The sequence below is a fragment of the Bidens hawaiensis genome, unplaced genomic scaffold (genome assembly GCF_021521415.1).
Source record: "Bidens hawaiensis isolate Kalapana, Puna unplaced genomic scaffold, B.hawaiensis_p1.1 tig00008152_1, whole genome shotgun sequence".
Classification (NCBI taxonomy): Eukaryota; Viridiplantae; Streptophyta; class Magnoliopsida; order Asterales; family Asteraceae; genus Bidens; species Bidens hawaiensis.
In genome coordinates, this window is record NW_027491581.1 from 128,150 (window position 1) to 200,238 (window position 72,089).

At 36.2% G+C, this 72,089-nt stretch overlaps 2 protein-coding genes across 2 annotated transcripts; both read right to left on the reverse strand.

Moving 5' to 3' along the window:
• Positions 1-25,863: 25,863 nt before the first annotated feature.
• LOC143637202 (luminal-binding protein 4-like) lies at positions 25,864-26,718 on the reverse strand. The gene is made up of 3 exons (XM_077104648.1): positions 26,537-26,718; positions 26,215-26,454; positions 25,864-26,145 (listed from the first exon to the last, which is right to left on the reverse strand). The coding sequence occupies exons 1-3, from the start codon at positions 26,706-26,708 to the stop codon at positions 25,886-25,888; spliced, it is 672 nt and encodes a 223-aa protein (XP_076960763.1). The 5' UTR covers positions 26,709-26,718; the 3' UTR covers positions 25,864-25,885.
• Positions 26,719-50,561: 23,843 nt separating this feature from the next.
• Positions 50,562-53,362, reverse strand: LOC143637216 (uncharacterized). Its single transcript, XM_077104660.1, has one exon. It carries the CDS (start codon positions 52,988-52,990, stop codon positions 50,759-50,761), a length of 2,232 nt encoding a protein of 743 aa, XP_076960775.1. The 5' UTR covers positions 52,991-53,362; the 3' UTR covers positions 50,562-50,758.
• Between the last annotated feature and the right edge of the window lie 18,727 nt (positions 53,363-72,089).

Below are 72,089 nucleotides of genomic sequence, written 5' to 3' on the forward strand. Positions count from 1 at the left end.
TCACCCACCCAATTCTAAAACAATAATTAGACGATGTTAGTAAAAATAATGCAATTCTTATAATGGTAAAGTTTTTAGCACTTACCGAGAAATCCGTGGCCTCAATGACCACTAAAGTAGAAAAGACATTATCCTTTGGTTTTCTTATAATACTTTTCCGCTGAAGCCTTTTATTCCAAATCTATCATCTTTAAAAACTTGTCGAAGATTATTAATCGCCAGAAATCACTAGTGTAGTCCTATAACACAACTTCATATACTTAGGTTGATTGTGTACTATCATTTTCATTTAAATACATTTATAAGGGGACAAATATATACCTTTGGACTCCTTTGTAAACATCTTTACCATCCGAGTGATTTATTATAGTCCCGGTTTGGGATTCATTCTATACGTAGAGATATCATTCTTCATCATTATAATGATACTCTCTTTCTTTAATTTTGTAACTGGTGTGAGTGCATATTCCCGCCTGTACATCATAATTACTCTATTTTAATAAACTAAGAAAATCAATGTGTGTGTATTAATTAGCCTTAGCACATGTGTATTTTTTCGTCCTAAACTCACATCCGTGTTGGGTTAAAATATGGTTCCAAATGATTCATATACATCATTTTGATGAACTTTTAATCATGACCAAGTTAATAGGTTAGGACTTTAGATAAATTGTGTTATCGAAAATGCGGAATTAATAACACACGAAAGAAATTAATGATAAAAAAACTCTAGCACACGTTAATTATCAACATCCAAATGCTTAGAATGAAAGACAATCAAATATGAAAATAAATTACAAAAGAATTGAACTTAGCGAACTGATCTTCAGGAACATCTATCTATTTCCAATTTAGAAGCCCTAATTTGATCTCAACGTTTATTAACAAACACAATTTCAAGATGGACACAATTACCCCTTCAAGTTGCATAAACGCCATTTAAATTTTCAAGCCCACATAAACCTCCATCCTTCACTAACTTGACAATAGTAGAATAAAACTCAACTGCTAACGAACTTACCAATCATAACTGTTGACTTCACTATATCACCATTGTTGACTTATTATAGTTGACTATCATTGACCGTTACAACTATATCCTCAATACTTAACAAAATAAATCCATATGTGTGTGCAATAAGTGATAACCGACACATATGGGCTCCTATGAAGAATAATTCAGGTCATCTAAAGAAAGAGAGAATGCAACAGATCACTTACATCCTTTCCGTGTCGATTATAAAAACAGTTATAGAATGAATGCATGCAAACAAAACTTTGCGTGCACTATAAATTCATCACGTCATTTAGATTATGGGACATGACCTCTAAATTGTGTTCAAAAAATACAAGTGATGTAAAACCATTTAATTATACCAGAACACAAACCGTATTTCAATTAAGGTTGTTATGCTATTACATAATCAATGTCTTGTCAGTTATCAATATGGGCCACATAATCCTTTTGGCAGAAATCATTTAATCGTTAACTAAGTTTTGTTAAATTAAGATTAATCTAGACTTTATATCATAGTGAATATTGGTTAAACTACAAGCCGGTTTCTGAAAAAAGGTCACATTGGCTGGTGGAACCGATAGTTATGTATTATATCCATTATTGTAAAACAATCACTCGTGGTGTGTACATATGTAAATTAAATATAATTTTAATTTCATCCCTGTTTGTTCTCCTTCATTTCTACAGGCATTATCATTAGTGATTATATCAACTTTATCTCTGTCTTTTATTTACTCGATCAAATTAATCCTCAACCAAAATGTCTGAGTGATTTTTCTACAAGTTTGTAACACACGTTTGAAAGCATAAATAGTTTATGTCCATCAAAAGTTAACTCGATGCTCATAAGTAAACAAAGATGAACTAAAAAGACAAAGTATTATTATTATTATTATTATTATTATTATTATTATTATTATTATTATTATTATTATTATTATTATTATTAGGTTTAACCCATTATGCATTTAACTTGAGAAATTGAAACACAAAGGGAAAAGACCAGAAAACATCTAAGCAAAGAAAAAACATTAGTTTATGCTAACATTTTCATTCAAGCTATATGCATTCATAAAAATGGTACCGACCGATTATGTATATTCTTGTTGTTGACCATGGAAAATCTTTGTAGTGAGGGCATGTACATAAAACTGTGATATGACAAATGTATATAGTTAAACCTAGGAATATAAAGATACATTGTGTAGAATGTCATATATGAAGTGAAAAGAGCTGATACATGTTCAAGACTTCAAGATATGTTTTATGTAAAAGTTTTGATACGTTGTATGTTGCTAAACTCACATGTGTTAAAATTTTGATAAATTTTATGTTGCTAAATTCACCAATGAAAACCATTTTATGTTCCTAGTATGACTTGTTACTTGAATTTTCCTTAATCTAACGAGTAAAAGGAGTTAATATGCTATCAACCCGCCCCTAATTCCTATACCCGCATGGTGACTCTTACCCGGCAAACGCTTATGTCTGTTTACTATTTATTACAACAATTATCATTTGTTAATCAAAGAACACAAGCATTATTAAGCAAAAAAAACAAATTTAATCCGAAAATTATTAAAATGAATATAATAATAATCACCTTTCTGAAACTCAATAACACATCGTGTTGAACATTGATTTGAGTATATGGCGTTCAACAAGACACCATTGAAGATTTGCAAGACGTATTCTTATAAACCTCATCTTTGTTGGTGAATCTGTCTAAAAAAACTAGAGATCAGTTTTCAAAATAATATAAAACATTTCAATGAAGGTTCTTAAATAACATAAAATATTTTAAAATTGAAGAACATTTTAGTACCAAATCATTGAGTTGGATAGTTGTTGAATACACACTCCACTAGGTGTTTGTTTTGTGTTTGGTGAAGGGAAACAAAGATGGAGATTCACTTATAGAGACCAAAGTTGATGTGTTGTCACTTTCATTTGCTTAAAAAGGAAACTAATGGCACAGACGAAAATATATTGTACCCGAGTTTGTTCTTTCATTATGGGTTCACAAGGTTGAAGGGTATTTATCTAATTGTTTTTATATATACTGAAATCATAAGATGTTAATCTCTACCAACCAATGACACAAAAATTGAATTTTGTCATGCAAACGGTTCAAACATAACTTTATATGTTTTGTCATAACTCCGCAGGTTCATTATTAAAATGTCGTTCACCGAAACACATCCACATATAAAGATCCATGAATTCGCGAGGGCACGTCATCGATTCTTGGATTTTCTACATCAACGATTGTGGTTTCAAAACAGTTAGTATTGTATGTATTGTTAGATTAGTGATAAGTTCTTCAAACACGCAAACAAAAACCAGGCTCAATACTATAATACCAGATGGTATGACGTTTAATTATAAAAATTTGACAATATGAAAACTTTTAATCAAAGATGAAAAGTTTGATATGACTAAATTTTCATAATATTTAATAAATATGAATTTGTAAAGTTCAATTTAAATTTGAAAGTTTGACACAATTATATCGGTTAGATATAAGTTAATTTAGAAAGTAATTGTTGAGAATGAATATGACAATGTAAACTGGAAAAATCATATGTGGATATCCCATGAAAAAGTCATGTGTCACCCAAGTTGCTTATTTATTTGATAGGGAATTTATAAGGTGATTAGACAAATTACAAACAAATGCCCCCAAAACTAAATTGAAAATAAATAAAGTAAGGTATATTGATTTTTTATTAATCCGAACTATTATCTTTTGCTCGCTGCCGGTCCTAATTAGCATATTGGCTCCTGGTGGACCCAACTTTTAACGTAGTTGTTTCCAACGGTTCGCGAACAAAATCCTAATGCCGTTAGTTGCGGGTCGCTGGAAAAACATTTTTCGCCGGACTACTCACATTTTTTTCTAGAAAACTCAACATTTTAATCCCAAGAATCTTCGTAACTTTGTATCGGATCTTTAGAAACATTTCTAGTAAAAAGCCCAATTTTTTAGGTCACCGGAACCCTAGAACCATCATCGGAATCGGTTGGTAGAGCTCAAGTGGTTGTGGTTGGTTGGTGGTGAGACATTTGGTGGTGGTGTCGGTGTTCAGGTGGCGTGTTTCCGGAAAAAATGTAGTTTTTCCGGGCAAAAACGTTTTTCCAGTGAGACGTTAGAATTCTGTTAGTCGCGAACCGTTAGGAGCAATTACGTTAAACGTTGGGACCGTCAACAGCCAATTCGTTAGTTGAGACCGACAACGACCAAATGACGTTAGTTGGGATTAGTAAAAAACAATATACCATAAATTAATAATAACTATAGCAACAAGAGAATCAATCAGAATAAAAACGTACATATTTGAAAGTTTCCTATCAACTTGACTTTTATTTGGTATCCCTAACGATTTTAAATTTAATGCATCGTCCTTATGTTTTTTGTATTTGTTAGCTGTATATACTCACTTAACTCGTCTTATGGACATGGTTGATTTACTATAATAACCAAGTCAAGTCGACCAAACATCGATGACTAAATTTCAAAATTTTCAAACCAAAAGTTGATTGGTTTTTAGCATATTTCCATATTTTTAAACAATCACTTCTAAACATAGTATGACACTACAAGAATTGTTTGTTTTAGGGGTGACAGTTTTAGGGGCGACGAGGGGTTTTAGGTCAAAATGACACAGGTAATCAAACCTAGTTTATATTATTATTTTCTTTTTAATTGTTAAATGTATTGGATCGGTCAAAAATAATCCTAAGACGCTTAATAGATTAAAACTCTATTGTGTTATATTAATTAGTGTATTAAAGTGTTGTATATTGGTAGTATTAAGTTTTTATGTGTTTACTTACAACATATTCATCTTATTTTGTAGGCCCAAATTGCTAGTTTATTTCAAGATCTAAATTTTCAACATCACCTAGACGAATATCTCAATCGCCAAAAAGAATCAAGCAAAGACAACGATGATGACATGGATGAGGACGACGAATGATAAATATGGATCTTAATTAACTAGCTACTCTATCGGTTTAAATGTTGTTTAATTTGTACTACTAGTACGTTGACATTTATGTACTTTTATAAGTTGATATGTATATATATGAATCGTTGTGACAAATGTTTGTATAAAACTAGCGTAAAAATCTGGAAATAGCCGAAAATACGAAAAATATTTTTTTTTTAAATTCAGAGACCTTTAGGGGCGCCTCTTTTAGGGGCGACGGGGGGCCCCTAATAACTCAGTGTCGCCGGATTTTAATCGGAAACGTTTTAGCGACGACACCAATAGGGGGAAATATACCTTTAGGGGCGACACCTATTAGGGGCGACGGGTACTTTTTAGGGGCAAAAAATGGGTTATTAGTGACGAGGCAAAAGGGGCGCCTCTTTAGGGGTGACATGTCGCCCCTAAAAGTATTAGGGGCGATTTTTGAGATCTTTAGGGGCGACGCATAAAACATAATTTTCTTGTAGTGTGACTTAAGTTCTTTTAGCGAGGTTGAAGTAGAGATGGGAAAAAAAACCGGTTGGTGAACCGGTTCAACGGTTTAAACCGAAAACCGGTTTTTACAAAAACCGGTTATTTAAAAACCGGTTTGACCGGTTTAGTAACCGCCGGTTCGTATATCGGTTACAAGTTCTAGAGAAAAAACCGGTTACTGAACCGGTTATGGAAAAAACCGGTTAATTTTAAAACCGGTTATTATGAAAAAAACCGGTTATTAACCGGTTATTTAAAAAAAAAAAACGGTTAATTAAAAAAACCGGTTATTAACCGGTTCTAACCGGTTTCTAAACCGGTCCTAACCGGTTAGACCGGTCCGAGTTTTGCACCAAAAAAACCGGTTAATAAACCGGTCCGGTTATTTAAAAACCGGTTTTTTTCCAGGCCAAGAAAAACCGAACCGGTTTTTTTAAAAAAACCGATTTGTGCACCTCTAGGTTGAAGTGTATCCTAAATCGTCTTTGTGCAATTTGTGCTTGATGAGTTGAGTTGGTTTTCAATGTCTTGCATTGCTTTCCAGATGAGCTTTCAAAATAGAGTTAGATGTAGCTTTTAAAAAAAACACTGACAACTTTTGCATCGACTCCTTTTTGTACGTCCGATAATTTACATCAATCAAAATTTACAAAACTCGGTCATTGTTGGCATGTTGGTATGACCTTTACCACAGTTGGTTCACTTAATAAAGCACGCCATAATTGATAAAATTTACATCTTTAATAAGAATTTTCTAAATAAAATTAGGTACATTAGTGTACATCAATTGCTTTTCTTTACTAACCGCCGGTAACTGTGATCTTCAAGGTCACATATCTTGAAACGGTTGAAGAATTGATTCAAACACTTTGCAAAAATACTTTTATAAAAATACTTTTTTATTAATGCGTTTCTATACGTCCAAATAAGAGTAAAAACTAATTACAAACAATTTATAAAATAGTAAGTCCGAAATTAAATCATTGGTCATGTAAACTAATCACAAAAAATACAATCAAATTACAAAATTCGTGCAAAAAATAAAATAATAAATATTTATTAGAAATTAAAGTTAAAAAAACGAATCAACAATGGTACAAGACTTGAATAGCAAACGACAAATGGCAGCAGTGAAGAAGCTCATAACTTCAATTCACTGTATTGGCCTTTTCATGTAGGCTTTTGCCTTGTTACACATCTGGCCCTCTCTGGCCATCTGCGCGCAATAAGTTCAAAAAGAATAAAAATAAACAATCAAAAGGAAAAAAATAAACAATAAAATATAGGGTTTGAATTTAATGAATTAATTTTACCTCAATGAACCCAATATAGGGTTGTAGAATATGTTACTACTTCATTTTTTTTAACGGCCAACGAATTCTTTAAGTGAACCGTTGGCTAATTTTATCACATCACAATACACTCGTTTTTTAATTCGAAGAAAACTCTCACCTAAGGCAAACATCATGAACATTTGCCCGAAAACACAAAAGTGTGGTGCGGTAAAACTCGTTCAGTTTAAGAATTCAACTAGTGAATGCACCTACTCGTCTAATATCTCATTGTCACTTGGTGCCACCGAAATATATTTTGGGTAAGGAACTAAACCAGGGTCACATGAAGTCTAGAGGCGGAGTCAAGAATTTTTTTCAGGCACTACTATTTGATGCTTCAATTTAATAGAGTCGGGTATAAAAAATTCCGGGTCAGTTCGATGATTCGGCCAAAGTTTATTACATAATGAAAATATGATTAAATAATTAAAAAACACCGTCATTAGAAATAAAAAACACACATAATATAAAAACTAACAAATTTATTTTTGACGGTGTACTACTTGAAGATGATGATCCAAGGTTCGATGGTCCTCTTTGGAAATATCTCTTGATATTCATGATACGTACAAATCAACAACTACATACTAACAAATTAAAACTAAAAGTTAACAAATAACTTAACAATTAACATCAAGAACAATTAAATAGTTAACAAATGAATCTAAACTTACCTTTAGAGAGGAAATATTCTAGGAAGAGTTGCAAGGCAAGAGGAAGGAACAACGCACCAACGGTGATGTGTGGTTGGCCGGAAAAGAAAAGCAGTAGCGGTGGTCGGTGAACAGCAGTGGTCAGCGAACATTAATAGGCTGATAGTGGTGTGCCGTGACTCCGTGAGTACGCAGAAGGGAGAGAGGCAGCTGTTGTGTAGGTGTGTATATAAGGCTGAATTATAAAAAAAAAACAAAAACAATTGTTCGTTGCAAATAATCGAACCCGCAACCTTCCGTTTACAAAACCAGCAAATTACTGGCTATTCCAGCGTTTGAACTGTCAATAAGGTGGTTCCTTTCTAATTTATAAGATGGTTCATCTATAATTTTCTATATATCAATACACTATTATTTCGAAACTCGGGTGGTTCCCGGCAACCACCCATTTGCTATATTGATCCGCCCATGCATTGAACACCAAGTTTCTTCTTTAACACTCCATCACAAGCTCATTGGCATGTTAGTACTTCATTAATCATATATTCATGTTGTCATTGACACTAATATTTACTAGTGTTGTGCAATAATCAAATCAAAAACGACGAAATCGAATCAAGATTAACCAATAATCGAATTAATCGAAAATCGGTTATTAGTTATTTGATTATCATCGGTTAAGCAAAATTATCTTAACTGAACCATTCATATTTTATAGTTCACAGATTTTATTATACCTCCAATTAATTATCTTCATGTTTTATACTATTTCTTGTACATATACCTCTATTTCATATATATCTTTGTTTCATATATATATATATATATATTTATGAATCTATTTCATGTAGTTGTAAGTAAAAGTTCTAGTCAAAATTTGATTTTGGTTATTAACAAAAAAAAATAACGGAACTGAACCGAAAAAATGAAAAATTAATTGAATAATTTGAATCGACTAACCGGAAACCAATTTGTTAATTTGATTGATTTTAATAACCAAACTGTGCACGGCCCTAATATTACAATTTAAGGACCATTGGCCAAATCGTTGTATGGCAGAAAATTTTCAGATATAACATTTCTACGTTTTCTTTCTTACATTAATTACTCTTTCAAAGGTACCTAAGAGGGTCAAGCTACCCTCCATGTTGAAGTTTAATCACAACTCTTATGTTTACATATAAAGAATAAGGGACATATTTGTAACTTGTGTATTTATGTGAAGGTGTTTAGTTTGGGCTAACATTAGACATTTTGGTGAAAACTGAAAATCCTGTCATACGGGTGATCCAATGACCCATTGCAATTTGCAACACTGACGTTGATTCAGCACAGGGCACGCATATGACTTTAATGCCAAAATAAGAGATTAATTGTCATGTAGCTGCTAAAGTAATATATACATAGCCTAGAAATAAGAAAAGGAAATATTCAATTTGGAGTTGTGAAAAAAAAACAAAAAAACAAAAAAAAAAAAACCAGAAAGGAAAACAAATGTACGAATAATAAAAAAAGAAAAGACTTCGAAATTGCTCTCAAAGATAATACTCAAATCCTTTATTTACGGGGTCGGTTCTTTTGTATAGTAACTGGTTTAGATATTTATTTATGGGCTTGATAATAGCCGATGACAATACTATAATTTTTCTTTCATGAGGCGTGTTGACAATCGATATATATTTAATTTATTCGTTTCGTTTAGGCCATGTACGCAATAAAGTGATGAGAATGAGTTGTGGGTTGTGTTTAAAAATAATTGGATTGATTGTGTCTAACTAAGGAATTCATTGGAATAAAATACTTAATTAATTTTCTTTTAATAATCTAGCCTTTTGCCAGTGGTTCAATTTTTGTGAAATGGAAATGGAGTGACGCTATGCACATAACGCCGGTGGGTTGAAAACACCCTATAGTGCCCCAAGGGCGATGTGCGCAGCCTATAGGGGCGCCATCCGTGTCTAAAACGGCCAAGTACATGGGGTTTTATGGATAAATCTGTATACACACCTTAAGTTTGAGGTGCCACTTTCTCATTGATTCATTTTCTCGTATAATTTTATATCTTTCCTCATACACCCTAACCCCTTATGCATGATCATTTAAAAATCCTGCCTTTTCACTTTTAGTTCAAATAAGAAAGGATCTTCTTAACAGCGCTATTTTTTTTTGAACTAAGTTTTTGATTTCATTAATATCATAAAAACTTCATCAAATACAGATTCCCAGAAACTAAACATCAAAACACAAATATTATAACACCACTTAATTCATACCCATCACAAACCATCTAAAGCAATTAACCCCCAAACCCATAGACTCAAAGAGAGTCTTGCCTTGCCTCTTCAAGGCATAGACAACATCCATGGCCGTGACCGTGTTCCTCCTGGCATGCTCCGTGTATGTCACCGCGTCACGGATCACATTCTCCAAGAATATCTTCAACACCCAACGCGTCTCCTCATAAATCAAACCACTGATCCTCTTGACTCCACCTCTTCTGGTCAGCCTCCTGATGGCAGGCTTGGTGATACCCTGAATGTTATCTCTCAATACCTTCCTGCGACGCTTTGCTCCTCCTTTACCCAACCCCTTACCACCCTTACCGCGACCAGTCATTTTGAATCAAGGGTTTTGATTTAATAATAAAAGGTTAATGGGGTTCTGATTTATTAACAGCGCTATTAACCGGATCCAAGTACACTTATAAAACGAAAATATAATATAAATTGTTTGACAAAGTATTGAAAAGATCAAAGTGTAAATACCTTAAAATTATAATCCCCATAAAATTTATAACAATATTATATAAAATAGCCATTATACTTTGTGTAAGTAAATATATCAATGAACCTCATAAATATTTAAATAACGTTTGTAAATATAATAAAAGAAATGATAACAAAGAATAATAAATAAAACAACATAAAATTTGTGTCAAAATTTGATATTTTGACTTGGTTTATTTATTTACTTATTTTTTATAACTCGAGCAGGAAACTGAAGAGAATCCAAAACATCACAAAACTTACAATATAAGACAAACAAATAGTATTCAATCAAATAGTGTGGGTTCTACTTTCACTAAAACAAACAATATTCTTATGCTCTGGTCTACTTTGTATGTTTTAACCTACCAATGAAAGTGACAACACTAGAAGGGTCCCGGATTTCGTGCTAGTACTCTCGACACATCAATATCGGTTTCTGTTCTATAAATTTCCCTCTTTGCTTTATCGCTACCTTTCAACAAAAACAAAACAAACACCGAGTACTATGTGTATTCAACTAACTATCTCACTCAACAATTTGGTACTAAGGTGTTCTTCGATTTTGAAATGTTTTACGTTATTTACCAATCTTCATTGAAACCATAAATTTGATCTCTAGTTTGTTTAGACGGATTCACAAACAAGGATGAGGTTTCTCATAATACATCTTGCAAACCTTCAATGGCGTCTTGTTGAACTCCATATACTCAATCAACAATCAACACAACATGCTATTGAGTTTCAGATTGGTGAGTACTATATTAATTTCATTAATTTTTTTGATTAAATTTATTTGATAATGTTTGTATTTTTAGATTAACAAATGCTAATTGATGTAATCAAAAGTAAAAAGAGGTAAGGGGTTTTCAGGCTTGATAGACTGACTGAGAGACTACTAACATACTAAATTTCCTCATAAGTAAAAAGTGGATGGAATTAATTTTGAGAGACTACTTGAATTTGTTTGGTGGGTTTAGTTTGAGATAAATAAGGATTAGTAGTGTGTAAATAAAAAACGGTATGAGTCTTTGTTACAATATTTTGTATCCCCGTTTTGAAGTAATTGAAGTTGATATAGAAAGTCATGTTTCTTCTTACCTTATTGGGTTTGCTCTGTAACTGTGAAATAATTTCTTCTAAGATTATAAGAAAATATTTAGAATTTCACTGTTTCACATTATATATTAATTTACCTTATATAATCTTTTTTTAGTAAGATCTGGGTGGAGAGGTTTTAACACTGTCTCACATTATATATTGATTTACCTTGTGTAATCTTTTTTAATAAGATCTGGGTGGAGAGGTTTTAACACGGGAAGTCTTTCATGATGCCATTCAACAAATTCATATCAAGAACTATAAATCCATGGTAAATAGTACTTTATATTTTCCAATCATATTTATGCGATTATATTTAACAAGTGGGTTTGTTAATTGTTGTAGGTCATGTATGTTTCCGCGTGCTATGCCGGAATCATGTTTACAAATTTGGATAAAGAATACAAAGATATGAATGTCTATATAGTGACCTCCTCAAATGAAAAAGAGAATAGCTTTCAAACACGCAAAGAGAACGACATTAGTTTTGGAACCTGGTTTGGTACCCAGTGGATGTAACATATGTATTTCTTCTTCACTGGCTTGATCATGAGGGTGTTCGGTTTGGAGTTTTATTTGGGTGAAGCCGAATCGAATTTAGTAGTCTTAAACCGAATCGAAAACTGAATAAGCATTTGGTTTGGTTTTCAACTGTATAAAAATGTTTTTCTTGAATTAAACAGCCTTTGACCAAATAAACCATACAAGTACAACATAACTCTTTGGATCATTGGACCATTTGGGCATTTGGAATTTTGAACTAGATAAAACTAAAGACTTAGATGAGCTATGGGATAGTTGGGTTACGCTTTACAGAAAATAAAGATCTGCATATTCAAGTAAACTTAATTTAGAATCGCAGGACGAAATCGAGAACTGATTTGCTTATTGGGTTTGGTTACAAACCCAATCGGTTATTCGGAACACCCTACTTGATCCACTAGTAAATATGAAAGCTATGAAGACAGAAACAAACTCACATTGACTTTTATTTCTTACAATGAGAGACAAAATCAAGAACTCAAAACTTGACAACAACAATATGAAAATGTGAGACTAACTCTTGTATTCAAATAGCTTTTGTGTTTATCAAATCGTTGTTAATACTGACCGGTACATATTGTTGGATAGGTGAAGGATGTGCTAAATAATGGCTCTCGACAATCACACTTGATGCAGTATGGTGGGGAAGGAATTGCAAATGACACACTTAAAAAACATTGAATCAAGTTTGCTTATACACGTGTGCTTTTATGAATTATACATTGTGTTACACCCCGACCAAAGGCGGCGGAACATGCCAGGGTGCAAACGATTGCCCAAATACACAAGACACTATTTAAAGTGACAATATCTATTCAACTCATTTTATTTCAACGAATCAATAAACAACACATCTCGACCATCCAAACAAGTTGAATACAAGTAGCAATTATATTGTTCGTTTTACTAATATCCAAATAGTCTTGGTAACGTTTTCGTCAAGTCCTTGAGTCAACAAAAGTCAAACCTGTAACATTTCATAAAATAAAGTTTGTCAACACAAAGGTTGGTGAGCAATTCATAAGTTTGAGAATATAAGTATATAGTAGTAAAAAGCCCCAAAACTTGTATACGAAACGATAAATAAAAGCAACAACTTGGGTGAACTGACAATCGCTAATAGAATTACGTTAGCGCCATATAGCTACAAGGGGTTGCCAAGTAGTCTAGGATTTAATAGAATATCGTTAATTGCATTACGTTAACGACACCTTGCTACAAGGTGATGCCAAGTAGTCTAGGATTTATAGATTCCACCAACCGAAAGCGATAAACACATAGACATATAGCATAGAACACCAAATCAAGCAAGTATTTAAGTAATGTATAAAATCACGTTTGTGGGTTTAAGATTCAAGTAAATAAAGCATTTAGTTTGATAAGTATGAAATGTCACCCCAAAACGAAAGATGGAAAAAGGGGTATGAAAGTACTCACCTCGATTGATGAACCGAGAAATAAATAGATAAGTAAATGAAGCTGAACGGTAAACGACAGATCCGACTTGAAACGATAAACACCTTAGCTAAAATAAATAATATAATATATATTAATGAACTTGAAACAATAATGAAACTCTACTTGAAGTATTGAACGAGGAGGTTCGGTTATTAATCGGGTTACCGGTTAGTTTGTTAATGATTAGGGACTCGTAGATAATTAATAATTAGAATAAGAATAATATTATATTATTAGGACTTTTAAATAACTAAACCAATATTAAATAGAACAAGATGGGTTTTAAATCAAGAGTTCGGTTTTCATAACAATGAATTGATAATAAAGTTTATAATAATATTATTAATAATAAGGATGGTAATGTTAAATAACTTTGAAACATGTTATATATATATGTGTGTGTGTGTATACATATATATCTAGATATATAAGATAATGGTGAAAATAATATATAATATACTACTCATCGAGAATTTGTTGTTAATAATAGTAGTAGTAGTAATAATCATAATAATTATTACTTTATTGTTGAAAACGTTATTAATAGGTTTATAAGTTTTAATGATAATAATAATAATTATTATAATAATTATATGTGCTATGTAAAGAATAAGATGGTTGTAATGAAAGTAATGTTTGTTACTTGAAGGTGTAAATAATATAAAGACAATTACATCTATTTATACACAAACAAACCCTAACTTTCAACTCATAAAAGGCCCATAGGCTTTAACCAACTACATGGGCTAAAACCCTAATTATAACTAAATACAACTAACATTCCTCCTCAAGTTGGAGCATAGATGTTAATCATGCCCAACTTGTTACAAATAAAATCTATCTGAGCTTTCCGGAGCGATTTAGTTAGAATGTCTGCTAGCTGAAAATTTGTCTTCACATGAATTGGTTGAATGGATGGAGGATCAGTTTGTATGCCTACTACTCGATCTCTGATAAGGTGGCAGTCGACCTCAATATGTTTTGTCCTCTCATGAAATACTTGATTCTTGGCTATGTGAATGGCTGATTGACTATCACAGTATAACCGCATCAAGTCATTAGAAACAACCCCGAGTTCTATGAGAAGACGACGTGCCCATGTCATCTCTGATGTTACATCTTCCATGGCTCTATACTCCGATTCGGCACTCGACCGGGAAACCGTGTGTTGCTTCTTACTCTTCCATGATACAAGATTTCCTCCAACAAACACACAATATCCGGTGGTAGATCGTCGAGAAATCGGACAACCTGCCCAATCTGCATCTGAGAACCCTGATATCCGACCATCTCCTTCTTCCGTGAAGGCACCCACACGACAATGACCCTGATTAGAGTATAATATACCCAAACCAGGTGAGGTCTTAAGATATCTTAAGACACGAATAGCAGCATCCCAGTGACCGGTGTATGGCGCAGCCATAAATTGGCTCAGAACACTAACAGTAAAGGAGATATCCGGTCGTGCGACGGTTAAATAATTAAGTCTACCAACCAACCGTCTGTATCGCTCAGGATCTTTCATTGGATCTCCTTCCTTTGGTAAATGTATACGTGTATTTATTGTCGCCCATAGTAATACACCGAACTGAAAATGGTAATCTTCAGATTGTGAACGGTAACTCTGAGATAAGAATGTGTTTAACCAGAAAAAGAGTGCAAGTAGTGGCTGGAAACAGATTTTGGCAGCGGAAGACCGATAACGGTAGACAACAGCAAACAGAAAGTCGTCGGTTCGAAAAACTAACAGCACGGGGAGCTTCGGACAAGAAAAATAATAAATCTGAAAAAAAGGACGGTGGCCGGAAAAAGGGTCACGCGCCGTCACGTGGTGGCGCGTGGGCGGCAGTGACGGTGATCTGGCGGCGCGTGCGGCGGCGGCTGGCGACGGATTTTTGACAGATGATATTTCGGGGGTTTCTGGTTACGATGGTGGCGGCAGTGATGGTAGGGGGTGTCTGGAAAAAAGATTCCGTGATAGGGCAGCAGGTTCAACGAGACCGGAGCTCGTTTCAGATCTGATGGCTGTTGATCAGATTCAGGTTCGGGTCAGACGGCTAGGGTCTGGATCGAGAACCGTAGCTCTGATACCATGTAAAGAATAAGATGGTTGTAATGAAAGTAATGTTTATTACTTGAAGGTGTGAATAATACAAAGACAACTACATCTATTTATACACAAACAAACCCTAGCTTTCAACACATAAAAGGCCCATGGGCTTTAACAAACTACATGGGCTAAAACCCTAATTATAACTAAATACAACTAACATGCTATATTAATAATAACTAATACTTATAACATTTTAATAATAGTAGTATTAGTGATAAAAGATATAACTCGATTGACGATGACGTTAAATGGTAACTAAGTCCGACATTGGTTTCGGTTTAATAAAACAAGTAGATAATATTAACAATATTAGATTTTTAATAATATTCCTTAATAATCATAATAACAATGATAATAATAATCATAATAATAATATGTTATTATGAAAATAATGATAATAATAATAATATTAATAATGAATACATATAATCATAATAAAACTAATATTAATTTTTGTGTAAAAATATTAACACTAATAGCGACCGAAAATTTGTTAAGTGTAAAACTAACATTAAAACCGATCTAAGATGAGACCCGAACCCGGTTGTTCATCTTTTCCCCGATACAAAACAACCAAAAACCCATCCAACTTGTTTCAAAGAATATAACCGAACGATAAAACCGATTATTGACAATTTAAATCTAATAACCGATATATAAAACTAATAACACTAAAACCTAAATTATATACCTTATTGATGATGAGAAGCATGGGTCGCCGGAGCCGAATCCGGCCGGCAAACGAAAACAGAGAGAGAAGGGGAGAGAGAGAGAGACGAGAGAGAGAAGCTGTGGGAGAGAGAGAGGCAGCAAGAGAGATAGAAAGTGAGAGAAGTGGCTGGAGTACCGGGGGCCACGACGGCCGGCCACCGGAGACGCGCCGGAAAGCCGAGAGAGAGAGAGCTGCGGAACGGAGTGGGCGGCGGCCGGTTTTCCGGTCGCCGGAAAACGAAACCGAAGGAGAAAGGGGCTGCTGGCGTCGGGTTTACGGACCAAGGGAGGGAGAGAAGTGGTGGCTGTGTTGTGCGTGTGTGTTGGAGGTGGGGTTGGCCTAAATATCGGGCTCGCCGGAAAACGGCTGATGGGGTGGGTGACGGCTGAATGTATATTGTTAGGGTTGGGGTTTTTTTTTTTTGTTTATGTAGGTGGGTTATAAAAGTTACATTTTTTGCCCCTCAAGTTTGGTATTTAGGGGGTGTTTGGGATTCCTTATTTTACCTCTTTATAACTTTTCATTAAGTTAATAAGTTACAACATTGTAACTTATGGAACTTTTCCTCTCACATCAAAAGTAATCCCAAACACCTTATTACTTTTCAAAAAGTTTATAAGTTATAAGTTGGTAAAAATAAGCAATCCCAAACACCCCCTTAGTTATAAATGGTTTAAATCTTGAATAGGTTTAAGGAAATCCACTTTAGCCCCTAGAGTTTATTTAACCGAGCTTATAAACTATAAATAACTTTATTTCGACAAACCTTGCACACACTAGAGTTATATTATCAATGAGTTGATGAATTCCGATTCGAATTTACAAGTTTAACCACAATTACGAAGTATAACTTATTTAAAATAAACATGAAAGAAATCGACATGTTACAAAATGATTACAAAAAATGAATATAAAACGAGACACAAATTTGACGAATGTCACAGTATCCCCAACTTTTTAGAAATTTCATCCCGAAATTAAAATAAAATCAAAGAAAAAGTAATTATTAACGAATATTGTCTTTTGTAAGATAGTTGAATGAACAAATTTTAAGCAAAGAATAATGTCAAATTCTAGCATGACTTGAAAAACGCTACAAATGAGAAACATGATAAAAGCACTTATATATAGGATGTACCGGCGGCGTATCCACAATGCCTTTATCACGATTCGCATTACCATCGTTTTTCTGCCATCATCCTCGGGTCTGAGTTATCGCACACAAGTGTACTTACTATGGCTTCCATACGGGGATTTCGATAATTAAGTGTGCACCCATAATTATTTAGATTGTCGTATGGTACACATGGTTCGTCCCATTGTGTGGTTTAAAAGACATATTTCTTTATTTTATTTTTCTTTGAAATCTTAAACATTTGAAACGTGCATGAATCTGTTGAATTTTTAATAATGAGAACTCTGATAGAAGGGAATGAGAAATCCAATAAAGGAAACGAGAATCCAAAGAGTGAAAATGAGGAATCCGGTAGGTGTAATGAGAAACCCAAAAAGTGAGTACATGAGGCCGGGGTAAACAATGTTACAATTAACAATAATGCCATACAATGAGTTTCATACGTGTACTAACTTGAGGTTATAAGTAATTTGGATTACGATTGCGTGAAATCACGAGGATGTGGTGAGTTTCTTTGGGGTGACGCATACGTGCATCAATATAATTAAAATAGTATTGATTAGCAACCAAGCAATCGATGAAATGTGATTAAACGTGAATACGACCACTATTGTGAAACCATTTATATAATCGTCATTATAATAACAGTTTCTAATAGCGCCAAAACTTGTAGACAGCCACACATATGCCGTTAATAGATTAGAAGAAATAATATAGAATAATGTATAGAATCGTGTTTACATAATTGCTCAAATATATATAACATAGTCATAAAAAATATCGTTTAAAAGACAAACGAGATTTTTGGCGAAGTTAAGGTATTGAAAGTATTACACAAATTATTAGTGAATAGTTTGCATTCGGTCACGAAAATCAAAACACAAAAATGAAATCTCATGTGCATAATATTGTCATCGAAACATATCATCAAATGAAAATAAAATCGCAATAGTTGTGAGACTCGAATATAATGTTGAAATATGCAAATCGCGTAGCGTATAATAGACTAAAAATGAAAATGAGGTCTTAAGTAAGGCCGTTTTATTGGTTCTAAGAAATGTACATAATAACAAAGCATCGCGGTAACGCATTGCTAGGGAAAATATTTAAATCATTATTGAATGTAAATCTTGTAACCCAAATTGTTAAAGGAGTTTGTACACATAAAGTTATTGTGATGAAAATAAATTATATAAAGTGATGATGCTTGCGATAATAAGAGGTAATAGTTGGCGTAAATTGTTATTGAGCAAAAATTGTGTAACAATATAAAGTATTTATAAACGTGTCCCAAAATATTTGCAAAGCCATGGTCATTGAGTTTATGCAATATGGTGAAAGTTGTATCTTATTACTAAATAAATCCTGCATTCATCATTCAAAATGAACCTCGTATTTATAAATTCTTTATGAGGTTTATCATCTTAGGTGACAATATTTAAAATCTTTAAATCATATATATAATCGTTTATTAACCTTTGAAAACAAATCCTCATAATAGAATTATGTTATCATGACAATACCATATATATATATATATAAGGTTTAAAATTTAAAATTGATTATTTGAACACCTGAGGTTGTTATAAATACATTAGTTGTATATATATATAAATAAAAAAATTTTGGGAAAAAAAAACGAAGCTTGCATACGTAGGGTTGTCTTAGGCTTCGTTCGGTGAATGGTTTGGAAATTTGGTGATAAGTGAGAGTGTTTAGGTCGGCTTGAGTGGTTGAGTTTTCTTGAGTTGAATCGATTGGGTTTGTTGAGTTTAGGTCTTTTGAGTGGGTTAGGCTTGGATGATTTGTGTGAGTAGTGGTTGGGCTATTAGGATGATGCTTGCTTATTTGAGTTCGGGTAAGTTGATGGGTTGGGTAAGTCGACCTTAACTAGTTTGGGTTGAGATTCGGTTTATACATGTATTTGGTAAGGAGTGTTTGGATTGCTATTTTGATATCAAACTCTATGGTTGGATGGGAATGGTGTGGCGATATGGTTTGTGACTCGACATAGTACGGGCCGAAGGATTTTAAGTCATAGTTGGGTAAGTTTTGGTTTGCATATGTTCAAGGCATTCGTGAGTGTGTTTGTCGGTATTTAAGGCTTTTTGTTTGGTTAATGTTGTACATCTTGGATTTTGCATGAGGCTTGAGTAGGTGAGGATATAACTTGATGTTTTAGGTTTCGTTCGTATTGAGAAAAGATTTGAGTGCTCGGGAGACTTTTGAAATGGAAGGGTGGTTTGAGACGGGACGCGGGTGTTTGGGAATTTTTGGTTGCGTTTAGGGAGATTTTTGACTCCTAACAAGTATTAAATTGAAAATATCATATTTATAAATAATGTCTGAAACATTCCTGAAATTTTTTTTTTGATAATTAAAAATTATAAGTTAATATATATATATATATATGAATATATATATATATATATATATATAAATAGAAATTTTGAGATCTGAGCGTGTGAATCACACAAATTTCTTTATAAAGGTTACAATAAATATTTTTTTGCTTATGAGGAAATTTAAAATACATAAATTGAATGTCAAAATTTGTTATGAGGTCTCAATATTAAATGATGAATGTCGATTTTGGGAATGCAAAGTTGCGTAATGAAAATCTCTTTACCAAGTTCGTTACCTAATGTCTTGTGACAAAAATATAAAAGTAAGTTAGAATGACCGGCATTGTAAATCGAGAAACCACAAGTAAACGATTTTTGTCTTTTAAGTAAAATTTCTATGAAGTTTTGCATGAGAGTTTCAAGAAGATTACAAGCTATAAGTTTGTGACTTTCTTGGAAGATCATGGCAAAACTATCATAAGAATTTTAAAACAAGTTGTATCATAAGATGCAAGTTTTATTGGTAAAAATTTATAATGAAGCAAAAATGCATAATGAAAGTTGTTGTAAAATAGATTTTAGGTAATGAGAATTCCACCATGGATATTATGTAACATAATTTAAAATGTCGTGAAAAGTTTAAATAATTAATATTGTGAAAGGATTGTTCAAAATAAACGGAATAGTTATAAAAATGAAATTTTATAAAAATTTTTTTGTACAAGGACTTTAAAGAAAATTTAAAGTTTATATAATAGAAGATTTACTTGAAAATTCAAAGTAACATTTGTCATGAAATCTTTTTAATATGATAAAATTTATATAATGAGAATTTTGTTTATAAATAGTCTTAATGAAAATAGACGGCATATAAAAAATCATAGTGAATGGATCGAAAATGTAGATATATTACATATATTATCGAAGAGGTCGCAATGGATGAAATTTATATAAATAAAATCGTTGTGAAAACAAAATGAGAAAATTGGCGTAAAACTTTATAACATAAATTCGAGATATAAAAGAATTATTCACAATATAAAATTACCTTTATAAATGAAGACTTGTGATAAGGGTTTATAACAAAACAAAGGGAAAATGGTTTAAGTTATTGAAATGTACAAATAAAGTTTTAAGATTTAAAGGCGGAAAAATCGTGCATGAACCACCATGACTTGACATTCCGACACTAAAAACCTTTTTACGAAAATAACATGTTGGAGTCTAAACATGTGCACGTACCACCGCGTCTTTTTCATGTTTTCGACTCAAATAACGATAATGATAAAGGCAATAAATCGAGATACAACGGGATGTCAAAACACTAGTCCACGTACCACCGAGGCTTTTATGTTTTCAACACCAAACATTTGGAAGGCGACCGGAACGCTTGCATTCGACAACTTAAAGTGGTCATCTCATATGAGAAAATCTTTAAGGAGGTTTGAAACAACGGGATCCAAGTTAAGCTCATGATCCATAAAACACAATAAAAACTAATGTTTTTGCATTTTAAGGTAAGGATACCTTGGAGTACTATGAAAGTGTGTGTATGTGTATATTTATGATTTGATAAAATAAATAAGTATATAAATAAGTAAGTGTATTGAAAAATCAAGTAGGGTTAACACGTATAGGCAACACATATAAGGACCCTAAAGTAAAGACTATACTAGGTCGTTACGTCTAACCACCTATCTTATAATCTTGTGGCTCTGATACCAATCGGTCACACCCCGACCGAAGGCGGCGGAACAAACCGGGGTGCAACCGATTGCCCAAATACACAAGACACTATTTAAAGTGACAATATTTATTCAACTCATTTTATTTCAACGAATCAATAAACAACACATCTCTACCATACAAACAAGTTGAATACAAGTAGCAATTATATTGTTCGTGTTACTAATATCCTAATAGTCTTGGTAACGTTTTCGTCAAGTCCTCGAGTCAACAAAAGTCAAACCTCTAACATTTCATAAAATAAAGTTTGTCAACACAAAGGTTGGTGAGCAATTCATAAGTTTGAGCATATAAGTATATAGTAGTAAAAAGCCACAAAACTTGTATACGGAACGATAAATAAAAGCAACAACTTGGATAAATTGACAATCGCTAATAGAATTACGTTAGCGCCACCTAGCTACAAGGGGTTGCCAAGTAGTCTAGGATTTAATAGAATATCTTTAATTGCATTACGTTAACGACACCTTGCTACAAGGGGATGCCAAGTAGTCTAGGATTTATAGATTCAACCAACCGAAAGTGATAAACACATAGACATATATCATAGAACACCAAATCAAGCAAGTATTTAAGTAATGTATACAATCACGTTTGTGGGTTTAAGATTCAAGTAAATAAAGCATTTAGTTTGATAAGTATGAAATGTCACCCAAAACGGAAGATGGAAAAAGGGGTATGAAAGTACTCACCTCGATTGATGAACCGAGAAATAAATAGATAAGTAAATGAAGCTGAACGGTAAACGACAGATCCGACTTGAAACGATAAACACCTTAGCTAAAATAAATATTATAATATATATTAATGAACTTGAAACAATAATGAAACTCTACTTGAAATATTGAACGAGGAGGTTCGGTTATTAATCGGGTTACCGGTTAGTTTGTTAATGATTAGGGACTCGTAGATAATTAATAATTAGAATAAGAATAATATTATATTATTAGGACTTTTAAATAACTAAACCAATATTAAATAGAAACAAGACGGGTTTTAAATCAAGAGTTCGGTTTTTATAACAATGAATTGATAATAAAGTTTATAATAATATTATTAATAATAAGGATGATAATGTTAAAATAACTTTGGAACATGTTATATATATATATATGTATATAGGATTTGTTTTATTTCAGAAGTGTTCTTATGGTGAGAAGTGCGAGAAGAGATTTTAACCAATCAAAAGTTTTCTATTTAATTTTGAATTATTTAATTCTAGAAGTATATTAATAAAATGTTTAGGAGTTTCTTTTTGTAATTAATACTAATTAACGTTAAGTTATAAATGACTATAATTTAATCTTTATTTTTTTAATTTGATTTAATCTTCAAAAATACATAAAACAAAACCACCATACTCATACTACAAAAAAATTTAATTAACCATCATAAAAACAAATACTTACACAAATCATAACATTAACCTACACATAAAAAACTAGTTCATATTATCACATACACATATCACAATATTAATATAGATGCACATAACTAGTTCATGGTACACTACACAAATCACAATATTAACCTATATATACAAATTTACTTAATGTTATAGCATACTCATTTGTATTTACCTACGCAGATCAAAAAATTAACCTACACAAACAAAAATTATTCATGATATCACATACAATTAATATTATTAACCTAAAGTTGTAAAATATTCGCAATGTTGGAATACATCATGTTTTTTATTTTTATTTTAATCTCTTTTATGTGTAAACAATACGAGTTATGTGTAGGTGAATATTATTTATATGTAGGTGAAAATATAATGAACTAGCAATCTGTGTAGGTGAATACGAGTTATGTGTAGGTGAATATTAGTTATGTGTTGGTGAAAACAAAAGAAACAAAATTTGTGTAGGTGAACATAAGTTGTGTTTGTAATACGAGTTACATTTTGATAAAAATAAAAATAACTAACAATTTGCATAATTAAACATAAGCTATATGTAGATTATTGTGTTACTTGTGAACGTGATCAATTAATTACAATTAACCTACGTATATATTTATTTTCATATGTAGGTACGTAAAAGAAAATTCAAATAAATCTTATGAAACCATGAATGCAAATAATTCTCTCAATTATATTTCATTAAAATTATTCTAGATGATATTTTATGTAAAAGTCAATTTATCTTTTCTAAGATTTATAACTTTCAATGGTTGAGATCGACTTCTCGCACTTCTCGCTATAATATCACTTCTCGCATGATCAATCCCTTATGTATATATACATATATATCTAGATATATAAAATAATGGTGAAAATAATATATAATATACTACTCATCGAGAATTTGTTGTTAAATTAATAATAGTAGTAGTAATAATCATAATAATTATTACTTTATTGTTGAAAACATTATTAATAGGTTTATAAGTTTTAATGATAATAATAGTAATTATTATAATAATTATATGTGCTATATTAATAATAAATAATACTTATAACATTTTAATAATAGTAGTATTAGTGATAAAAGATATAACTCGAGTGACGATGACGTTAAATGATAACTAAGTTCGACATTGGTTTCGGTTTAATAAAACAAGTAGATAATATTAACAATATTAGATTTTTAATAATATTCCTTAATAATCATAATAACAATGATAATAATAATCTATTATTATGAAAATAATGATAATAATAATAATAATATTAATAATGAATACATATAATCATAATAATACAAATAATAATTTTTATGTAAAAATATTAACACTAATAGTGACAAAAAATTTGTTAAGTGTAAATATAACATTAAAACCGGTCTAAGATGAGACCCGAACCCGGTTGTTCATCTTTTCCGCAATACAAAACAACAAAATACCCAAACCCGGTTGTTTCAAAGAATATAACCTAACGATAAAACCGATTATTGACAATTTAAATCTAATAACCGATATATAAAACTAATAACACTAAAACCTAAATTATATACCTTATTGATGATGAGAAGCATGGGTCGCCGGAGCCGAAACCGGCCGGAAAACGAAAACGGAGAGAGAAGGGGAGAGAGAGAGAGACGAGAGAGAGAAGCTGTGGGAGAGAGAGAGGCTACGAGAGAGATAGAGAGTGAGAGAAGTGGCTGGAGTACCGGGGGCAACGGCGGCCGGCCACCGGGCCGGAAAGCCGGGAGAGAGAGAGAAAGCTGCGGAACGGAGTGGGCGGCGGCCGGTTTTCCGGTCGCCGGAAAACGAAACCGAAGGGGAAATGGGCTGCTGGCGTCGAGTTTACGGACCAAGGGAGGGAGAGAAGTGGTGGCTGTGTTGTGCGTGTGTGTTGGAGGTGGGGTTGGCCTAAAAATCGGGCTCGCCGGAAAACTCGCCGGAAAACGGCTGAGGGGGTGGGTGACGGCTGAATGTATATAGTTAGGGTTAGGGTTTTTTTTTTGGTTTATCTAGGTGGGTTATAAATGTTATATTTTTGGCCCCTCAAGTTTGGTATTTAGTTATAAATGATTTAAATCTTGAATAGGTTTAAGGAAATCCACTTTAGCCCTTAGAGTTTATTTAACCGAACTTATAAACTATAAATAACTTTATTTTGACAAACCCCGCACACGCTAGAGTTATATTATCAATGAGTTGATGAATTCCGATTCGAAGTTACAAGTTTAACCACAATTACGAAGTATAACTTATTTAAAATAAACGCGAAAGAAATCGACATGTTACAAAATGATTACAAAATATGAATATAAAACGAGACTCAAATGCGACGAATGTGACATATTGTAACACACAACTCTTATCTTAAATGATATTTTGATTAGAAACGAAGATAAATATATGCTTCAGTAGTAAATTTGAAATTTTGTATAACATGAAATTTTAAGTCATAAGAGGAAAAAAAAGAAAGGTAAAAAATAGTGATAAGTATAGGTTATAAAGTAATATGTTTTTAATTAACTTTGTAGCCTCATATACGAAATCAATCTCTTAAACTAGAATATGTTTTTTGTATGTATTAGGAATTTATAACAGAAGCGACATTATTATAAGATATAATAACCAAACATAGAAATCTCAACATTAAAATGCAAATAAGTGGAATAGCAACAAGATATATCATAGTTAAAGAGCTAAGTGGTGGGAGTGGTGGCTTGGAGGAAGCCATTCATGACTAACGTGGCCATGACCAACAATGATTCGAGTGGTGGCCTGGATTGAGCCAGCCTGACCAACGTGGCCGTGACCAAAGAGGATGTTGACCCTTAAGGAGGGTGTATTGTTACGGACTGAAACCATTGCAAGGTATGGGACTTGTCCCAAATCGGTTGTATTGACAATTAATGTGGGGTTTATAAGTCAAATGAGTACTCTCACTCATCAGACTAGTCTTTTGGGTTGAGTTTTTTTGTTTGGCTTGAGTCTTTATCCACAGCAGTTGCTTATTTTTAGCATTTTGATTCTTGCGTTAAGACTTTTTGGCTTTACAAAAATTAACCCAAACTGAAAATTTGGATGCCTGCCTAACACATGAGATCCCACCATTCCTCAGTCAAAGCGTCCCCTAAAACAGCAGCACTGATAGCGATTGCCTCATCAGGTTTGACACTTGTCTTTGGTTCCTTGCCATCAAAGTAATCCCTAAGGAGTCGTTGAACCTTTGGGTAATTAATGTTACTCCCACCAACAAGAATGGTGTCATCAATCTGTTGTTTCTTCAAGCCAGCATCCTCCAGAGACTTCTTCAGGAGTCCCACAATCCTCCTTTGGTTAAAGTCCTCACCTTGAAAACAGAACCGATCATTATCAACAAGCATGGAAATGATAGAAATAGAAACACTAAAATCCTTACCTCCAAAATGGTTGTGGGTTGTGGCAAGAATCTCAAATTCACCATTTTCGATTGTCAAGACACTCACATCAACAGTCGCACCACCAAGGTCAAAAACAATATAGTTCTTTTCAGCGGCAACCTCATGCAGACCGTATGCAAAACCAGCAGACGTAGGTTCGTTAATGATTGTTACAGCATTATAACCAGCCATGAAGCAAGCATCCTTGGTAGCCTGCTTTTGGGCATCATTGAAGTATGCTGCAACCAACGGAATCAACATTTAAACGAATTTAATATATATACACACACACGCACATTCAGTTGGTTGTCATTTACTTACGAGGAACTGGGACAACAGCTTTGATAATTTTCTTTCCAAGGAATGCTTCGGTTGTCTCCTTCTGTTTGGTAAGAATAATGGCACTGATCTCTTCAGGACTGTAACCCTTGCTTTCAACTTGGATATAAGGCTTCCCATCTTGGTCCACAACTTTGTGCGGGTCGCGTTTCATATGACTTTGAGCCTCGGTCCTCAAATCTGTCAAACAAACAAAGATAAAATTTTATTAAACAACATAGCTCCAATAAATGCACACAAAAAGTTTGTAAGTAAGATCATACTTTCTGCCGATAAGACTCCTCACATCAAAGATGGTCCTTTGTGATTTGCAGCGGCCTGATTCTTTGCAGCCTCACCGATCAAGGACCTCTCAAAGTCAGTGAAAGCGACCCATGATGGTGCGGTTTCCTTGATCATTGGGTATGATTGGTATGATTTCAACGTGGCCATTCATATAAACACCAAAACAAAAAGTGTTGGTTCCAAAATCAATCCAAACAGTTACTAACTTGTCCTCTTCTATCGCGATTGAAATTGAGAATATGCAACCTGTTTATATATGTTAATGTTAGTACATAAACTTAATTCATCTTTCCTTCAAAGAAACAAAAGGAAAAAAATTTAAAAGACATTAGCAAGGCAAACAAATCAATATCCAAACATTTTACTGACTAAGACGATTGCTAGAACAATGTCGGAAAGAACTTATTTCAGAAATTGTGTATTATTGTAAGAAGTCGTTTCATTTTTCTATTTGGTTTCTGAGACTTTTTCACATCTAGTGTTTCCGTGGTTTGAAATCACACGGTTTGTCAATCACAATCTCATGAAATTCTCAACAAATCGTGGTTTGAAACCACGGAAACACTATGTAAAAAGATCAAATAAACCACATACCAATGAAAGTATTTCTCACAAAACACCATTTTTTTTAAGAAAATTCTGCCAGAAACAAGTCACATTAGTTCATACACAAACAATAAATAAAAATAATGATGAAAAGGAACAATAAATAAAACAATATAAAATTTGTGTCAAAATTTGATGTTTTGACTAGGTTTATTTATTTTTTATAACTCAAGCAGGAAGTTGAAGAAAATCCAAAACAGAACACAAAACCTATAACATAAGACAAATAAATAACATTCAACCAAATAATTGTGGGTTCTACTGTTCTAGTCTTACCTGAGACATAAGGTAAAACAAGTGAAAACAAAAATATTAGCTGTTGAAAATAAAAGACAAACAAATAGCCCCTAAACAACCTTTAAGCCAAAAAAACAAGATAAATGAAACTTAATTCAGTTATAACAAACATTATTCTAAAAGATCTTAGTAATCTAAAATTTGGAGGATTAAAGGTTCAAGTCAACCTTGCTAGATATGACAGAAATGGACAAAAGGTGGTTCCGACTACCCGTTCATCTTCTTCGGGAAGGCAGATTGAAGACGCAGTGAAATTTCGACCAATCTCCGGAGGTTCGAGGGGGTCTTGCCGTCTTGGTGCATCCCCAGATCATACAAAGAGGTGCTAAACGGATCGGGCGGTGACATGAATCCAGATTCGAGGATTCTTAACAATAATCCTTTAGACCTCTCGGGATGCTCTTGGAGGAAGGTATCGTTGGTAGGGGAGACGAAGAGTCTGGGCATTCTAAAAGAAGATGTCGGGTAAGTTGGAACTTCGTTACCTTTGGGGTTTGAAGGTTTTGTTATCGTTTGAAACGACAGATCACGCGAAAGCATTCCTTCTAGAAAGAGAATCTGATTGGAAGGGGTTTTTTTTTCCTCTTTGGAGATGTGGGTGGATCAAGAAATAGCTTTTGATAGGGTACGGCAGACCATTTTGTATGTAAAGAAACTAAATGGAATTATGAGCCCAGTTAAAGAAGTTGAGAATAATGGAGATGGAGTATTAGGACCTCTTCGTAAATCTAAAAGTTTAAATAAAACACGTTTGCTGATGATATTCTCATGAAACCCAGCAGGAGAATCTTCTCTTTTAATAGCAGACCGAGAAGGAAACGAAGGTCTAAGAGGTGTTCCCATAATCCTAATATCTCATCGAATGATGAAGAATCTAGCTCAAGTGGCGAGACGGGGAGTGGTTGGGAGAAACTGCAGACCCAATCCCACAATCAGTGCAACCTGATGGTGGTCTCGAAGATAATAATGACTTTGAACCGCCGGTTATAGACCAACTCTTGATAGAAAAGAGACTCAGAAGACAATCAATTTGGGCCAACTTCTGGGGGTTAATCTAAGGGAGCATGAAGATCTTGTCAGACTGGTTGTTCGAGGCGAAAGGGAGGCAATTCAACACCAATGAACCTCCTTTCTCTTATTTTTATGGGGTCGTTTAAAGGTGGTAACTCGGCTTGGGGGATTCAGATTATATGGGATAATGGGGTGGTTGATTTTGTTCAATTTCAAGGTTCTCAATAGGCTGTATGGTGTGGAGGATTTAGCGTCATAGAGGCCATAGGATTTTCTTTGGAGGGTTTGAGTTTGTGGATTTTGTTTGGGTAGCGGCCTGGGGTTTTTGGTTCTGTTTTTTATTGTTCTTCCCTGGAGTGTTTTTCAGCTACTTGCTGAGTTTTGGTGTTTTGGTTGGAATGAAATTTTAGCTGTTCAAAAAAAAAAATAACAAACATTATTCTTATGCTCTGACTTGTGTACTTTGTATGTTTTAACCTACCAATGAAAGTGACAACACCAGAAGGGTCCAGAATTTAATGCTAGTACTCTCGACACATCAATATCGGGTTCTAATCTATAAATTTCCCTCTTTGCTTTATTGTTACTCTTCAACAAAAACAAAACAAACACCGAGTACATTGTGTATTCAACAAATCATCTCACTCAACAATTTGGTACTACAATGTTTTTCGATCTAAAAATGATTTACATTATTTACCAATCTTCATTGAAACCATAAATCTGATCTCTAGTTTGTTTAGACGAATTCACAAACAAGGATAAGGTTTCTCATAATACGTCTTGCAAACCTTCAATGGCGTCTTGTTGAACACCATATACTACAATCAACGATCAACACGACATGATATTGAGTTTCAGATTGGTGAGTATTATATTAATTTCATTAAGTTTGTGATTAAATTTGTTTGATAATGTTTGTATTTTTAGATTCCAAATGCTAATTGATGTAGTCAAAAGTAAATAGAGGTAAGGGGATTTCAGGCTTTATAGACTGACTGAGTGGCTGCAAACATACCAAACACTTGTGTTTGGTTTCAGCTTATGCCTAGACTGGTTGAAACGCAGCGGACCAAACCAAACAATTGAAAGTTGGAACCACTATGTACGTCAATAATACATTTGTTAAATTATTAAAATTGTGAAAAATGGTTTGGGATGACTATATGATTCTTTTAGGTGAAAAATGAACATTTTGATTATTTTCTCTTATATGCCATTATGAAGAGGAACAACGAATCACTTTCTTCATCTAGTTATTATGATTGCATTTTTGAAATGTAGTTTGTTACAAAACATAAGTAATTTAAATAACCATTTAAAACACCTGTTATCTTTGCATTGTTCATGTCCATGTTATGTTGTATTGATTCATTAGAATTACATGAATACATTATTATGCAGACAAAGGGTGTGTTTAGGATTACTTATTTTAACCTCCTTTTAAATTGTAAACTTTTGATGAAAAGTTATTTGAAAAATGACTCTTTATTTTAACTTTTGAAATAATGTTAATAAGTTGTTTTAGAGAAGTTAATGGCATGACTTTTTGGAATTCCTTTTAACATATTGTTGGTAATTACCGATTACACCCTTCCTTTTAACGTAACACTTTTTAAAAAAAATAACTTATTGACTTATAAAATAATGTCATTTTTGTTCATTTTACATGAATAAGCTAATCGAACACTTTTTAAAAAAACAACCTGTTGACTTATTGGCTTTTTGAACCATATAAGCTAAACCAAACAATTAAAAACTTCTTTTAGAAAAGTCATAAGTTAATAAGTCATTTTGAGAAAAAGTCTTTTTGGACTTCAGTAAACAAATCCTACACACCCAAAAATTGACTTCAAATTGCTGATTTCATGATTGTGGTTGTTTGTAGCATCTTGACATCGAGCCGATGACTAAACGACCTAATTAAAATGTGTAACTTATTTTTGGTATATTCATATTGTGTTACTTACACTAATGATGGGTAAAAGTCTATAATGTAAAATGCCTATCCATAGGACTATACTGAAATTAGGCTAAACCAACTAATGGTACCATTTTTGTTTAGTCGGTATCGGTTGGGTACTCGTTCCAAAACGCCCGTCCATAGCTGAAAATGGTAGTTGTGACTATTTCATTACTTTAGATTTTTCTATAGGATTAGACGATGGAAAACATGGACACTTAATATGGTCTCTTTTTATCATCATGGTGGCCATTTTTCTTGCATTGTAGTCAAGTGATCATGAGCAATGTCTGAAACTCGGACCGGAACAGCATGTCGGACTGACCGAACCGGACCTTGTTGAGTATACCGGTTCGGTCTGCAGCATTTAGCATGTTTTCTAACAACCCGACCGGTTTTTGCCGATGACCCGGCAGTTCAACCATACATATATGATATTCTTATCAGCCTCGTCCTTATTCTAGGGATGTTCTCTACCTTCGATTCCATTGCTGCTTTACATTGTTACAAATAGTAATTGAGGTTCTTATTATGAAATTAACAGAATCTACAGTGAATTTAAGATGAAGACGACATGGGTTTAAAACCCTTATACAAGTTCACATAACAGAGAAAAGAGATGAACCAGAAATACACTACTGATGGGACGAGACGAAAGGGGCGGCCATATCTCTTATTTTAGACATAAAACTTAATAATAAAAGAGGAGCAAGAGTAATTGACTATGGGTTTAAGCCCAACCAGGGTGCAACCAATTATTATGGATTTAAAACAAGAAACGTAAATTAGAAACTTCAATTATTAACTAAAAAGATTATCAAATTATAAAATTTGGCGTACGGTTTCCCATCTCTTAATTTGGTTATTAATTTAGAATATTTTATATATAAATATAAATAAATATATACATTATGACGTAATTCGGGTCAATGTCTGGTCCAACCTTCCGGTCCGATACAACCTATGACTTAGTAAGGCATCCTGGTCAATATCTGGTCCGGGTCTAAAAATATTGATCACAAGGGTAAGATCTGGGCGGTTTTAATTGCAGGCCGGTTCACGAGATATCACAACTATGCAATGCAAATGAGTTACAAACTACTTAAGGTGTAATGCCATTTTTTTTTCTAATAACCACTTATTATATAATATGTTGTTAAAGACTGGATGGTATATGCCAGCGTTACCAAGTCTTAAGAAACGACAAGGTAAAGGAAGAAAATAACATCTCGACATGACAGATGATATTGCTTATACAAGATTTCAAACCATGGGTGATTTTAAATAGCCTGGCAGGTTAGGACGTCTACCATGGAATCCCTAAGGTAAATGTTATGGGTTTAGGTATATATTTATGATTTATAACTGTAGTATTGTTATTTTAAAATGCATATCGCACTGAAAATTAAGTTCCGGCCATTTTCTATTCGAAAATGAGCAGGTGCACAAACCGGGTTTTCAGGAACCGCAACGGGTGGGGTATGATCAACAAAAGTCAAAACCGGGCCAGTAAGTGTAAGGCCCCAAACCCGGTGGCCCTACTTTAGCGTTGGATTTACTCATAAACACAGTTCTAAATATCAGAGTTAATTTAAAACTTTACGCGGAATATAAAACTTTCATAAAACATTACATATCGATTCATAATCATGTCTTAAAACATTCCTCTTGTCTTTCAAAATCAAAACATAACTTATAAAACATATCAGATCTTCAGATGCCAGGCTTTAGTCTTCTGCCATGTGTCCTCCACTCAAGCCAGCTGTCTCATCCTACTCACCTGCGTGCATACTAAAAGTCAGCTACGCTGAGTGAGTTCTAGTTAATCATACAATATCATACAATACCTTCTTACATACATACGTACTTAACCTCATAACTTTCTTTCATACACACATAAGTACTCATACCTTCATTCTTACTTACATACTTACTTTCTTACTTACATACTTTCTTTACATTCATAATCATACGTTTTAAAGAGCCTTTCGCCCTATAACCTCACAGATATTATAAGGGTCTGGTCCCTAACATCACAGATATTATAAGGGTCTGGTCCCTATCATCACAGATATTATGAGGGTCTGGTCCCTATCCTCACAGATATTGTAAGGGTCTGGTCCCTAACATCACAGATATTATAAGGGTCTGGTCCCTAACATCACAGATATTATAAGGGTCTGGTCCCTAACATCACAGATATTATAAGGGTCTGGTCCCTTGGTTTTCGAATATTAGTAGGGTTCGATTCCCTCTTCGTTACCATACAACCATACATCATACCTCGAGTATTATTAGGGCTCGGTACCCTTTTCGTAACCATACAACCATACAACCGTCATTTCCTTCTTTTATTAACTTTACTACGTTCAAACACATAAACATACATATCATACTTACCATATTTATAACGTTACAACCTGACAGTACGTGCAATATCCGAAGATCGTTCACGTACCATCAAGCAATCATTCATACATATCACACGTAGAACTCACATGCCATTCGTGTACCTATACACCCATACTTACATTATAACATAAGAACACTCTAGGCATTCTTTACCTCATTCATTTAACAACCATACCCCTTGTCGTTACGTGCAATATCCGAAGATCGTTCACGCCCCGACAAGTATTCATTTGAAATATTCATACATCTACGATATATAATATTCGTACCTTTATTTTTAACCTGACAGTACGCGCAATATCCGAAGATCGTTCGCGTACCGACAAACAATCATTCATATCTATCACACATATCACATATGACATACACTTATCACTTAGGATAAATGTATTAACAACACATCGAGTATGCACACAGCCCCGAAAACATAACAAGGAATGGGGCTAGAAACTCACCTGGATCCTGTTACGCTCGCCGTTGATCGTAATTCCTTTCTTTAACTGGGCTCGGCTAACTGTATAATATTTACACATATCAATTAACTACTACTACTCGTTTTGTATTTCTATCTATATATGACCCACAACGAACGGGGGTCCGGGGGCAGCGCCCCTGGCAGCGGGGTTCTAGGGGCGGCAGCCCCTAGCGGGGTCCAAGGGGCAGAGCCCCTGGCTGGGGTTAAGCTGCCAGGTCAGCTTGGAAAAATTTTATTTTCGATAACTGCCTTAACACATTTTCCATTAGGTTTTTAATTTATTTTCTAAACGAACTTCACTTCAGGCGAAGTTAAACCTCGGGCGAACTTGGCTTCAGGCGAAGTTAAACCTGAGGCGAACTTGGCTTCAGGCGAAGTTAAACCTTAGGCGAACTTGGCTTCAGGCGAAGTTACACCTTAGGCGAACTTGGCTTCAGGCGAAGTTAAACCTTAGGCGAACTTGGCTTCAGGCGAAGTTATCCTTAGGCGAACTTGGCTTCAGGCGAAGTTAAACCTTAGGCGAACTTGGCTTCAGACGAAGTTATCCTTAGGCGAACTTGGCTTCAGGCGAAGTTATCCTTAGGCGAACTTGGCCGTAGGCGAAGTTATCCTTAGGCGAAGTTACGCTTGAAGGCGAAGTTACGCTTGAAGGCGAAGTTCATCAGGCGAACTTAATCTTGCAGGCGAAGTTATCGCGCTGCAGATCTGTTTGCCCATAACTCCTTCGTTTCTTAGCCAAATAACTCGATTTTGGTACCCACGGAATCGTATGATCGGCGCCTACAAATCCCAACCATCAAATCGGCCTAGGGGTCCGATTTGGGCAGTTTGGGTTTCGGGTCCGGTTAACCCATCCAATCCTAACCATTTACAGTAATAATAGCTTTGTTGGATTGTTCTTACCTTACCAACTCAGATCTATCAACAAAATCTCGGGTTTCGGCTTCGAATCTTGATCGGTTAGTATGTGTGTTTTGAGGAGTGTGTGGAGTGTGTGTGGAGTTTGGTGAGAAATGAGATATTTTGGGATTTTGGGGGTATTTATATCCCTGAAATCCCATTCTCATTTATCCTATCTCAATTAATCCAAGTCCATGACCCGCTCCTACTCGATATTAATAATTAAAACGCGAAATCACTAACATAACTTTCTTTATTCAACATTATAAATTTTAGGATGTTACAAGTCTTCCCCCCTTAAGGAGGTTTCGTCCCCGAAACCTAACTATTACATAAACAAACTAGGGTAAAGCTTGCGCATCTCATCCTCGGCTTCCCAAGTAGCATCTGATCCCTTGCGGTGTTTCCATATTACTTTTACCAAAGGTATAGTTTTGTGACGAAGCTGCTTCTCCTTGCGATCAACGATCTTTATCGGTTGCTCGATGTAGTTCAATTGTTCATCGACCTCAATGTCCATTAATGGCACGTGAGACGTGTCATCAGCTAGACACTTCCTCAGATGAGAAACATGGAAGGTTGAATGAATCCCTTCTAACTCATCGGGTAAATCCAGCTTATAAGCTACTTCCCCCACACGATACAAAATTTTAAATGGTCCAATGTACCTCGGACTTAGCTTCCCTCTCTTTCTAAAACGGATAATTCCTTTCCAAGGCGAGACCTTAAGCATCACATAGTCGCCAACGTTAAACTCAATTGGTCGTCGTCGCTTATCTGCATAAGACTTTTGTCTGTCTTGAGCGGCTTTCATTCTTGCTTTGATCTGATCGAACTTTGAAGACGTTTCTTGAACCACTTCTAGGCTTCCCATTTCTTTCTGACCAATCTCACCCCAACACACCGGGGTTCTACATCGTCGACCGTAAAGCATCTCAAACGGTGGCATACCAATACTCGAATGGTAACTGTTGTTATAGGAGAACTCTGCCAGATGCAGATGATCATCCCAACTTCCACCAAAATCTAAAACGCAAGCACGTAGCATATCCTCAAGGGTTTGGATCGTCCTTTCAGACTGTCCATCGGTTTGAGGATGATACGCCGTACTGATGTTCAACCTCGTCCCCATAGCTTCATGAAATTTCTTCCAGAACCTCGAAGTAAACCGTGTGTCCCTATCAGACACGATCGATAACGGTACTCCATGCTTGGTTACCACTTCCTTGATGAACAAGCTTGCTAACATTTCTGACGAGATGGCCTCTCGTATGGGCAGAAAGTGAGCACTCTTGGTCAAACGGTCCACAATCACCCAGATGGTATCATGTTGCTTAGCTGTACGAGGTAGCTTAGTTATGAAATCCATGGTGATGTGTTCCCATTTCCACTCAGGTATCTCTAGCGGTTGCATCTTCCCATAAGGCTTCTGATGTTCGGCTTTGACTTGTAAGCAAGTTAAGCACTTACCGACATAATCTACTACATCATTCTTCATTCCAGGCCACCAGTAATCCCTTTTCAAGTCTTGGTACATCTTTGTAGCTCCAGGATGGATTGAGTACCTTGACTTATGAGCTTCATCTAAGATTCGACTTCTAAGATCACCATGGCGTGAGATCCACATGCGGTCAAATCTAGTCTTAACTCCATGAGTGTTTTCCACTAACTCATTCTGCTGGCCGAACACCCTTTCTTTCTTTACTAACCCTTCATCTACTAACACCTCTGACTGCACCTTGATGATTTCTTCAAAAAGACTTGAGTTCACAATCAGCTGGTATGACTTCACGGTTGCTAGGACTTCCTCATTTTTACGACTTAGCGCATCAGCGACCACGTTAGCTTTACCGGGGTAATACTTAATCTCACAGTCGTAATCCTTTATCAATTCTAACCATCTTCTCTGCCTCATGTTCAATTCTTTCTGCTCGAAAAAGTACTTTAAACTCTTATGATCTGTATAGATAGTACACTTAGTACCGTACAGATAATGCCTCCATATCTTAAGAGCATGCACTACGGCTGCTAACTCCAAATCATGCGTCGAATAAGTACTCTCATGGACCTTCAACTGTCTAGACGCGTAAGCTATCACTTTCCCTCGTTGCATCAACACGCAACCTAGCCCTTGATGCGAGGCATCAGCACACACAACGAAATCCTCGTCACCATCGGGTAGAACAAGGATTGGAGCTTGCGTGAGTCTTCTCTTTAATTCTTCAAAGGCTTCTTCTTGAAATTTTCCCCAACTGTATACTATCGACTTTCGGGTCATACCGGTCAGCGGTGCGGCTATCTTGGAGAAACCTTCGATGAATCTCCTGTAGTAGCCGGCTAACCCTAGGAAACTTCGTATATCAGTCGGATTCTGCGGAGTCTTCCAATTCGTTATCGCCTCAATCTTAGCTGGGTCCACGGTAATCCCTTCCGAATTAATCACGTGACCTAAAAATTGCACTTCTCTTAACCAGAACGCGCATTTCGAAAACTTGGCATACAACTTCTCTTTCTTCAGAACTTCCAATACTTCTCTCAAATGCTCCGCATGGTCAGACTCGCTCCTTGAATATATTAATATGTCATCAATGAAAACGATAACTGACTTATCCAACATTGGTCGACACACCCTGTTCATCATGTCCATAAATGCTGCAGGAGCATTTGTTAGACCGAATGACATTACGAGGAACTTGTAGTGTCCATATCGCGTTCGGAACGCTGTCTTAGGGACGTCTGCCTCCTTTACCTTCAGTTGATGGTAGCCTGATCTGAGATCTATTCGTGAGAACCAACTCGAACCTTGCAGTTGGTCAAACAGATCGTCAATCCTAGGCAAGGGGTATCTATTCTTTACCGTAAGCTTATTCAACTCACGATAGTCTATGCACATTCTCATACTTCCATCCTTTTTCTTCACAAACAAAACCGGTGCGCCCCACGGAGAAACACTCGGTCTGATAAAACCCTTGTCGAGGAGTTCTTGCAGTTGGGACATCAATTCCTTCATCTCGGACGGTGCTAGACGGTAAGGCGCTTTCGCGACGGGCTGGGCTCCTGGTACTAGATCTATCTGAAATTCTCTCTCTCGATCAGGTGGCAACCCCGGAAGATCCTCAGGGAATACTTCTGGGTAGTCGCGCACAATAGGAACATTCTTCATTTCTTTCATCTCGGCCGTAGCGTTGACAACATATGCCAGGTAGGCACCGCACCCTCGCCTTAACAAACCCTCGGCTTTTATCATCGAAATGACATTAAGCCCATAACTCTCCTTATCACCATAAACCGTCACCGCACTACCATCCAATGACTTTAACCTTATCATCTTACTTTTACATACTATCTGAGCCTCAAACTCAGACAACCAATCCATACCCAAGACTACATCGAACCCTCTAAAGGCCATAACATACAAAGTAACAGGGAACTCATGTCCCTCTAACACTATCTTACAATTCTTAACCATTTTTGTTATTTTCACCGAAGTGTCACTTGCGGTTTCTACTACAAAAGTTTCCGACACTCGGCAGCCCTTCATTTTAGCTAGTTTACTAAACGTCGTAGCTACAAAACTTCTATTCGCACAAGAATCAAATAATACAGAAGCGGAAACATCGTTCACTAGAAACGTACCTGTGACGACATCCGGAATCTGCCTGGCTTGTTCCTGGGTCAGCATGTAGGCTCTAGTTCTGGGCCTAGCTTGATCGGCATCCTTCTTTCCACTACCTCCAGCTACACCTTCAGTGCACTCCCTTGACATATGGCCTGTCTTGCCACATTTGTAACATGCTGGCTTCGCACTGCACTCATTGGCATAATGCCCTACCTTCCCGCACTTATAACAGGCATTCGACCCCATTCTGCATTCCCCACCATGAGCCTTTCCACATTTGAGACAAACATTAGAACTTTTACCCCACTTGCACTCACCACCATGCCTCTTTCCGCAGGTCTTACACGATCTCTTCTCCCACACTTTCTGTTTCTTATCCTTGGAGTTCCATAACTGAGTACCGGGTCGTTTAGCAGGAGTGACCCCTTTCTTCTCTTTCTCTTCGTCCCTTTCCACCCTATCATCCGCGGCCACGTCAGCATAGACCATTTCCGCGAGTCCAACAGCCGAATCAAAAGTAGCAGGTTGAATCGCCCTGACTAACATGCGGACCTTTTGTGGCAACCCCCTCACATAACATTTGATTCTCTTGACCTCAGTGTCAACCATGTCAGGCACCAACCTAGATAGTCGGTTGAACTCCGTGGTATACTCACGATGCGTCATCATACCGGCTTTTAAATTCTGGAACTTCATCTCCGTTCTTTCAACCTCGGCATCTGCACAGAACTTCTTCATTACCAACTCTTTCAAATCTTCCCACTTCATCGCTCTGATCTCATCCTTAGTCTTTCTCTGCTCCACACTTTCCCACCAATACATAGCCTCATCTACGAATGACTGAGTAGCATAAACCACAGCTTGGTCGGGACGGCATTCGCTAATGCGGATAACCTTGTCCATAGCGGTTATCCACTGGAGAGTAGCGATTGCGTCTCCTAAACCAGTCAGCTTAGGCGGGTCACAACCTTTGAAGGACTTATAGCTGCACCCACCTTGTCCTCCTCTCCTATCATCGTCTTTCACAGACTTATCCCCACTCGAGGCCCCTCTTTCACCTTCCCCATCCTTTCTACCATCACCACCCGCCCCTTCAGCAGTTCGCTCACGGCTTCCAGCAGATCCTTCGGGATTCAGGTTCTTCACAGCAGCAACTACAGCCTGAACGATGGCTGCTTGAACTGCAGGGCTAAGTTGAACTTCCTCGTTGTTGTTCTGGTCTCCTCCTGCTGCGCTTCCTTCATCTTCGGTGTGGGAAGCTTCTTCCACCGAGGGTTGCCGGACAAGACGAGGCCTGCCACGACGCCCAGTGCGACCCCCAGTTTCAACAAATTCTCCAGCTCCAGCCATTAGTATTCTAAAGGGGAAAACACAAACATCATCACTCAAGGAACTATCTAGTACAAGGATAGTAAGGCTAACAGGTAATAACAGTGGCCAGTTGTGATTAGCTGATCACGTTACTCTCCGTGTCCTATACATTTCCTTTTATGAGTCTATTTGTGCTGGTTCTACTTAAGTAGTTAGTCAATTCAAACAATCAATTATTCCTATCCGTACCATTCTCATATCTTTTCTTTCTCATTAACGTATATCATTTAATCATACCTTTCACCTTTACTGATCTTGCTTGAGCGACACATGGCATTCTTGAACTGGCATCTTCTTTCTTTTCTTACTTAAATCCCATTCTCTGTTCGAGTCTAAGCATGTAGGATGCTTAAATCTCTCGAACTTTGCTCTGATACCAACTTGTAAGGCCCCAAACCCGGTGGCCCTACTTTAGCGTTGGATTTACTCATAAACACAGTTCTAAATATCAGAGTTAATTTAAAACTTTACGCGGAATATAAAACTTTCATAAAACATTACATATCGATTCATAATCATGTCTTAAAACATTCCTCTTGTCTTTCAAAATCAAAACATAACTTATAAAACATATCAGATCTTCAGATGCCAGGCTTTAGTCTTCTGCCATGTGTCCTCCACTCAAGCCAGCTGTCTCATCCTACTCACCTGCGTGCATACTAAAAGTCAGCTACGCTGAGTGAGTTCTAGTTAATCATACAATATCATACAATACCTTCTTACATACATACGTACTTAACCTCATAACTTTCTTTCATACACACATAAGTACTCATACCTTCATTCTTACTTACATACTTACTTTCTTACTTACATACTTTCTTTACATTCATAATCATACGTTTTAAAGAGCCTTTCGCCCTATAACCTCACAGATATTATAAGGGTCTGGTCCCTAACATCACAGATATTATAAGGGTCTGGTCCCTATCATCACAGATATTATGAGGGTCTGGTCCCTATCCTCACAGATATTGTAAGGGTCTGGTCCCTAACATCACAGATATTATAAGGGTCTGGTCCCTAACATCACAGATATTATAAGGGTCTGGTCCCTTGGTTTTCGAATATTAGTAGGGTTCGATTCCCTATTCGTTACCATACAACCATACATCATACCTCGAGTATTATTAGGGCTCGGTACCCTTTTCGTAACCATACAACCATACAACCGTCATTTCCTTCTTTTATTAACTTTACTACGTTCATACACATAAACATACATATCATACTTACCATATTTATAACGTTACAACCTGACAGTACGTGCAATATCCGAAGATCGTTCACGTACCATCAAGCAATCATTCATACATATCACACGTAGAACTCACATGCCATTCGTGTACCTATACACCCATACTTACATTATAACATAAGAACACTCTAGGCATTCTTTACCTCATTCATTTAACAACCATACCCCTTGTCGTTACGTGCAATATCCGAAGATCATTCACGCCCCGACAAGTATTCATTTGAAATATTCATACATCTACGATATATAATATTCGTACCTTTATTTTTAACCTGACAGTACGCGCAATATCCGAAGATCGTTCGCGTACCGACAAACAATCATTCATATCTATCACACATATCACATATGACATACACTTATCACTTAGGATAAATGTATTAACAACACATCGAGTATGCACACAGCCCCGAAAACATAACAAGGAATGGGGCTAGAAACTCACCTGGATCCTGTTACGCTCGCCGTTGATCGTAATTCCTTTCTTTAACTGGGCTCGGCTAACTGTATAATATTTACACATATCAATTAACTACTACTACTCGTTTTGTATTTCTATCTATATATGACCCACAACGAACGGGGGTCCGGGGGCAGCGCCCCTGGCAGCGGGGTTCTAGGGGCGGCAGCCCCTAGCGGGGTCCAAGGGGCAGAGCCCCTGGCTGGGGTTAAGCTGCCAGGTCAGCTTGGAAAAATTTTATTTTCGATAACTGCCTTAACACATTTTCCATTAGGTTTTTAATTTATTTTCTAAACGAACTTCACTTCAGGCGAAGTTAAACCTCGGGCGAACTTGGCTTCAGGCGAAGTTAAACCTGAGGCGAACTTGGCTTCAGGCGAAGTTAAACCTTAGGCGAACTTGGCTTCAGGCGAAGTTACACCTTAGGCGAACTTGGCTTCAGGCGAAGTTAAACCTTAGGCGAACTTGGCTTCAGGCGAAGTTATCCTTAGGCGAACTTGGCTTCAGGCGAAGTTAAACCTTAGGCGAACTTGGCTTCAGGCGAAGTTATCCTTAGGCGAACTTGGCTTCAGGCGAAGTTATCCTTAGGCGAACTTGGCCGTAGGCGAAGTTATCCTTAGGCGAAGTTACGCTTGAAGGCGAAGTTACGCTTGAAGGCGAAGTTCATCAGGCGAACTTAATCTTGCAGGCGAAGTTATCGCGCTGCAGATCTGTTTGCCCATAACTCCTTCGTTTCTTAGCCAAATAACTCGATTTTGGTACCCACGGAATCGTATGATCGGCGCCTACAAATCCCAACCATCAAATCGGCCTAGGGGTCCGATTTGGGCAGTTTGGGTTTCGGGTCCGGTTAACCCATCCAATCCAAACCATTTACAGTAATAATAGCTTTGTTGGATTGTTCTTACCTTACCAACTCAGATCTATCAACAAAATCTCGGGTTTCGGCTTCGAATCTTGATCGGTTAGTATGTGTGTTTTGAGGAGTGTGTGGAGTGTGTGTGGAGTTTGGTGAGAAATGAGATATTTTGGGATTTTGGGGGTATTTATATCCCTGAAATCCCATTCTCATTTATCCTATCTTAATTAATCCAAGTCCATGACCCGCTCCTACTCGATATTAATAATTAAAACGCGAAATCACTAACATAACTTTCTTTATTCAACATTATAAATTTTAGGATGTTACAGTAAGAAACCGGTTTCTAATATAGTCGAGTATTTTATCGGATTTTTTTGGGTTTCGGGTAGTGTCGGGTCATGCTTTGACTGGAAATAGCAATTTTCTCTCTTATAAAGGTTTTTATTACATGACGTGATTTCATTAAGTGATGTTGTATCATATACAACAAAAGTTAAAAAATTCTTTTAATAAAGAAAAATTAAAACACAATTTACATAATTTGTTTGGAAAAAATGCATTTTAAATTTAATAATTTTAGTTGTATTGGTAGTAAAAATATGTTGGGTTATTACATTTAAAACTAAAAAAATGAAAAACTATAAACTGATTCTATTGAGATTTTTAATAGCATTGCGATTTCTATTGAATTTATTTATTATTATTATATGATTTAAATTATTTCTGTACGTAGGTGTTAAGTTACAAAATTAATAGTGTTTACCATTGATAGTTTGATACAAAGTCTTTTGTTTTATATGGCCGAACTAATCCTATTGGGGTGGCAAATATATGGAGGAGATCTATCTTTAGACATTATTTACTTGAATTTATTTGGTTGTTTAGTTTTGAGGTAAATAAGGATTAGTATTGTGTAAATAAATAAGGGTAGAGTCTTTGTTACAATATTTTGTATCCCTATTTTTAACTAATTAATTAGTTGAAGTTGAGAGAAAGATTGAAATAAGAAGTTTGATTTTTCTAAGAAGGCTAAAAGGAGAGTATGTTAGTCTACTATCTTAATATTCAAAACCTACTTAATTTAATTCTAAAATTCTACTTAATTAATCTTAAAAACCCACTTAAATTTTCACTCATCTGCTACAACCACCACCGCCCACCGTCACCCACCGTCACTACCTTGCCGGAAAAGTCTTTGGAAAATTTTGCCAGAAAGTCCCGGTAAAACACAATAGAAAACACTATGAAAAACACATTGGAAAAAACATTATGAAAATAAAAACACAATGACAAAAACACAATTAAATAACACAATGTAAAAAACACAATGCAAAAAACACAATGAAAAAATAAAACACAATTGTATAACCCGGTTTTGGTAAAACACAATTTGTAAAAAACCCACGAAATTTGTTTTTATTTTTATATAGTAATATGGTACTCATATAAAATATAGAAAAACACTCGTTATTAAGGTGAAATTGTTTTTAAAAAAATGTCGTATAAAAAAGTCATGGACGTTTTAAAATGATGGGGGAATTTGACATGTGCCTTGCATGTGAAGAGAGAAAGTCAACAAATGTGTTATCCCTATTATGCTCGCACCCTTGTTTTACACTTGATTTTCTACTAATCTAATCTCGACCATTCAAGTTTAAAATGAATGGATAAGATTATTTCATATTTTTCCAACAAAAACTAACCCTTGAAGTTGATATAGAATGTCATGTTTTTCTTACCTTATTACTGTAGGACTACAAGGGTCAAAATTTGACCCTTCATAATATCATTGCTGTTTTGACCGGTAACAAAAAGGTATTAACAGACGGAAGTGGAAAATTCTAGCACCAAACTCCCACGATAGGATTTTCATATTTTACTCGGGGCATGGACCATTGGGTTTGCTCCTTAAGTGTGAAATAATTTCTTTTAAGATTATAAAAATTATTTAAAATTCCACTGTTTCACATTATATATTGTCTTACCTTATATATATTTTTTAATAAGATTTGAGTAGAGAGGTTTTAACACCAGAAGTGTTACATGATGCCATTCAAAAAATTCATATCAAGAAGAACTATAAATCCATGGTAAATAGTAATTTATATTTCTAATCATACAGGCTCGGCTCCGAGAAAGCAAAAAAATTTTTGGGTCGTAGGCGAAATTTTTTTTGGACCTTAATTAAAAAGTAGTATTTTGTTGGTTTAAATAGTTAAATTTTTATATAGGTTTACTTGGTTATAATTTCGGTTGTGTAAAATTTTTTGTATAAAAATAAGATTAAATATGTCTCAAATGAGACTTGAACCCATAACCTCTTAGTTGAAAGTAATACCCCTTTGTCACTAGACCAAACTAGTGGTCATGTAATTAGGTTTAAACACTAAATATACATGTTGTTTTTAATAAAAATAAATATAATTTAAAAAAAAATTCGGGCCTGACGGGGTGTCGGGCCTGTGGCCGTCGACCACCCCGCCACCCTTATGGGCTGGCCTTGCAATCATATTTATGCGATTTAATTTAACAAGTGAGTTTGTTAATTGTTGTAGGTCATGTATGTTTTCGTGTACTATGTGGAAGCATGTTTACAAATCTGGATAAAGAATACAAAGATATGAATGTCTATGTAGTGACCTCCTCAAATGAAAAAAGAAAATAGCTTTCAAGCATGCAAAGAGAACAACATTAGTTTTGGAACCCGGTTTGGTACCCAGTGGATGAAACATAGGTATTTCTTCTTCACCCGCTTGATCATGAGGGTGTTTGGTTTGGATATTTATTTGGGTGAAAGCGAATCGAATTTAGTATGTATTAAACCGAATCAAAAATCGTATAAGCATTTGGTTCGGTTTTCAACTGTATAAAAATGTTTTTCTTGAATTAAACAGCCTTTGACCAAATAAACCATACAAGTACAACTATAATTGTTTGGATCATTGGATGATTTGGGCATTTGGGATTTTGAACTAGATAAAACTAAAGACTTAGATGAGCTATGGGATAGTTGGGTTATGCTTTACAGAAACTAAAGATTTTCTTATTCAAGTAAACTTAATTCAGAATATGCGGGACCGAATCAAAAACCGATTTGCTTATTGGGTTTCGGTTACAAACCCAATCGGTTATTCGGAACACCCTGCATGATCCACTATTAAATATGAAAGCTATGAAGACGGAAACAAACTGACATTGACTTTTATTTCTTATAGTGAGAGACACAATCGGAAACTCAAAACTTTACAACAACAATATGAAAATGTGAGACTAACTCTTGTATTCAAATAGCTTTTGTGTTTATCAAATTGTTGTTAATACTGAATGGTACATATTGTTGTATAGGTGAAGGGTGTGCTAGATAATGGCTCCCGGCAATCACACGCGATGTAGTATGGGGATAAAGGAATTGCAAATGATACACTTCATTTGTATGAAGGGTTGTAATAAGTAAACAAAAAAGATCTTAGAAAAACAATGAATCAAGTTTGGCTTATACACGTGTGCTTCTATGAGTTATACATTGTAACGCACAACTCTATCTTAAATGATATTTTGATTAGAAACGAAGATAAATATATGCTTCAGTAGCAAATTCGGAATTTTGTATAACATGAAGTTTTAAAGTCATAAGAGGAAAAAAAAGTGATAAGTATAAGGCATAAAGTAGTATGTTTTTAACTTTGTAGCCTCATCTACAAAATCAATCTCTTAAACCAGAATATGTTTTTTTGTATGTATTAGGAATTTAGAACATAAGCGACATTATTATAAGATATAATAATCAAACATAGAAATCACAACATTAAAATGCAAATAAGCGGATAGCAACAAGATATGTCATAGTTAAGAGCTAAGTGGTGGGAGTGGTGGCTTGGAGGAAGCCAGCCGTGAACAATGTGGACTCGGAGTGGTGGCCTGGATTGAGCCAGCCGTGAGCAACGAGGACGTTGGCCCTTAAGGGGGGTGTATTATTACGGACTGAAACCATTGCAAGGTATTAGACTTGTCCCACATCGGACTAGTCTTTTGGGTTGAGTACGTTTGTTTGGCTTGAGTCTTTATCCACAACAGTTGCTTATTTTTAGCATTTTGATTCTTGCGTTAAGACTTTTTGGCTTTACAAAAATTAACCCAAACTGAAAATTTGGATGCCTGCCTAACACATGAGATCCCACCATTCCTCAGTCAAAGCGTCCCCTAAAACAGCAGCACCGATAGCGACTGCCTCATCAGGTTTGACACTTTTCTTTGGTTCCTTTCCATCAAAGTAATCCCTAAGGATGGTCCTTTGTGGATTTGCAGCGGCCTGATTCTTTGCAACCTCACCGATCAAGGGCCTCTCAGAGTCTGTGAAAGCGACCCATGATGGTGTGGTGCGGTTTCCTTGATCATTGGGTATGATTTCAACGTGGCCATTCTTATAAACACCAACACAAGAAGTGTTGGTTCCAAAATCAATCCCAACAGTTACTAACGTGTCCTCTTCTATCGCGATCGAAATTGAGAATATGCAACCTGTTTTTATATGTTAATGTTAGTACATAAACTCAATTCATCTTTCCTTTGAAGAACCAAAAGGAAAATTTTTTAAAAAACATTAGCAAGGCAAACAAATCAATATCATAACATTTTACCGACTAAGACAATTGCAAGAACAATGCCGGAAAGAACTTATTTTTGTAACAAGTCATTTTGTTTTCTGTTTGGTTTGTGAGACTTTTTCACATCTTGTGTTTCCGTGATTTGAAATCACACGGTTTGTCAATCACAATCTCATGAAATTCTCAACAAACCGTGGTGTGACACCACGGAAACACTATGTAAAAATGTCAAATAAACCACATACCAATGAAAGTATTCTCACAAAACACCATTTTTTTAACAACATTCTGCCTGAAACGTACAAGTCAAACAATTATACATTAATTAATTCTTGGTGGTGGATATTTGGGAACAAGGTGCAGCTCACGTGAAATCGAAGAAGAATATTATTGTTATAAATTTCGCGAGGTGGGGTTTTTGGTGCAAACAAGGTCAACTTTATTTTAATATTTTGATGAACCATAATCTCTATTCTATATTTGTTTCATAATTTATTATGAATAGCTAAACCTTTATACTGCCTAGTTTTTGGTTGAGCACTATGTTAGATTTGATGGTTTGACGAACTACTATTGATTGTTGGTTGATTTAATATTATGGTAAAGTTTTTAATTGGTTTGTTCATGGTATTGTTGAGTAATTAAATCTAGTTTATTATTATAATATTTATTCTACTTGTGTTTAATAATTTTTTGTGATTGTTAGACGCATGATTAGGTTGTTTACTTTGTGTTTTCAACTTGTTTGTGGTTTATGGTCGAAATAACCGTAGGAATAATTATTGAGAGTTTATTAGATTTTATTGTTCTTTCACTAGAGAGTCAGGGAGGTGATTTAGTGTTGTGTTATCTTTGTCTTTTGTGGGTTTGGGTAATAATTGCACGGGAGTGAGTTATCCTAGGTCCTTTAAGATTATTGTGATACAAATTGTGTTCAAATTAATTAATAATACCCTCTTTATATTAATATATATTGTATTCGAAGAGACCGGAAGGTGATTCGGGTTTTGGGGTACCATAATATTATTAGGCAAGGTGAGACCGGGAGGTGATCCAAACCTTTAACAATTGAGCTTTACATGTCATTAGAGTTCTAAGGTTTCGTTGGTGAGGCCGGGAGGCGATCTAGCGTATTTTAGTGGTCTTTAATTTCATATTTTTTAAAAGATATTGTTTTTCAACCAAAACAAGTTCGTTAACTATTTATTTAACAAGAAGTGCTGGTTCCAAAATCAATCCCAACAGTTACTAACGTGTCCTCTTCTATCGCGATTGAAATTGAGAATATGCAACCTGTTTTTATATGTTAATGTTAGTACATAAACTCAATTCATCTTTCCTTTGAAGAACCAAAAGGAAAATTTTTTAAAAAACATTAGCAAGGCAAACAAATCAATATCATAACATTTTACCGACTAAGACGATTGCTAGAACAATGCCGGAAAGAACTTATTTTTGTAAGAAGTCATTTTGTTTTTCTGTTTGGTTTTTGAGACTTTTTCACATCTTGTGTTTCCGTGGTTTGAAATCACACGGTTTATCAATCACAATCTCATGAAATTCTCAACAAACCGTGGTGTGACACCACGGAAACACTATGTAAAAATGTCAAATAAACCACCTACCAATGAAAGTATTCTCACAAAACACCATTTTTTTAACAACATTCTGCCAGAAACGTACAAGTCACATTAACTCATACACATAAACAATAAATAAACTCAAACATATGCGATGGAAGAAAATCAATAAGTGACATAATTATACCAATTAAGACAAGTGCTAGAACGATGCCAGACCGACCCATGCTTCACCCACGTGGTACGAGTTAATAATATCTGTCAACAAGACTAAAATAAGCGCTTATTAATTAGAAAGAAGCGTGTTTGTTGAACCCTAATGTATAAATAAACTTGTAAAAAGTTTAAACAGAAAACATAATACTTACTAACCTCAAGGATATGTATTGCAGGTTGAACCCTCTAGTATGCTAATACAGATGAAAACAATATTGAAATCAGCTCTAGATGAAAACCCTAACACAGCAGGTGTAAAAATTATACGGTTACGGGGAATGAATATTGGGACGACCAAATATATTTATTTTTGTGATTGAATATGAATAGTGATGTGTCACACCAATCAGAGCTTGCCACCTGGAGGCTCAAGCTATGTTATTTTAAGTTTGCAACGTTTCTGTTTTAGGGGAATATTGGTAAACACACAACCACTATTATGTTTTTCACTTTGAGACTAGAACTCTCAATCCGTTAAAGAATAGTGGAATACGAAATACCACCAGATATTAGTACTGCTAGACTACAAGCTGGATGATAAAAATTGAGCTTCAATGGTGGTACGTAGCGCCTTCAATTAGGGAGCCGAGCCAAACTAGATTGAACTAGGCCCATTCCAAAAGTTAAAGGAGCTAGATCGGCTCGGTTCATTTAAATTAATTACTTTTAGGTAAAAAGTAATATGAAAACTAATATTATGGTGGATACAAGTGGGCTCGTGGGTCATTTTATGTGACTTTATTTATAAATAGAGTTGACTTACAAATGTATTTTAGGCGTAAGTCGAGTAGCGCAATCAGGAACTTCGGGTACACTGCCGCCAATGATTTGGCAATTGGAATTGAGTAACAATTTCATGTAGTAGAAACTGAAGACTTTGGTGATCAAGAAATCAATGATTGGTTGGCTTTTTTGGGTAAGTGATTCGGGTACACCGCAACCGATGAATCGGGTTCTGTCAAGTACCAATCAGGTGGTTTTTTTTATTGGTTGCTCATTTGGGTAGCTTGGGTAAATTGGGGTGCGCCCTTGATACCCTAACTCATCAAAATTGAAATTTGCGTCTCAAACGACATGCTTACGTTGGTTCGAGCTATGCTCATTTATAAATTGAACTAGCTCGACTTGAGTTGTTTATAAACAAACATTCAATGAGTCACAAACAAGAAGCTTTTCAAACGATAATAACGAGTTCCTTGATATGATGAGAAACTTTTAATAAAATGGCAGCTAAAGTCCCTTGAGTGTGACCAATTTGGACATTGAACACAAAAAAATAATATTTACATTTTTTACTTCATTTTGACATCTTATATATGTCATTTGTATTCCAATTTTTGCATTGTTTCAATTGAAGTCAAACCAACATTATTTAACCGGGAACTTATTAATATTATAGTTTATAGAAGAAAACATTCGTAAAATTATACAATGACACAATATTAAAGTGTCTTTTTTGTTTTTGTTTCAAGTAACTCACAGTTAGTAAAGTGAGGACAGACAAAATAAAGTACATAAGCTTCTTCGAGTACTGCGACTAGCATAACGTAACGAAATACATCATATTAGACTTGGCGAAATGATGAAGGAACTCGTCTTGGGTTATATATTTCGGCACACACACAAAGTGCATGATTTTAGCCAATCACTTGTATACAAGGCGAATAACTCTTCAAGGTTGTCAATCTTTATACAACCTAACCGTTGGGGTTATTTCAGTGGGCTCTGATCTCGAATCACCTATGACCAGGTCCCCTACGCGTTGCAACTCAAATTCTAACTCGGGAAGGCTAAAACCAGTACACCTGATTTCATGACTCAAGCCAATATGTAGCAACAAGCGCGGACACTTTTGTCTCAATTCGCCAAACAATTGTTTTCAAGTTTAGCATGAAACATTTGAGACTGGTTTTCGGGTATGAGATTAATTCGACAAATTTGGGATGTGCATGTAAGATGAGACCTGCGCAATTACCCAAACTCTCATTTACGCGTATCAAATATCAATATTATATTATATAAACTTAAGATACAACAAATAGTATGTTACAATTACCAAATTTATAAAATACTTGTAGTTTAGATATTTTATATTTCAAGTCGGTTATTAAGGTGTGTTTAAGAATGTATATCATAGCGAGTAACACTTAACCGCACAAGGACAAATGAACGTATCAAACGTGATGAATATTGAGAATAACAACATATAATCTAACTGTAAAAACATAGAATACTAGCAACATATCACTACAACAAAGTACAAAAAGATAGAAACATTTTACCCCTCACCAATAACCTTTTTTCGGCTTCCGAACACCAAGAAACCGATCCAACGTCACCAACGCATCTTCAAATTTTCGAACTTTTAGATAACCCGTTATCATCTTCACTTCATTTTCCGGAAACTTTGCGGTTTTCATAATCTGATCCACTATCTTAACCAAAGTATCCTCCATTTTTAAAGCACAAAGCCCTTCAGCCAACATATAAATAGAACCAAACTCGGGTATATAACCTTTAGAAGTCATCTCAAACACAAAGTCAACTGCTTGACCAATTTGCCCTCCACCAGAACACAACCCTTTTGAAACAATCTTATATGACACCTCATCAGGGGTACACCCCTTTTGCTCCATTTCTCTAAAAAACTCCATCGCAGCATCCGCACCGCGCTTCTTAAACAACGTTTGAATAACCGGATTATACGCGTACGGTGTCACAACCATGTTTTTTAACTGAATACTTCTAAGTAACCTGCACGCTACCTCAATCCGTCCGGCTTTACATAACCCTTGAATCAAAGTCCCGTAAGTTACAATATCGGGTTCGCACCCGTTTGTAACCATAACTTGAACGATATCCGTTGCTTTCTTTATATCCCCCGTTTTACAAAAGTGGGAAAGGACCGAATTATAAGTGAACTTATCGGGTTTTAGCCCTTCGGTGATCATCTGGTCCATAAGCATAGAGGCTTCCTCAGCCCGTCTGTTCTTGCAAAGCCCGTCTATAAGTATGTTATACGTCGTCATGTTTCTTGAAATGCCGTTAAGCTCCATCCGGTCGAAAATCTCCCCGGCTTCTTCAATTTTCTTGTTTTTACAAAACCCGTCTATGAGAGTGTTGTAAGTTATCACGCTTCGTGTGCAGTTACTTGATTCCATTTCTTTTAATATTTTCAAAGCGGAATCGAGTTTACCTTTTGAGCAATACCAATCGATTAACATATTGTAAGTAAACTCGTCCGGTTGACACCCGTTGTTTTTCATGTCTTCCAACATTTGGAGTGCGGTTTCAAATTTGCCCGATAAGCAAAGACTTTGAACTAGAGAGTTAAAAGTGGAAGCATCGGGTTGGATTCCTTTGCTAGTTAAGTTAAGAGCGAGCCTAGAAGCTGCTTCAACTTGGTTTTCGTCACACAAACCGTTAATAATCGTGTTGTACGTTACCGTGTTGGGTGACACGTCCCGTTCAAGCATTAGGTTAAGAATCTCATTCGCCCCGTCAACATTACCCAATTTGCATAACCCGGATATCACCGTGTTGTACGTGTTCACATACGGGTCGAAACCGTGTTGAATCATAACATCCATAATCTCCAAACCCTGACTCACGTGGCCCGCTTTGCATAACCCGTTAACCAACGTGTCGAATGTAACCCGGTCGGGATAAAACCCGTCGTTTGTCATTTCTTGAATGAAAGTCAATGCTTCGGAAACTTGGCCCATTTTGCAAAACCCGTGAATCAAAGTGTTAATGGTTAAATTCGTTGACTGACATTGACTCGAGACCATTTGTTCACGTATCCTTAACGCACCATCTAAATTCCCGTCTTCGATATACCCGTCCATCAGGGTCGTATACGTCTTTTCATTGGGAGTCAACCCATGAGCAGGCATTTCTTCCACCATCAAAATCGCAAGCCTCATTTGTTTCACTTTACAAAGAGATTTAATCAAGATATTAAAAGTGGTAACGTCTCGTTTAATCCGTTTACTACACACTAACGAGCGAACATCTTCAACGAGTTTCAACTTATTCGCGTCAACAAGAACATTTAACAAGAAATTATAACTATTCGTCCTCGGTTTCACTCCAAACTCTTCTTCCATAATAAACAATACACAAATAGCCTCATCATATAAACCAAACTTAGCAAAACTTTCAATCAAAATGAAAAAAGTATCTTCCTTAACCTTACACGAAGAACGTTTCATTTCATCCAATACGCCTCTAATCGAGTCAACCGAGCCCACTTCACCAAGCTTTCTAAGCATTTCCTCATAAATTCCCAAAGACGGTTCAAAAGCTGGTTGCTTTAATGCCTCTTTAAACACATCTATCACTGCGTGTTCATCGGTTTCACCGCGCAGCATATTGAGAACATCTTGTTCATGGTGTTTAGTGGATGCGAAGGTAACAAAATTTGGGAGCCTTGTGGGAGTTGAAAATAAAGATGGGTAGTTCAAAATTTGAGGTAGAGTCCAGGTCCCACAACTTAAACAAGAGGAAAAAGCCATTGGAACTAATTAAACTATCAAACTGTAAAATGAAAACTCATTCAGGCATTTCAACAAACACCTGGTGGGCAACTTCAGTTTAGCATAGTTTTGGGCGAATAACCAAATTAATCATAAACCCATATAGGATATACAAGAAAGATTCAACATACAAATGTGTAGCACCAGATATGAAGGATTTATGCTGATTCGAGCATGAATTTGAGTGGATAAAGTGAAAGATATGAAGAAACTGATACTGGGTAGGTTACAGGCAATAGGCAAATTATTATGAACAAGAAATCTTTGAGATGATTTAGTGAAGAGTGGAAGAACAAAAACCAGATGTGGGAGAATGAATTGAGGAAGTCTTGTATGGTGATGTTAATGGATAAAGTATCTTGAGGGTAGGTTTGTCATAGAAGATTTTAGGAGTTTTAAGGAGGCATGAGCTTAAAGCTTTTAAGAAAAAGCTCAAACTCAATTAAAAGCTCTGTTTGGTTCAAGAGCTTAAAGCTTTTAGGTCAGGAGCTTTTAGTATGATAATTTACTTAAATAACCTTCCAAAATAAATACATTTACTATTATTGATTTTAGTTATGCTCATTTTAGTAATTTTATACGTTTTATTAAAAGCTCCAGCTACTCTGTCAAACATCTAAATATATCTAAAGAGCTACAGCTAACACTACCAGCTACAACTTCCAGCCACCAGCTTCCAGCTACCAGCCAACAGCTTCCAGCTACAACTACCAGCTAGTTTTGCCAAACATACCCTGAATGAGCAGAGCAGCTATGGGTTTATGAATTTGGTAATATGTAGATGTTTAATACCTATTTTACCCTTGGTTTTATTTTAATATAAGGGCCAATGTTTTAAAAACCAGTATTTAAGTCGTACCGGATTTAGTTCAAAAACGGTACAACCATTTGAACTGAATATACCAGGAAGTTCAACCGAGTTGAATAATTTATCTTGTAATTCCATTTAAATACAAGCTCAACTCAAAAAATAACCCAATAGTACATTAATAAACATCACAATTAAACCAAATATCACACATAAACAATGGTCGAGTCAGGTAGAAAGTTTGTACTTTGTATACGAAATTTGTCAATTACAAAAGATGTTAATAAACCAACATTGGATCTGTATGATACAAAATTGGTTGATTAACGAATCGTCGTTTACGTGCTTACTCATTTCAGTTTTATCCATATGTTAAAAGTCATTTTTAAAAAATACGGGTCGCAAAAAATATCAAAAATCTTTTGGAATTAAAACCGGTTTGCCGGTTTAAACCAGTATTTTTAAAAAACCGACGGTACGATGTTCTAGCAGATCGCCCAAAAATACCGAGCTCTAAATACCGGTGGTCTTACAAAAATCTGGTATAACCGGGTCAACCGGCCGATACGTACCGGTTTTTAAAAACTGCTTAGGGGGCGTTTGGTTCATAACGAGAATTTTTGTCAAGCTATGTGTTTAAGAGAGTTGTAAAATGTGAAATGTGAGTTCTTTTAAGGTAAGATGAAATTTAAAATGTGTGAGGTGTATGGAAGATAAATAAATTGAGATATTAGTCATAGAGCCCATGAACCAAATCACACTTTTAATGGCAACACCCTTCAAACTTCTTGTATGTTATGGTGTTCGTCTTATCACGCCCTTGGAGTGGCACCTCATAAAGCATACCCTCATGTTTAAGACGAATGATGATCCCAAAATTCGTTGTCACTCTTCCTTCTGTGGGTATATGGTGTTATTATATTATTTTTATTATCTGTAATATTAAATTATACTATCGTTATGTTATGTCATGTCATCAATACTAATTATCAAATGCTATATTAGTATTGGAATAGTTACACTAAGCATAGTGGAGGGCTTTAGTTAGCGAAAAACACTGCCACATCACAACTACTTAGGAGTAGATGCATTAACTAACCAAACCCAAAAAAACATGTGTAGTGAAGGGACTTAAGTTAAACAATTTCTAGTCGTTTCAAAAAGACAACACTACTTCTCAATCCCCACTTTTTTGGAAACCCCTAACCCAACAACGACTCTCTTAATATCTAGCGTTCGTCACTATAATGGCGCCTAAGAGGAGTGACGTTCCCTGTGCTTAGTTTGTAACGGTGCCCCTTCATGATGACATGGCAGTGGCGGACGCCTACTACACTTGAATGCTATATTAATATTGGTATTAGTTATCACATGCCTTTTATTGGTATTTAGAAATTTATCATATTACTTTGAAAAATTGATAAACCCTTTAAAAAAAAGGAGAACTCAATAAAGATGTGTGCAAGATAAAGAGAAATATGATGTGATTACCTAAAACCTGTAATTCTGAATTTTTTTCACAGACTATGTGTTTACACTCAAACAATGCTCTAATTAGAAGCCTAACCCCAATGGACTCGAACCTGATTTAATAAGAAAATTGCACGACACATTGGTTCTTCAAATCCTCTCATTTATCCTCGAGCCCGATGCAAATCGAGCGCGCCTTTTGTCGAATAGATGGAAGAACATTTGGGCATTTTCCCAAGTTTCATTTCGTGATGCCTTTTTGCTGGACAACCGAAGAAATCAACAAGTTCCATGACTCAATGGATAAGCCCTTGATCTTCACGGCCACATGTCAATTCAAAGGTTTCTTCTCTAAGATCTGTAATTATGAAAGTGTTCTTGATTGGTTTCGCAAATTTGTTAAGTGTAAAGTTCAAGAGCTTGATATTAGGTTTCTCGTTGATAGATTTCCGTTTAGTTTTGTTGGGATTTTTTTGGTACTCTAGTTAGCTTAACTATGCGAGGAAAATTCGTATTAAACGTGTCTTATGTTATGTTGTTTTCGTGTTTGAAGACGATTGATCTTGTATGGATTGTTTACGCAGTCAAAATAGTATTAAGAATACGATTTGTGGGTATCTAGTTTTGGAAGAGCTACTTGTGGAGAGGCAACCGATGGGTCAGTTTGATAACATGAATACACTGAGGTTGTCTCACTGTTTTAGAAGAGATTAAGGACATAATTTGCAATGTCGGTTAGTGGGAATTTTAGGGTTGTGATTTATGGCTTGTATTAGGATACCTCAATATTCTCGATGTAATGTCATCGAACTATCCTTTGACGTACCTTTTGTCGCTTACTAAAACTCACATCAAGGTACAAACCGAGGGTTGATTTTCTCAACTCATGGCATCTTCTCGTCTTTTAAGATATCTACATTAAGTGATAATGAGACTTCAATGGTATGTTTAATTGTGCCTTTAAGTTATGCTTATTTTGTGTTACCTGATCTCATTGGTTAATTGGGTATTGGTGGTGTCTTGTGAGTTTTATGGTAACCACCAGAAAATATTGAGTAACCTTTTGACGTAAGCAATAACTAATAGTGAAAAAGTGTTGAAAAAACATATAAACTTTGGATTTAGATGATGATGCTTATTGTTTGGTTTGTATAGGCTCTCGGGCATCTTGATGGTTTTAACATTCTCGTGTTCCTTGCCTTTGTTAAGTTTTTAATTGGGATCGAGAAATGACGCCTACCTTGACCATTAGTTGTGAGGGTGATATGTCCCTCGAACATAGCCAAAGTCTATACAGCAAAATTTTCATTGAGATATGTGTTATGGGATGTGTGAAATGTGAAGTGTGAGTTCGCTATATATGTCACACCCCGACTTAGGGTATAGGCGTGTGACCACAAGTTAGTACTTGTTTTGCAAATATATCAGAGTTTATGGGTTAATTTTAGTGAAAGACTTTAAGTTTGAATATAATATTAACTCACATTGAAAATTTACTTGGGAATTAAATATCCAACTATAAGTTTACAAAAGATATGTTTCATAATACAAGGATTTGTTTATAAAAAATGGAGCCATCTTGTACGCGCTTCTATCCTCGTATAGACTCCAATCCTTGCTATTGCTACTTATGCTTAATTACCTACAATGGGTTGGAAAAGAAAAACGTCAGCTATGTGCTGGTGAACACGTATGACTCTATAAAGCATTTGAATGACTATTACAATACAATTATAGTTTTCTGTACACTTAGCAGAAGTATTGCTACTTCTGGGCTTTGTACCACTACCCTACACACACACAAATGTTCCCCGAGCCATGTAGCCCCTGCATGGAGAACTTAGTTATGACTGTTAGCCCACGACCACGTAGCCTTTGACTATTTAGGCTGAACAGTTATGTATGAATCCAGACACATGTGTAATTAGTCTGAGTTGCTTTTATTTTCTATCTTGTATTATAATATTTTAGAGATCACATAGTCTCATGCACGAACTTCGAGAAAATTGATCGTTGGTTCGTCACGGCTATTAGGCACGATTCCCTAGGATAACTATGTGAAAGTGTAGTGTGATGTGGGATGAAAATGGCTTCAAACCTTTCACCCCTTGATGGTCGATTAATTAGCATGCGTTTTAGTTCATTTATTATTTAGTTTTAACTGTTTATTCTAGAACTATCGATACTTCATACGTGTTTAATTGGATTTCAGGTCATAGGCGTTAAAGTACTTAGTATGGACCTCTTGTGACATGAAATGAAGACCCGGGATGTCCAGCACGTAAAACGAGAAATAAAAAGAAGATTGCTGTAACAGGGTCCCATCGCGGTACGCGATGGGCCTGTTGAAGCACCCATCGCGTACCGCGATGGGAGTTAAAAATTTGTTGACTTTTGGGTTAATCGCGGTATGCGATCGACCCTCAGAAGACCCGTCGCGTACCGCGACGGGTGTGCAGACGGGATTTTGGTTTATAACATCAGTTTCATCAACAAGAAAACTCTAACTTCGTTTTTGATGACCAAGAGGCGATTCCAGCAGTTCCTAAAGGCGATTTCCACTATCCTAGCTCGTGTCAAGATCCTATATATGGTTCCTATCATCCGTATCGAAGATTCAATGATGTCTAGGCTCGGCTAATCTCCTAGAGTCGCACCCGGGATGTATAGTTTGTAACTTTTTATAGTTTTTCTCATGTGATTAAGAATACTTATGTTTTGTTATTAATGATTGATATATGATTATTGATATTTAGTATTTCTGCGTGTTCAGTCGGTTTAGGTTTACGTTGGTCTGAACGATCTGTTATCAGTTGCTAGATAATTAGTCATATAACTGTTTGGTTAGATTGAATACGATAAAACGTGCAATTACCCTTAACTGCGTCACACTGGCAAGGACTGTTTGATAACCAATGCCTTGTGTAAAGTAATTGTTGGCGTCTAAGGTTTTGTCTGGTTGTTCAGTTTTCAGTTAATCGTTGATAATCAATCTGTTAGGTTGCATGAGATACTGTTTTGTTGTTTACTTGAATTCCCGGGTGTGATTTGTTTTGTTAATTGTTTACAACTCGCTTGTTCGTTAGTTGCTTAGTTCTCTTAATTTAAACTATTGCTTGTGTGATCAGCACTAAAACCGTTTACTTTATAATATTAAATCTGTTACACGAATTGCATTGACCACATACTCTTGTGATACGATACCCTACTTGCTCTAACTATTTAGAATAATTAGGTTTTTGATTGACTCGAACGACGGTAATCAAAATGGCGCCGTTGCCGGGGAGTTAGTGCGCTTGTTGTTTTTCGTGTTATTTGATTTTCGTGTTTTATTTAATTTTCAGTTTTTAGTTTAAAATTTTATTTTACTTTATTTTATTTGTATTTTTTCATTTTACGCGGGTTGTGTTAGTTGTGCAGATTACAGGTTTATGCGCACCCGCCATTTGGGCCGACAGTCCCTGTTGTTTACGAGCCCGAAATCGAGAGAGTAGCTCGGTAGAACCAAGTACAAAACAGATACCCACAAATGGAAGACCAGAACCAGAACCAGAACCAGAATCAAAACGAAAACCAGAACCAGAACAATAACCAAAACCAAGATCCACTTCCACAAACCAACATGTTTCACCCAGAAAAAATACCCGACCCACCAAACTTCAATAACCAGAATAACCAAAACAACTCAGCTCGTGCCTCCATAACCCGAAATCAAAACCGAAACCGAAACCTAAACCTCAACTTTGACCAAGCCGGACCATCCGCTCCAAACAATAACCCCAACCGCCGAATTCGGATAAATATTGATGATGTTCGATCGAGTGTTCCGACTGAAGATGAGGATGAGGGTGAAGACAATAATGGAAACGAGGGTTTTCGGGCAGCTGATGATGAGGTTGATCGATGGGTTAAGAGAAATCGGGAGGTTGAACCCGAGAACGAGGTTGGTGAACCGGAAATTGAGGGTGAAAATAATTATGAAGAAGAAGTGGAAGAGCCGGTAATTCGAAGACGGGCTGAACCCGTTAACAGACACCAAAGGGATCGAGAAAGGGTAAATCGGGTGGAACGGCCTGAAAGAGTTCGTGGTATTTCGGTTAACTGGGGTGGTATGGGAAACCCCGGGGGGCTTAGGAGAAATTACATAGCCCCGGCACATGGTGTTAACAGTCGGTTCAGACCGGCTATCTCAGACGGAGCATCCCCGTTGGTTCCACAGGTACGAGTGCAGGGAAATCAAACTTTCAAGTCCCGACCATCCTACATCAACATCGTTCCTCACTTCAACGGGATGGCTTCGGAAGACCCGTATTCACACTTAACCGATTTTTCAGCTATTTGCGGGACTATTGGTGACGATACGTTTGATCAAGATGAAATCCGGTTGCGGTTATTCCAATTTTCCCTAAAAGACAAAGCGAAACTTTGGTTTAACTCTCTACTGATGCACATTATCAGAAACTGGGCCGAGATGCAACAAGTTTTTCTAAACGAGTTTTATTCACAGTCGAAAACTACTGAGACCCGTTCCGACATTCGTCACTTTTCACAGTTACCTAGTGAGTTATTTCACGAAGCCTTTACTAGGTATAAAGACATGATCAGGAAATGCCCACATCACCAGATCGAACTGTGGGAACTGGTAAAGTGTTTCGTTGATGGTTTGACATACGAGGACCGAAAGCATCTTAAGGCCTCTTGTAATGGTCAGTTGTTGAATCAGCCTGAAGAAGATGATTGGGAATTTTTAGAGTTTATGTGTGAAGATTCCAAGGCAGAAGCAGCAGCTGAAAGAGGAAGACGTGGTAATTCATCAAAATCCGTTAAGTCAGTCGCGAGTGAGTCCGCAAGAATTACTGAGTTAGAACGTGAACTGGCTGAGTTGAAAAAGGGTAAGAAGAAAGAGGTCGGTAAAGTGGGTGTTAAATTCCCGGTTTGTGAAAATTGTGGTGAATTCGGGCATAAGGCAGAAAATTGCCTCGAGTATTATGATGATGAGGAGGATGACACCGAGGAAGTTAATTATACTTACGGGGATTCCAATGGTCAAGGGTTGAATTCAAACACCTATCACCCGGGCATGAGGAATCACCCAAACTTTCGTTACGAGAACGCGTCTACACAGTTGAACCCGAACTTTCAGGGATCGAGCCAGAACAGGTCGCAGGGTAATTACCGCCAGGGCGGTTATCAGCAGCAAGGTTTGTATGATCAGAATCGGGGTATAACAGAGATGGTAACCGGGGTGGAAATTCATCGGGTAATCAGGACCAGCAGAGGGGGTCCTCGGTAAATGCGGATGAGTCGGTGCACTCAAAGTTGGATGCCTTGATGAAGTTTATGACAGATCATAAGGTTGAAACGAAGAAACAGTTTCAGTTACATGATAAGTCAGCAGGGGCAATGTCAAAGCAAATTGGTCAGCTCACAGCAGATATGGCAAAGTTGCAAAAGAGTGCAGGTCAACTCCCGAGTGATACTACAGTCAACCCGAACCATTACTGCTCAAGCTCCAAGAAGGGAAACAATGTGCACATCAATGTTGTAAGTCTTTTACCTCATTTTGAAATTTCTAGTGTTGACGTGGATTCACCACCACAGTTTGTTGAGGAGGTGGTGGAAGATATTAGTGGTGAGAGTGATTGTGTCGGTCAAAATGAATCAATTTTCCAAAGTGAATCAGAATAAAAAACATATGAAATGTCATTTTGTGAAAATTGCACTTGTGAAAAATGTTTAAGTGATAAATTGACCAACATGAGAGATGAGGAGGTGGAGAATAATACCATCTCAAGTAAACTCCAAGACCCAGGAGTGCCGCTTTTATCAATTCAAATTGGGAAATTTAAAACTGATCGGGCACTTCTAGATCTTGGAGCATGTGTTAGTATCATGCCCGGTAGTTTATATGATCAATATGAATTTGGCCCATTAGAAAGGGTAAATACCACCGTGGTGTTGGCGGACCAAACTCATACACTTCCCCGGGGCATGGTGACTAATGTAATGGTTCAAGTGGAGGAATTTTTCTACCTAGTTGACTTTCTTGTGCTTGACTATGCTAAACGTGTGAATAATACACAACCACAAGTCATATTGGGTAGGCCATTCCTTTCCACAGCACATGCGGTGATTAATTGTGCTAATGGGATATTGGAAATTAAGTGTGGAGATCGTGATAAACGGTTACCATTGTTTGAAAATGCTACTAACCATGTTGTTGACAAGTGTGAATCCTTGAGCAAGGATCACACAAAAGAGAAATGTTTTGTGACTGACATGAATGAGTTAAGGAGTAGCATGAATGTGAAAGGATGGAATGAGATGTTGCTTGGAGTTAGAGATGGTGAGGAAGCAACTACAAGAAAAGGAAAGAAGATGAAAAAGAAAGAGGTAAAGAAACCGCCAGAAGTAAATAAAAATGGCAGGATCATGGCGTGCCAAAAGGTTGGGAGAAATCTTTTGAGGAGCGTGCATGTAACGAGAAGGTTGCATGGGGGCAGGCCAGACGGCCACCTTGAATGGCATACAAGTTTCAAAAGGGTGTTAATTGTACATTTTGTATATTTTTAGTTTCCATTTTGTTTTAGTTTTTATATTACTAATTGTATTTCAAGCGTACCATCATAGCAAAAGCTAAGTGTGGGGATACCGCACCATCAGAAAACGAAGTTTCATATAAGCTATCCAGAGTGCTTTCATGTTCTTTTTGCTGTGGTTAACCCAGGTACGTGTAATTTTTGTTGTATTTGGAACTTTGTGGGTGTAGTTCACTATAAACCCTCACGAGACCCTACTCGTCCTCCCGGTCTACCGGGGGGTTTACAGGGCTTGTTGCATACGCTAAATGCAATCATGATTCCTACGAAAGTGAGTTAGGTTTTTAACGTTTTTAACTAATTTAACAGAATTTATTATGAAACGAATTAATTTGGCTCGGTAATTGTTTTAATAAAATTAACAATTATTCATTTTCGAAACTCTTAAAAGACCTATGTCTTACACTTGTGAGAAGCTTGCTTCTACACATCTCGAGATTTTGCAGGTTCGATTGTCAGTTTGGTAATTGGATGAGATGAGAGTATATGAGTGTTACGAGAGTTCACGAGCCAACTGGTCCTTCTCCAGTCACGTTGATATCAGGTGATTTCAGTTTCATAATTTATTTTGTTTTTATTGCTTTAAACGTTAAAAGTGTAGTTGTATAATTGTTAGTAGAACCGCCTTACATGAGCCCCGAAAAATTTTAAATTGCTTAATAGTCAAAAAGTCAATTTCAACCCCGTCCCTCAAATGTTCATTAATTGTTTTATCTATTTTAACTTTGAGGACAATGTTAAGTATTCTTACATTGAGGACAATGTAAACCTCAAGTGTGGGGATGGGGGAAATTTGAAAAATTTTAGCCCGATAGTACCTCGAAGAGTGTTCAGAAACCAAAGTTGTTAATTGTTAATTATTGCCATTAATGCCAAGTCATAGGTTTCTGGTCATGGTTGGTTTTTTAGCGTCTCATTTGTCTTACTCACAAATGTTTTTATAACGAGAAGTTGAAAATGAGGTCGTTTAGGCGGAGATAACGAGTCATGGGGACAGGTACACATGTTTATATCGTCAATCGGTACGTGTGTGAGTTGACCCAAATATATATAACACACATATAATATATAGTGCACACATGTCTTTTGAGTGCTTTCACTGATGTTCATGGATTACGGGATCACAGTTGGCAAAATGCAAAAGTGATAGAGACAACTAGGTTAAGCCTCGTCTGGATGAGCGTGAGTGTGGGTATTGGGGGGTTGGGGCCTCATTATTACACATGTGAGGTGTGGTTAATGTGAGGGGCGGGGGGTTGGGTCCCTTAGAAAACATTTCTTAGACTTATTTTTTCGTTTGTTTAACCCCGACATTATGTTACGATACGATCCGGTTTACTAGGTTTATTTGTATCTGTAACTGTATTTGCTTTGTTTTGTATTTGTATTTATCTTATTAGTAAGCATCACGTTATTATGTTTAAAAAATAAGAAAAAGACAAAAAGATGTTTGTTTATATTCAGTTATGTATTCTGTAGTTCATTCGTTGAAGTTTGTTTATGTAAAAAAAAATCAATATGTTGATAGTTTGCTTATTTAGATGTATATAATTAGTCAGTTAGTTGTACAGTTGTTTCTTTTATTTAGATGTTTTGTAATAAGCCGGATCGGATCGTTTGAGCTACTTAAATATTTCCTTTCCATACCCTTACACCTGGCCCCGTTACAACCCTTTTAAAGACCTCTTGATTTGCATTTGTGCCAAAGCAGCTTGATGGATTAATATGTACTTATAAGTGATATTGAGAGTTGAGCGATACTGGCACATCTTTTGCTAATCCAGATATTAAACCGAGAGGAGAGATGTTATATTACGAGTGGTATGAGCATGTGTGCCTTAACCGGAAACAAAGTACACCTGTCTGGGCGGCTCAATTGTTTTTATTATAGCATTTAACCGTATTTGTGAGATGTCAATCTAAAAATAGTGTCAGTCTGGAAAACTGGGTATGACCTTAAACCTTACTAGTATTAATGTCGATAATATACATACCTATGATGGAGGTCGATGTTTGCTTTAGAGTTTTGCTTGAGGGCAAGCAAAAGATAAGTGTGGGGATGTGATGGTCGATTAATTTGTATGCGTTTTAGTTCGTTTATTATCTAGTTTTAACTGTTTATTCTAGAACTATCGATACTTCATACGTGTTTAATTGGATTTCAGGTCATAGGCGTTAAAGAACTCAGTATGGACCTGTCATGACACAGAATGAAGACCCGGGATGTCCAGCACGCAAAACGAGATAAAAAGAAGATTGCTGTAACAGGGTCCCATCGCGGTACGCGATGGGCCTGTTGAAGCAACCATCGCGTACCGCGATGGGAGTTAAAAATATGTTGACTTTTGGGTCTATCGCGGTACGCGATCGACCCTCAGAATACCTGTCGCGGTACACGGGATTTTGGTTTATAACATCAGTTTCATCAACAAGAAAACCCTAACTTCGTTTTTGACGAACAAGAGGCGATTCCAGCAGTTCCTATAGGCGATTTCCACTATCCTAGCTCGTGTCAAGATCCTACATATGGTTCCTATCATCCGTATCGAAGATTCAATGATGTCTAGGCTCGGCTAATCTCCTAGAGTCGCACCCGGGATGTATAGTTTGTAACTTTTTACAGTTTTTCTCATGTGATTAAGAATACTTATGTTTTGTTATTGATGATTGATATATGATTATTGATATTTAGTATTTCTGCGTGTTCGGTCGGTTTAGGTTTACATTGGTCTGAACGATCTGTTACCAGTTGCTAGATAATTAGTCATATAACTGTTTGGTTAGATTGAATACGATAAAACGTGCAATTACCCTTAACTGAGTCACACTGGCAAGGACTGTTTGATAACCAGTGCCATGTGTAAAGTAATTTTTGGCGTCCAAGGTTTTGTCTGGTTGATCAGTTTTTAGTTAATCGTTGATAATCAATCTTTTAGGTTGCATGAGATACTGTTTGGTTGCTTACTTGAATTCCCGGTGTGATTTGTTTTGTTAATTGTTTACAACTCGCTTGTTCGTTAGTTGCTTAGTTCTCTTAATTTAAACTATTGTTTGTGTGATCAGCACTAAAACCGTTTACTTCATAATATTAAATCTGTTACACGAATTTCATTGACCACATACTCCTTGTGATACGATACCCTACTTGCTCTAACTATTTAGAATAATTAGGTTTTGGATTGACTCGAACGACGGTAATCACCCCTTTTATAGGCGAATTTAGGCTCCCATCGCGATACGCGATGCCGCATTTTGACGCCGCCTTATCTGCTTTTGACACGTGGCCAGTCATATCGTTTCACGTGTTGATGTGACTGTAGCGCGATGACCTAGATGGTTAAGCCGTAGCGTATCGCTTCGCCGCCCATTTCTGGGTCAATGTGCAAGTTCATCGCGCTACGCGATGGACTTAATGTTTATCCCATCGCGTATTGCGATGGATGAATATTTTAGATTTGTCAAGTTTGGTCCCTATACTTATAAAAGTTAATATATTAGACTAATGTTTTATAGGTTATAGACGTGGTGTTACATCCTCCCCACATTTTGAATAATCTCGTCCTCGTAATTTATTGGAATAGATAGGGATACTTCTTCATTTCTGACTCGAGCTCCCACGTATACTCGGGTTCTCGTCTTGAATCCCACTTGACTTTTACGAGTTTGAGTCGCTTGTGCTTGAGGAACTTAATCATATTATCTTCGATTTGAATAGGTTGATCTACAAACTTAAGTTTCTCGTTGACTTTGACATCCTTCAATGGCATTGCAAGAGTTTCGTTGGTTAAACACTTGCGTAGATTGGATACGTGAAACACGTTGTGAATGCCTTTCGTTTCATTGGGTAACTCTAGCCGGTAAGCAACTGGCCCAATTCTTGCAAGTATGTTTAATGGTCCAACGAATCGTGGACTCAGTTTCCCTTTCATCCCAAATCTTACTACACCTTTCCAAGGTGATACTTTTAACAGTGCTCTATCTCCTTCCTTAAATTCCAATGGCTTGCGACGTATGTTCACATAGCTCTTTTGTCTATCTCTTGCCGCTGTCAATCGTTCGCGAGTTTGTATAACTTGATCAGTAGTCCTTTTAACGATCTCGGGTCTTGACAACTGACTATCACCTGTTTCTGACCAACATACAGGTGTCCTGCATTTACGCCCATACAGAGCTTCAAATGGTGCCATTTGGATACTCGTATGATAACTATTGTTGTATGAGAATTCCATTAGAGCAAGATGGGTATCCCAACTTCCTCCTAAATCAATAACACAGGCACGAAGCATATCCTCTAAGGTTTGAATTGTAAGTTCACTTTGCCCATCAGTCTGGGGATGATAAGCAGTTCTTAGGTTTAGTCGCGTCCCCATTTCCTTTTGAAAACTTGACCAAAAATTTGAAGTGAAACGACTATCTCCATCGGAAATGATGGATAACGGTACACCATGTAATGATACTATGTTTTCGACATATAAGTGTTGTTAACTTATCCATACTAAACGTTTCTTGAATCGGAATAAAATGAGCAGACTTGGTAAGTCTATATACAATAACCCAGATTGCATCATTTTGGCGAGAAGTTTTGGGTAACTTCATGATGAAATCCATAGTTATCATATCCCATTTCCAAGTTGGTATTTCCGGTTGTTGTAGTAATCCTAACGACTTTTGGTGTTCGGCTTTTACTTTAGAACAGGTTAGGCATTTGACTTCATATAAAGCAATATCCTTCTTCATACCAATCCACCAGTAATCATTATTTAGATTGTGATACATCTTGTCGCTTCCCGTATGCATAATATATTTTGACTTGTGAGCTTCTTCTAAAATTTTATCTCTTAGATTTCCGACCATTGGTACCCAAATCCTTGTATCTAGTCTTGGATTTCGTCACTTCCTTTAACCAATTGATCAATAGTATCGTTTTCCTTTTCAGCTTTAATGTTTCCTTCATCCAGTGCTAACTTCTGAGCTTCTTTGATCTGACTAGCTAAATCAACTTTGAGTTCCAATCTAAGAGCTCGGACTCTCTTTGGCTTTTCATGTTCTTTCCTATTTAAGGCGTCAGCCACCACGTTGGCTTTTCCTTCATGATATACGATCTCACAGTCGTAGTCGTTGAGCGTTTCCATCCAAAGCCTTTGTCTCATGTTCAACTCTTTTTGATCAAATATATGTTTTAAACTTTTGTGATCAGTGTATACCGTGAATTTTACACCATACAAGTAATGTCGCCATAACTTCAACGCGAAAATTATAGTGCCTAATTCAAGGTCGTGTGTGGTGTAATTCTTTTCATGAACTTTTAACTGTCTCGAAGCATAAGCAATTAATTTCTTTCCTTGCATCAAAACACATCCCATTCTCGTGTACGAAGCATCACAGTAAATAGTAAAGTTCTCTAATCCTTCTGGCAAAGCCAGGATAGGTTAATTGGTTAACTTTTGTTTGAGTGTTTCAAATGCTTCTTCTTGCTTCGGTCCCCATTCGAACTTAGTCGTATTTCTCGTAAGTGAAGTTAATGGAACAGCTATTCGGGAGAAGTTTTGAATGAATCTTCGGTATTATCCAGCTAAGCCCAGAAAACTTCGGACTTGAGTTGGTGTTTTTGGTTTCTCCCACTTGGTTATAGCTTCTATCTTTGCTGGGTCTACTTGAATACCCTTCTCATTTATAACATGACCAAGAAATTGAACTTTGAACAACCAAAATTCACATTTAGAGAATTTGGCGTACAATTTCTCGTTCCTTAGGGTCTCAAGTATGATCTTGAGGTGAACTAGATGACCGTCTTTGGATTTTGAGTAAACAAGAATGTCATCAATGAAGACAATAACAAACTTGTCTAGATATGACTTGCAAATTCGATTCGTCATGTTCATGAAAGCCGCCGGAGCATTAGTGAGTCTGAAAGGCATTACGGTGAACTCATAATGTCTGTATCGGGTTCTAAATGCTGTTTTTGGTATTTCTTCTTGCACCTTCAATTGATGGTAACCCGATCTAAGATCAATCTTAGAAAAACAACATGCTCCTTGAAGCTGGTCAAACAAATCGTCGATTCTTGGTAACTGATACTTGTTCTTAATCGTAACCTTATTTAGTTCTCTATAATTTGTTCACATCCTCATCGATTCGTCCTTCTTCTTTACAAACAAAATTGGAGCTCCCCACGGTGACGAACTTGGCCGTATGAATCTTTTTTCTAATAGTTCATCTAACTGTTTCTTTAATTATTTCATTTCCGTAGGTGCTAGACGATAAGGAGATTTTGCTATTGGTGAAGTTCCTGGCATGAGGTCGATCCTAAACTCCATTTCTCTATCAGGCGGGGAACCTGGTAACTCATCAGAAAACACATCTTGGAATTCGGAGACGATTGACACTTCTTCCATCTTTTTTTGGGTTCGGGTTCTGTGGTTACATAGGCCATGAATGCGAGGCGTCCTTTACCTAAGCAACTACTTGCTTTAATCCTAGAAATGATTCCTACTTTCCCCCCTTCTTTATCTCCGGTAATACGAATGGTTTTATTGTTAGATGTTCGGATATCAATCGCTTTATCGTTACATAAGATACGAGCTTGAACGATAATTAGTCCATTCCTAAAACTACATCAAAACTTGCGAATGTCATAGGTAACAACCATACACGTATGATGTGATTGGCTAACAAATTGTGGCATTATTTAAAGCTTCGGTTATTCTACTTATATTTCCATCGGTAGTTTCTACTTCATAATGTTTATCTAGTTTAACTAAGGGTTCATTCAATAGACTACATAATTTATAATCTATAAAACTTTGGTTCGCACCCGAGTCAAATAAAATTCTAGCATAAAAAATATTTATAGGAAACGTACCGTTGATCACGGCCGGTATATCAACTGCCTTCTGAGTGTCTAGAATAAAGACTCGTGCGTTTCCCTTTTTGGCATCGGTCTTGGCACCGCTGCCACTTGCTCCAGCCGCCACTGTCGTTGGCTTCCTCTTTGGACATTCTGTACTGAAATGCCCTTTTTCACCGCAATCAAAACACAATACTGTCTTTTTCTTGCAGTCATCTTCAACATGACCCAGCCTTTTACAGAAATTACATACAATAGTTTTAGGGGTCGTTGACATTTTCCAACATGTCTTCTTCCACATGTCTTACAAACCGGGCGAGTATACACAAACGCCCATTCTCTTCTCTTCTCCACTTTCCTAACTTTTCCTCCAACTGGCGTCTTGCCATCATCTCGTTTCATCTCATCTCGGTTTCTAATCATCCCATCCATTAGGTATCCGGCCAACTCCATTGCAGATTCCGTCGAAGATGGCATATGTGAACGAACTAAGTCACGGATTTCGATTTGTAATTCGTGAATATATCGTGTTACTTTGTTAATTTCAGGAGTGACCAAATGAGGTACAATTCTGCAGTACTCAAAAAACTTGGTTTTATATTCCTTGAGGTTTGTTCCAACGACTTTATGATTCCACAGTTTAGTATGAATTTGATCAATTTCATTAATTGGGCAAAACTTCTTTAATATCATGGCTTTAAACGTCGCCCAATCCAAGTTGTATAAAATTTCTCTACCCTTAATTCTGATTAGGGTATTCCACCACTCTAATGCCTCCCCTTTGAACATCTGGGAGGTATGTTGAACTTTCTCTGTTTCCGTGCATTTTCTTATCAGCACGATCGATTCCATTTCCTCCAACCATCGGAGGGTAACTATCGCTCCTATGTCTCCATGGAATTCTTTGGGGTTATAAACTTTGAATACTTTAAAATCACAACCTTCGTGTATTTTAAGTTTCTTTGTTCTATGACGGAGGTTGTTTTCAGCTGTTGAACTTTCATCACTTGCTTCTTTCTTCCTCTCCGGTTCTTTTTTCTTTTCCCTTTCTTCTTTCTTTTCCGATTCTCTTTTAGATTATTTCTTTGATTCTCTTTTCGAATTAACAGTTTCACTTTTGCTTCGACTTGCTCTTTTGTTAGAGTGAGTAGCAGTTCGGTTTGGATCATTTTTCAAAATTTCATAAATTGGGCTTACAGCCTCTTTTATCAGGTCGCGAATACCAAGTGCATAATCTTGTGGTATCTGTGGTATCGCTTGTATATTTTCCGCAGCAGTCTTTTATTTATTATTGATTTGAACCTCTTGATTACTGTTGGCTTTAGACATGTTGTTACATGAATAAGACAAGATTTAGGGAAAAGACAATACACTTTCTTTATCATACATTATTTATTTTACAAGAAAGAGAACATAACAGCTAACAACAGTGCATAACAACGATTCCTAATCCTTAATCCACTTTTTAACAAGATTTTTCATCTTGTCGCATTTCTTAACAATATTCCTTCCTATCTTCTTCTTGTCCATTACCTCGTTCCTCAGCTCGTCCATCACCGAGTTTGGCGGGTTAGGATATCCCGTTGGTGCGGATGCAGCTGGGAAGAGATAAGCGTTTTCTTGTGGATAGAGATGCGGGTTTGCAACATATGCATGCATTTCCTCATCGGGAATATTGTTTGTATAGAATTCCTCAATAAGGTTTGCTTCCTCTCGGATCTCGTTAGCTTGTTGGGCGATTGAAGGTCTCGGTCCTAAATACGGAGGAAAATAGGGATTCTCATTCTCCTCATCTTTTTCCTCGGGATTCTCCTCTTTCTCAGGATCCTCTTTCGATTCATAAGGATTCTTGATTGGTGAAGAATTTAATCTCTTTGTATAGGGCATGGTGACCCTCATCTTTGGTTTCTGACTTGGTCTTGCAGTGGTTGGTGGGATCTGGTATTGATAATTCATTGGTGGTGATCCAAATTGCCATCTCCTTTTGCCAGAGTGACAATTCATCCAGCTTGACGATTTAGTTTCCTGTGTGATCTTGCTTTGGACTTCTTGTTCCTCGGAAGGATAGTATGTTGGTATTTCGGATGGATAGTGCTGGGGAATGTTATCGGTGGTGTCGTCAGAAATTTCTATTGGCACTTCCTGGGAGATACACGGGTTGGCTCCCATAGGGCATCACCGGATTGATTGGTTGATTGTGATTGAAAAAGCTAGTTTAATAACTATTGCTATTCTCCATATCTGATGGTTCGTGAATGATTGTCGGTTTTGATCGTATGGCTACTCGGCGTCTATGATCAAGATAGTTAACGTAAGACATCTGCACTTTGATTAAATTTGGGGATAGGAGGTTTACCAATCCTATCTTATCCCTACGAAATAATAGGAGTAATAATAATAATAATATTAACTTTAATGGTTAAAGCTTAGGTACTAAAGTTTAATACCTAATTAGCTGAAACCGATGGCTCTTGTCACACCCCGACTTAGGGCCTAGGTGTGTGACCACAAGTTGGTACCTGTTTTGCAAATATATAAGAGTTTATGGGTTAATTTTAGCGGAAGACTTTAAGTTTGAATATAATATTAATTCATATTGAATATTTACTAGAGAATTAAATACACAAGTTTAAGTTTACAAAAGATATGTTTCATAATACAAGGATTTGTTTATAAAAAACAAAGCCATCTTGTACGCGCTTCTATCCTTATATAGACTCCAATCCTTGCTATTGCTACTTATGCTTAATTACCTGCAATGGGTTGAAAAAAAAACACGTCAGTTATGTGCTGGTGAACACGTATGACTTTATAAAACATTTGAATGGCAATTACAATACAATTATAGTTTTCTGTACACTTAGCAGAAGTATTGCTACTTCTAGGCTTTGTACCCCTACACACACAAATGTTCCTCGAGCCATGTAGCCCCTGCATGGAGAACTTAGTTATGACTGTTAGCCCGCGGTCACGTAGCCTTTGACTGTTTAGGCTGAACAGTTATGTATGGATCCAGACACATGTGTAATTGGTCTGAGTTGCTTTTATTTTCTATCTTGTATTATAATGTTTTAGAGATCACATAGTCTCATGTAAAAATTGACTGACTCGTTAAGAAAAACACCCATTCATCTTATCGAGTATAAATATGTTTTGACTGATTGTAAAGGTTAACATATTCACCTGTACCATCATTGCGTTTGAAACCTTTGATTGAATGATTGATTATGAATGATAGTTAACCTATACATGAATAGGTTCGTATAAACATTTGAGTGGTGTTTATTGATTAAGCTATGATTGTTAAGCTTAACCTTGAAATTGTTTATCTTTGATTGTGAATGAAAACACTTA

What these genes read in the sequence shown, in the direction of transcription:
- LOC143637202 (XM_077104648.1), bottom strand. Translation starts at nt 26,708, where the DNA reads ATGAAACGCGACCCGCACAAAGTTGTGGACCAAGATGGGAAGCCTTAT. An exon ending in AGCTGTTGTCCCAGTTCCTC is followed by an intron (nt 26,455 to 26,536) that starts GTAAGTAAATGA and finishes CGTTGGTTGCAG; the next exon opens with CATACTTCAATGATGCCCAA. An exon ending in AACCCACAACCATTTTGGAG is followed by an intron (nt 26,146 to 26,214) that starts GTAAGGATTTTA and finishes TCTGTTTTCAAG; the next exon opens with GTGAGGACTTTAACCAAAGG.
- LOC143637216 (XM_077104660.1), bottom strand. Translation starts at nt 52,990, where the DNA reads ATGGCTTTTTCCTCTTGTTTAAGTTGTGGGACCTGGACTCTACCTCAA.